The following is a 72,089-nucleotide window of genomic DNA, read 5'->3' as shown; positions in this document are numbered from 1 at the left end:
TCTGATCATGCAGCTATTTTAGAACAGGAATCGAACACCTCGAGAAGGATTATATTTCAAAAAAAAAAAAAAAAACGAGCACACGACGCGTCATATGTGTGTGCGTGAAAAATAAAAATGGAACAGAGAGTTAGGCAGGAGTGGTGCTGGTGGTGTGCCTTGCGCACAAGCGAGCCCACGCGTACGCATCCCCCACGCGTACGCGTGACCCTGCAAATTGGCGTAAATGGGTGTATGGCCAGAGAGTTATGATGGTGTGGGGCTGGAATTGTGCTGGGCGCACAAGCCCCACCACGCGTACGCGTCCTTGACGCGTGCGCGTCATTTTCCCACAATGGCCATCCACGCGTACGCATCCCAGACGCGTACGCGTCGCTTGAAATTCGCGCGATCCACGTGCACACGTGCCTTACGCGTACGCGTCGCATGCGACGCCCAATTAAACCACCTTAGCGCCTAATTTCAAATCATCCACCCCCAATCCTAATTCTCTCTTGTTCTTTTACCCTTTTATTCTTCTTTCATCATATTATTTGTTTTTGTTTTTAGTTCTTCTTTACTTGAGGACAAGCAAACCTTTAAGTTTGGTGTTGCTGTTGCTTCACTTATGGCTTTTCTATGGGACCAAAGGGAGGCGAATAATCTTTAATGAGGAGCATAGCCGGAGGAATGATATGGCCACCAACATAACTGAGGTGGTTGAATTCCTTTCATTCTATATTCCTTCCCGCTCTTACTATGTTATGTTCCGGTTTTCTGCTATTTTGCTTTGTTTATTGCATGATCTTTTATTAGTAAGATTCCTAGGTTCTAGTTTAGTTTACTATTTTGAATTTTTTTTATTTGCTTTAATGTTGAAAGGTGCCTCATGTATTATCCACTGAGCTTGAAATCAAAAAAGAAAAATAAGTGATGTATTGCATGAGAAATTGGGTTTATATTGAAAATTAGTCTCATTTATTCAAATGTGGTGGTATTTTCTGTAACTCTAAATGCATGACATGAACAGTGCATATTTAAATTTGAATCAAAGAATATTGATGTACAAGGAACAGGGATTTAGAGAATTATTATGACTTCTCTGAAATAAACAAAAATTTAATCCTTGAAGCAAAAGAAATAGCAAAAAAAAAAGGGATGTAAAAGCAAGGTCCAAGGCTCTGAGCATCAATAACTAGGGAGGTCAGATATGATTAAAAGCTCAAAGAGTTGTTTCCCTAGTCATATGCTTGTGGTGTTCTTATGTCAAGTAATTCTTGAGACAAAACATTTAGAGTTGAGATCAATTGCATTCAGAAGAGTATGCCAAAGGCTTTGAGCACCACTGTCTGGGAGTAGCTGAAAGAAAAATCAAAACTTCAAAAGAGTTTCCTAGTTAAGTGCTTGTGGTGTTTCTGTGTCAAGTGAAGCTTGAGACAAAACATTTAAAGTCACGGCTAGGCTCAAGGTACAAAGCACCAAAGAAAAGAGAATCAAAGGAAATTTGCTGTGTTCAAGGATTAAATTGAAGTACAAAAATCAGAGAATTTATAATATGATCCGGATTCTAATTCTGAATGACACTGACATCCTTCTGATTCAAAGGAGAATGAGATGCCAAAACTATTCAAGATTATAGTTGTAAACCCCACTATAAGAAGAGACATGAGCTTAATCGAACTCTCATTCTCATGCAAATTCACATCCTAAGCCGATATTAGTTTGGTTGCTTGAGGACAAGCAACAATTCAAGTTTGGTGTTGTGATGCGTGAGCATCTTTCCTATCTTTTCCTAGTGAATTTGCATTTAAATTGTTGAGTTTAATTAAGAATTAATTATCTTTTAGCCACTATGGATGCTACTTTAAGTCTTGTGCAATTCTGTTTAATTTAGGTAGCATTTGGCTGGATTTGATGGAGCTTCTGTAGAAAAAGAGAAGAAGGCTATATAGGCCAGGAATGGCTCAAAGGATGGAGAGGAAGCTTGCACAAATGGAATCAGCACAAGAATTAAAGGAGATGACAGCGAGGAGCGATGCGTGCGCGTACCTGACGCGTGCGCGTGATTTGGAGATTTGCTCAGTGACGCGTGCGCGTACCTGACGCGTACGCGTGACACGCGAAGAAGACCATCGACGCGTACGCGTGACATGCGTCACATGCAGAAAACACTGATTCCTATTAATTCTGATTTAAACTTTATTTTTATTTTAAATAGAAAAAGATATTATTTTAGTTTTAGAAGATAGATTCTTAAATTAATTAGGATTAGATATAAAAGGATTCCCACATTAGTTAACTATTGATTCCACCTCAGCTAAATTTACAGTTTACCTGAATCCTTATTTTCTCTCTGAACCATGAACAACTAAACCTCCATTGTTAAGGTTAGGAGCTCTGTCTATTTGTATAGATTGATTCTATTGTTTTCTTTATTTTAATTCATGTACTGATTTATAATTCAAGAATTATTTTCATTATTTATCTTATGAATTTGGGTGGAATGGAAGTATGACCCTCTTTCTAATTGAGTTCTTGTATAACTTGGAAAAGCTCTTTACTTGAACAACAGCTTGAAAACAATTTCTCCTAAATTCTAATTATCTGGACTTAACGGGATACGTGACATATATTCCTTTTATATTTGGGTAATTAGAGTTTCTGTGGCACATAAACTAGGATTAAACTTCACTTTCTAATTAGAATTAATTGACCAAGGAATTGGCAGTTGATGAGAATTAAATGAGACTAGAAAGGTCTAAGGAATTAGGGTCTAGTCACATATAGTTTGCCATGAATTAAATCTTGCATGATTAAAATAAATTAATAAAAAAAGTCAATCCGAAAAATAGATAATTTTGAAGCCTTAACTGCTTTCTCCATATTTTATTCCCAACTTATTTACTTGCCTGTCTTTGAACTCTGAATTTACTGTTTAATGCTTTTTGAATACCAAAATACTCTTTTCTGTTTGTCTGACTAAGCCAATCACTCAACCATTGTTGCTTGATCCATCAATCCTTGTGGGATAGACCCTCACTCATCTGAGGTATTACTTGGTACGACCCGGTGCACTTGTCGGTTAGTTTGTGGGTTATAAATTCCGCACTAGTACGCGCCATGGACGCGTACGCGTCGTTGCGCGTTTTCAAAATCAGAATTTTGAAGCCACCATCACGCACATTGGCCACCAACATTTGAGGTAGCGTTTGGGGTCTAACGTTGCCCATCCACGCGTACGCGTCAACTACGCGTGCGCGTGGATTGCCAGAATTTCCAATCCATGCGTACGCGTACAGCATGCGTGCGCGTTGCTACATATTTTCAAAATCTCCAGAAAGCTCATTTTATCACAACGTTGCGGTTAACGTTGGCTTGCCAACGTTCTTTCCAACGTGAGCACCAGCAAATTATGCAGAACATTGCTCTGCTATCCTCTCAACGTTTGAGGCAACGTTGGTGGTCCAACTTGGCCACCAACGTTGCTACTCCTTCTTCTTCTCCATGCTCCTTCTTCAACTTTCTTTTATTCTTTCCATCAGCTATCATCAACCAATACATGCATTAAAGCTTTGCTAAAGTCATGAGAATTCTCATTATTCTTAGCACACAAGTAATTATAGCATAATTCTCATGAAATTGTATCAAATTAACCTTGGTTAGATGAATCTAGGCATACATGAATTTCTAACCCAATTGCTTACTTATAATTTAAGAAAGTGCATAAAACCTATTAAAAACAAAGAAAAAGGCTAGTGAAACTAGCCTAAGATGCCCTAGCATCAGTGATCAAGGTTCTTAATAAAAATGATAGTTACACAGCTCTTTCACACAAGTGTCGGATGGTTTGACGCATCAAAAGTGGCTTTGATCTGCTTGATGTGGGATTTGGGTACTTCATGGTAAAATTCGATGCAGGTGAAGATCGTGAGAAGGTCATGCTTAGTGGCCCGTGGTTGATTGAGGGGCATTATGTTGCTGTAGAACTGTGGGATATAGATTTTCGACCATGTGAGCAATCCTTCGAGTTTACGCTTGTATGGGTTCGGGTTTCAGGGCTCCTAATCTGGTGCTATCAGGAATAGGCTATGATGCGTATTGCTTCTGCAATAGTAGTCCATATCAAAGTGGACCTAGCCACTAAGTTGGCTGAGAGAGGACGACATGCCCAAGCATGTGTTCAAATAAATTTAGGATTGTCGGTGATCAAGCATATCATTGTGGAAGGCATAACTCATGTAGTGGAGTATGAAAGTTTAAACTTAATTTGTAATTCTTGTGCACGTTATGGCCACGATATGGCACAGTACTTGGGTAGAGACTTCAAGGAAGGAAAGAGTGTTGATTCTGATGCCACCAAGCCCTGGGACGATACAACGACAGTGTCACATCCTGAGCCCAAAACTCAAAATTCAACTGAAGTAGAACCTGATGTGGTAGGCAGCATTACTAGTGAGAATCCCGTACTGAGTTTGCAAGAGGATTTGGAGGCTAATAATTTGGATGGAAATAACGTTGAGGAGGCTTGCATGCATGATGAACCCTAGGCTGGGAGCAAGTTGTGAGGAAAGGTAAAACCAAGCTGGGGCAGAAGCAATCTAACAAGGTCCAAAGAGGCACTCAATCCAGAATCGATTCGGGTAGGGTAATCAGGCTCATCATCCACTTCCCTCACACAGATGGATCCAGCTCCTATCGCGCCAGGGTTGGGTCACGGGTCAGGTCAGACACAGTGCTTCCCGTGTTGGTGAGACGTCGATCTCCTCAACCCGACACACCCCAGTGCCTCGCGGCTCCTCTCTCCGGAAATGACCAAGGCCGGCGTCCCTACAGAGCTCGCCGGTTGAGAAGAGTTGGAGACACGGCGGTGGAAGCATCGTCAAGTCCTCTTGCAGCCGTGAAGGAGAGTGTTACCGTGTTGGTTCCATTGGAGAAGGAAGGCGCGTTGACGACTGTTGCTGCGTCGGTAGGCGGGAATAAGGAGATATTCCATAGAGATCCGGCAAACATGAAGGTCACGGGAGTCACTCCCGCGGGGCAAGCCTCGGTTGAGGTTGGTAAAGCACTTTAATTTCCTTGTTTTATATTTTTATATTTTATATTATGAATAGTTTAAATATAATAGCTTGGAATATTAGGGGTGCTTCTAATAAGTTAGCCCAGATGAATTGTAAAGAGCTGGTTAGGAAATTTAAACTTGTAATTTTTATTGTAGTTGAAACTCACTGTCCTTTTCAACACTTGAAACTGTACTGAGAAAGACTTGGTTATCACTCTATTGGTATAGTGGAGGCGTTAGGATATAAAGGGAGTATCTGGTTCCTTTCTGTAATGCAGGGTGCTCACTGCAAATGGGTTGATGCTTTCGATCAGTGTGTTACAGTTGAGGTTCAGGTAAATAATGTGATTTGGAGGTGCAGTGGTATCTATGATAGTCCTTAGTTTAATACTAGAGTTTTGCTATGGGATTATCTTGTTACTCAGTCTTCATCTTTCTGCGGGCCATGGATTGTTTTTGGTGATTTTAATGAAGTACTATTCCTCAGGAATCTAAGGGTTGCCTTTTCTTAAGTCGCCATGCAGATCGGCTTGCTGCCTCTCTAGGGGATAGTGATCTGTTTGACTTGAAGACTATTGGAAGACGATTTTCTTGGTACAGAAGGGTTAAAAATGGTGTTGAGGTGGCAAAAAAAACTTGATCGGGTCTGCATCAATAGTGGATGGTTATCTCTCTTTCCAGAAGCTTATGCAGAAATTTTAAATAGGCTTCAGTCTGATCATTGTCCTATCCTAGTGCATTGTACAAGTCGTCCCCAACCGAAAAAGAATATACCTTTTCGTTTATTGTGGCTTGTGCAACTCATCCGGGATACAGAGATATTGTGAACCTGTCATGGCAGGCTGGCTACAGAGAGATGCATGGCAAGCTTTCAGAAGTGTAGAAGAATTCTTTAGAGTTTAATTCTAAAGTGTTCGGCAACATTTTTGTTAGGAAATGCGAATTGGAGAGACAGATTAATTTCCTTCAGAAGCGACTAGAAGTAATGGAAGATTTGTCTATGCGGCAAAAAGAACAACAGCTGATTGAGGAATTTAATAGCACGCTTGTGCAGGAGGAACTTCTATGGTTTCAGAAATCCAGAGAGCAGTGGGTAAAATTTGGGGATAGAAATACCAAGTTCTTTCATGTCCAGACTCTTGTGCGGAGAAAGCATAATAAGATTCATGGTCTCTTTCTTCAAGATAGGGTGTGGAAAACGGATCCGGAGGTCCTTAGAAGGGAAGCTGAATCATTTTATAAACGTCTATTTTGCCAGTCGGAGGATGTAGATTTAGGTTATCTTGGTGATGTACCGCTGCCTTCCCTGAATGATGAAGCCTGTTGTAGCCTCACAGCACCAGTTACTTTGGAAGAAGTTAAGTCGGCTGTTTTTAGTATGCATTCTTTTAAGGCATCGGGCCCTGATGGGTTTCAGGCTTTCTTCTTTAAAGAATACTAGGAGATTGTTGGTTTTGATGTTTGGACTATGGTTCGTCATGCGCTCTGATGAGCGGATAATTTATACGCTTTTTGGCATTGTTTTTAGTAGAATCTAGTTATTTTAGGGATGTTTTCATTAGTTTTTATGTTAAATTCACATTTCTGGACTTTACTATGAGTTTTTGTATTTTTCTGTGATTTCAGGTATTTTCTGGCTGAAATTGAGGGACTTGAGCAAAAATCAGATTCAGAGGTTGAAGAAGGACTACTGATGCTGTTGGATTCTGACCTCCTTGCACTCAAAGAGAATTTTCTGGAGCTACAGAACTCAAAATGGCGCGCTTCCAACTGCGTTGGAAATTAGACATCCAGGGCTTTCCAGCAATATATAATAGTCCATACTTTGCCCAAGTTTAGACGATGCAAACTGACGTTCAACGCCAGCTCTCTGCCCAATTCTGGCGTCCAGCGCCAGAAACAAGTTGCAAAGTGGAGTTCAACGCCCAAACTGGCACAAAAGCTGGCGTTCAACTCCAAGAATGACCTCTCCACGTGTAGACTTCAAGCTCAGCCCAAGCACGCACCAAGTGGGCCCCGGAAGTGGATTTATGCATCAATTACTTACTTCTGTAAACCCTAGTAGCTAGTTTATTATAAATAGGACTTTTTACTATTGTATTGAACGATCTTGGAACCATCTTTGGATCATTTTTAGATCTCTAGACCTCCATGGGAGGCTGGCCATTCGGTCATGCTTACCCTCTATTCACTTATGTATTTTTAACGGTAGAGTTTCTACATTCCATAGATTAAGGTGTGGAGCTCTACTGTTCCTCAAAGATTAATGCAAAGTACTACTGTTTTTCTATTCAATTCAACTTATTCCGCTTCTAAGATATTCATTCATACTTCAACCTGAATGTGATGAACGTGACAATCATCATCATTCCCTATGAACGCGTGCCTGACAACCACTTCCGTTCTACCTTAGATTGAATGAGTATCTCTTGGATCTCTTAATCAGGATCTTCGTGGTATAAGCTAGATTGATGGCGGCATTCATGAGAGTCCGAAAAGTCTAAACCTTGTCTGTGGTATTCCGAGTAGGATTCAGAGATTGAATGACTGTGACGAGCTTCAAACTCGCGAGTGCTGGGCGTAGTGACAGATGCAAAAGGAGGGTGAATCCTATTCCAGTATGATCGAGAACCTTAGATGATTAGCCGTGCTGTGACAGAGCATTTGGACCATTTTCACAAGAGGATGGGATGTAGCCATTGACAACGGTGATGCCCTTACAAAAATCCAGCCATGAAAAGGAGTAGGATTGATTGGATGAAGACAGCAGGAAAGCAGAGGTTCAGAGGAACGAAAGCATCTCTATGCATTTATCTGAAATTCTCACCAATGATTTACATAAGTATTTCTATCCTTCTTTTATTATTTAATTTCGAAAACTCCATAATTATTTTATATCCGCCTGACTGAGATTTACAAGGTGACCATAGCTTGCTTCATACCGACAATCTCCGTGGGATCGACCCTTACTCACGTAAGGTTTATTACTTGGACGACCCAGTGCACTTGCTGGTTAGTTGTATCGAAGTTGTGACAAATTATGAATTGAGATTAGAGCACCAAGTTTTTGGAGCCATTACCAGAGATCACAATTTCGTGCACCAAGTTTTTGGCGCCGTTGCCGGGGATTGTTCGAGTTTGGACAACTGACAGTTCATCTTGTTGCTCAGATTGGGTAACTTTCTTTTCGTTTTCTTTTCAAAAAAGTTTTCAAAAATTTTTCAAAAAAATCTTTCAAAAATTTCTCCTTTGTTTTCGAAAAAATTTTAAAATAAAAATGTTTTCAAAAATATATTTTTCTAATTTTTAAGAATGAATTCTAGTGTTTCATGAAGCATGTTGAAGCCTGGCTGGCTGTAAGGCCATGTCTAATTCTTCTGGATAGGGCATGTTAGGCGTGTCATGTCTGAGTTACATACTAAAGCTTGGCTGGCTATTAAACCATGCCTGACCCTTTGATTTGAGCTTTAGACTAAAGAGCATAAGATTCCTGGAATTCATATTAAAAATTTTGGAATCCTTATTTTTCTTTCTCAAAATGATTTTCGAAAAAAAATTAAAATAAAATACAAAAAATTCATAAAATCAAAAAAATTCAAAAATATTTCATGTTTCTTATTTGAGTCTTGAGTCAAGTTGAAAGTTTGGTGTCAATTGCATATTCATCTTGCATTTTTCGAAAAAATTCATGCATTCATAGTGTTCTTCATGATCTTCAAGTTGTTCTTGGTAAGTCTTCTTGTTTGATCTTGATGTTTTCTTGTTTTGTGTCTTTTCTTATTTTTCATATGCATTCTTGCATCCATAGAGTCTAAACATGAAAGATTTCTAAGTTTGGTGTCTTGCATGTTTTCTTTGCATAAAAATTTTTTTCAAAAATAAGTTCTTGATGTTCATCTTGACATTCAAAGTGTTCTTGGTGTTCATCTTGATATTCATAGCATTCTTGCATGCATTCATTGTTTTGATCCAAAATTTTCATGCATTGAGTCTTTTTCATGTTTTTCCCTCTCATCATTAAAAATTCAAAAAAAAATATATATATATCTTCCCCTTTTTTCTCTCTTAAAATTTTGAAAATTAGATTTGACTTTTTCAAAAAATTTTAAAATCAAGTTGTTTTTATGAGTCAAATCAAATTTTCAATTTAAAAATCTTATCTTTTTCAAAATCTTTCTCAAAAATCAAATCTTTTTCAATTTTCTTAGTTATTTTCGAAAATTTTAAAAATATTTTTCAAAAATCTTTTTCTTATCTTTATCTCCTAATTTTCGAAAATAACATCATCAATTAATGTTTTGATTCAAAAATTTCAAGTTTGTTACTTGCTTGTTAAGAAAGATTCAAACTTTGAGTTCTAGAATCATATCTTGTGATTTCTTATGAATCAAGTCATTAATTGTGGTTTTAAAAATCAAATCTTTGTCAAAACTAATTTCAATCATATCTTTTCAAAAATATCTTCTTATCTTATCTTTTTCAAAAATCTGATTTCAAAATATCTTTTCTAACTTCCTAACTTCTTATCTTTTCAAAATTTGTTTCAACTAACTAACTAACTTTTTGTTTGTTTCTTATCTTTTTCAAAACTACCTAACTAACTCTCTCTCTCTCTCTAATTTTCGAAAATATCTTCCCTCTTTTTCAAAAATTCTTTTTAATTAACTAATTATTTTAATTTTTTATTTTAATTTTCGAAAATTACTAACCTTTTTCAAAAACTATTTTCGAAAATCACTAACTCTTTTTCAAAAATTTATTTTCGAAATTTTCCCTCTCTCATCTTATTCTATTTATTTATTCATCCACTAACATCTCCTCCTCACATCACTCACCAAAAATCCGAACCCCTCTCTCTCTCTGAGTTCAGATTTTCTTCTTCTTTTCTTCTACTCACACAAGGACCTCTATACTGTGGTATAAAGGATCCCTATTATTATTATTATTATTATTATTATTATTATTATTATTATTATTTCTGTGCCCTCTTCTTTGTCATATGAGCAGGAGCAAGGACAAGAATATTCTTGTTGAAGCAGATCCAGAACCTGAAAGGACTCTGAAGAGGAAACTAAGAGAAGCTAAATTACAACAATCCAGAGATAACCTTTCAGAAATTTTCGAACAGGAAGAGGAGATGGCAGCCGAAAATAATAATGCAAGGAGGATGCTTGGTGACTTTACTACACCTAATTCCAATTTACATGGAAGAAGCATCTCCATTCCTGCCATTGGAGTAAACAATTTTGAGCTGAAACCTCAGCTAGTTTCTCTGATGCAGCAGAACTGCAAGTTTCATGGACTTCCATCTGAAGATCCTTTTCAATTCTTAACTGAATTCTTGCAGATCTGTGATACTGTTAAGACTAATGGAGTAGATCCTGAAGTCTACAGGCTCATGCTTTTCCCTTTTGCTGTAAGAGATAGAGCTAGAGTGTGGTTAGACTCTCAACCCAAAGACAGCCTGAACTCTTGGGATAAGCTGGTCACGGCTTTCTTAGCCAAGTTCTTTCCTCCTCAAAAGCTGAGCAAGATTAGAGTGGATGTTCAAACCTTCAGACAGAAAGAAGGTAAATCCCTCTATGAAGCTTGGGAAAGATACAAGCAGCTGACCAAAAAGTGTCCTTCTGACATGCTTTCAGAATGGACCATCCTGGATATATTCTATGATGGTTTATCTGAGCTATCAAAGATGTCCTTGGATACTTCTGTAGGTGGATCCATTCACCTAAAGAAAACGCCTGCAGAAGCTCAAGAACTCATTGACATGGTTGCTAATAACTAGTTCATGTACACTTCTGAGAGGAATCCTGTGAGTAATGGGACACCTATGAAGAAGGGAGTTCTTGAAATTGATACTCTGAATGCCATATTGGCTCAGAACAAAATATTGACTCAGCAAGTCAATATGATTTCTCAGAGTCTGAATGAAATGCAAGCTGCATCCAACAGTACTCAAGAGGCATCTTCTAAAGAAGAAGCTTATGATCCTGAGAACCCTGCAATAGCAGAGGTAAATTACTTAGGTGAACCTTATGGAAACACCTATAATCCATTATGGAGAAATCATCCAAATCTCTCATGGAAGGATCAACAAAAGCCTCAACAAGGCTTTAATAATGGTGGAAGATACAGGTTTAGCAATAGCAAGCCTTTTCCATCATCCACTCAGCAACAGACAGAAAACTCTGAACAAAATACCTCTAAATTAGCAAACTTAGTCTCTGATCTATCTAAGGCCACTGTATGTTTCATGAATGAAACAAGGTCATCCATTAGAAATTTGGAGGCACAAGTGGGCCAGCTGAGTAAAAGGATTACTGAAATCCCTCCTAGTACTCTCCCAAGTAATACAGAAGAAAATCCAAAAGGAGAGTGCAAGGCCATTGAATTCACTACCATAGCCGAACCTGTAAGGGTGGGAGAGGACGTGAATCCCAAGGAGGAAAACCTCCTGGGATGTCCAGTGATCAATAAGGAGTTTCCCTCTGAGGAACCAAAGGAATCCGAGGCTCATCTAGAGACCATAGAGATTCCATTAAACCTCCTTATGCCATTCATGAGCTCTGATGAGTATTCCTCTTTTGAAGAGAATGAGGATGTCACTGAGGAGCAAGTCACCAAGTACCTTGGTGCAATCATGAAGCTGAATGCCAAATTATTTGGCATTGAAACTTGGGAAGATGAACCTCCCTTGTTCACCAATGAACTAAGTGATCTAGATCAACTGACATTGCCTCAGAAGAAACAGGATCCTGGAAAGTTCTTAATACCTTGTACCATAGGCACCATGATCTTTAAGGCTCTGTGTGACCTTGGTTCAGGAATAAACCTCATGCCCCTCTCTGTAATAGAGAAATTGGGAATCTATGGGGTACAAGCTGCTAAAATCTCATTAGAGATGGCAGACAATTCAAGAAAATAGGTTATGGACAAGTAGAGGACGTGTTAGTAAAGGTTGAAGGCCTTTACATCCCTGCTGATTTCATAGTCCTAGATACTGGGAATGATGAGGATGAATTCATCATCCTTGGAAGACCCTTCCTAGCCACAGCAAGAGCTGTGATTGATGTGGACAGAGGAGAATTGATCCTTCAAATAAATGAGGACAACCTTGTGTTTACAACTCAAGGATCTCTCTCTGCATCCATGGAGAGGAAGCATAAAAAGCTTCTTTCAAAGTAGAGTCAAACAAAGCCCCCACAGTCAAACTCTAAGTTTGGTGTTGGGAGGCCACAACCAAACTCTAAGTTTGGTGTCAAACCCCCATATCCAAACTCTAAGTTTAGTGTTGGAAGGTCTCAACAAAGCTCTGCACATCTGTGAGGCTCCATGAGAGCCCACTGTCAAGCTATTGACATTAAAGAAGCGCTTGTTGGGAGGCAACCCAATGTTTATTTATCTAATTTTCATTGTTTTTCATGTTTTATTAGGTTCATGATCATGTGGAGTCACAAAATAAATATAAAAATTGAAAACAAAATAAAAAACAGCAGAAGAAAAATCACACCCTGGAGGAAGACCTTACTGGCGTTTAAACGCCAGTAAGAAGCATGTTTTGGGCATTCAACGCCAGAACAGAGCATGGTTCTGGCACTGAACGCCAGAAATGGGTAGCATCTGGGCGTTTGAACGCCAGAAATGCACCCTAGAGAAAAGCTGGCGCTGAACGCCCAGAACAAGTATGGTTCTGGCGTTCAACGCTAGAAATGGGCAACAAATGGGCGTTCAACGCCCAGAACAAGCACCAATCTGGCGCTGAACGCCCAGAGTTGTGTGCAAGGGCATTTTGCATGCCTAATTTGGTGCAAGGTTGTAAATCCTTGAACACCTCAGGATCTGTGGACCCCACAGGATCACCTCAGGATCTGTGGACCCCACAGGATCCCCACCTACCTCCACTCACTTCTTCTCACCCCTCTTTTACACAATCCCATAAACACTCTTCCCCAAAAATCTTCACCAATCACCTCAATCTCTCTTCCCTATCACCACTTCACCACTCACATCCATCCACTCTTCCCCATAAACCTACCTCATAAACTCTACCTACCTTCAAAATTCAAAATCAATTTCCCACCCAAACCCACCCTAAATGGCCGAACCTTACCCCCCCTCCCTTCCCTATATATAGCCCTCCATTCTTCCTCATTTTCACACAACACAACCCTCTCTTCTCTTCTTGGCCGAATACACCACCCCCCCTCTCCTCCATATTTTCTTCTTCTTCTTCATCTATTCTTTCTTTTCTTGCTCGAGGGCGAGCAAAATTCTAAGTTTGGTGTGGTAAAAGCATAAGCTTTTTGTTTTTCCATTACCATTGATGGCACCTAAGACCGGAGAATCCTCTAGAAAAGGGAAAGGGAAGACAAAAGCTTCCACCTCCGAGTCATGGGAGATAGAAAGGTTCATCTCCAAAGCCCATCAAGACCACTTCTATGATATTGTGGCCAAGAAGAAGGTGATCCCCGAGGTCCCTTTCAAACTCAAGAAAAATGAGTATCCGGAGATCCGACATGAAATCCAAAGAAGAGGTTGGGAAGTTCTAACAAACCCTATCCAACAAGTCGGCATCCTAATGGTTCAAGAGTTCTATGCCAATGCATAGATCACTAGGAACCATGATCAAAGTAAGAACCCGAATCCAAAGAATTATGTTACAATGGTTCGGGGGAAATACTTAGATTTTAGTCCGGAGAATGTGAGGTTGGCGTTTAACTTGCCTATGATGCAAGGAGATGAGCGCCCCTACACTAGAAGGGTCAACTTTAATCAAAGGTTGAACCAAGTCCTCGTGGACATATGTGTGGAAGGAGCTCAATGGAAGATTGACTCCAAAGGCAAGCCGGTTCAACTAAGAAGACTGGACCTCAAGCCTGTGGCTAGAGGATGGTTGGAGTTCATTCAACGCTCTATCATCCCCACTAGCAACTGATCTGAAGTTACTGTGGATCGGGCCATCATGATTCATAGCATCATGATTGGAGAGGAAGTAGAAGTTCATGAAGTCATCTCCCTTGAACTCTACAAAATAGCCGAAAAGCCCTCCCCTGGGGCAAGGCTAGCTTTTCCTCATCTTATTTGCCATCTATGTTACTCAGCTGGAGCTTTTATAGAAGGAGACATTCACATTGAGGAAGAGAAGCCCATCACTAAGAAAAAGATGGAGCAAGCAAGAGAGCCCATTCATGGAGCTCAAGAGGCGCAGGAAGCTCATCACCATGAGATCCCGGAGATGCCTCAAATGCATTTTCCTCCACAAAACTATTTGGAGCAAATCAACACCTCCCTAGGAGAATTAAGTTCCAACATGGGACAACTAAGGGTGGAACATCAAGAGCACTCCATCATCCTTCATGAAATAAGAGAAGATCAAAAAGCAATGAGGGAGGAGCAACAAAGACAAGGAAGAGACATAGAAGAGCTCAAGGACATCATTGGTTCCTCAAGAAGGAAATGCCACCATCACTAAGGTGGACTCATTCCTTGTTCTTACATTCTCTATTTTTGTTTTCTCTATGTTAAAGTGCTTATCTATGTTTGTGTCTTCATTACATGATCATTAGTAGTTAGTAACTTTGTCTTAAAGTTATGAATGTCCTACGAATCCATCACCTCTCTTAAATGAAAAATGTTTTAATTCAAAAGAACAAGAAGTACATGAGTTTCGAATTTTTCCTTGAACTTAGTTTAATTATATTGATGTGGTGACAATGCTTCTTGTTTTCTGAATGAATGCTTGAACAGTGCATATATATTTTGAAGTTGTTGTTTAAGAATGTTAAATATGTTGGCTCTTGAAAGAATGATGACAAGGAGACATGTTATTTGATAATCTAAAAAATCATAAAAATGATTCTTGAAGCAAGAAAAAGCAGCAAAGAACAAAGCTTGCAGAAAAAAATAGGCGAAAAAAAAAAGAGAGCAAAAGCAAGCAGAAAAAGCCAAAAGCTCTTAAAACCAAGAGGCAAGAGCAAAAACCCAGTAACCCTTAAAACCAAAAGGCAAGGGTAATAAAAAAGGATCCCAAGGCTTTGAGCATCAGTGGATAGGAGGGCCTAAAGGAATAAAATCCTGGCCTAAGCGGCTAAACCAAGCTGTCCCTAACCATGTGCTTGTGGCGTGTAGGTGTCAAGTGAAAACTTGAGACTGAGCGGTTAAAGTCAAGGTCCAAAGCAAAAATAGAGTGTGCTTAAGAACCCTGGACACCTCTAATTGGGGACTTTAGCAAATCTGAGTCACAATCTGAAAAGGTTCACCCAATTATGTGTCTGTGGCATTTATGTATCCGGTGGTAATACTGGAAAACAAAGTGCTTAGGGCCACGGCCAAGACTCATAAAATAGCTGTGTTCAAGAATCATCATACTGAACTAGGAGAATCAATAACACTATCTGAACTCTGAGTTCCTATAGATGCCAATCATTCTGAACTTCAATGGATAAAGTGAGATGCTAAAACTATTCAAGAGGGAAAAAACTACAAATCCCGCTCATTTAATTGGAGCTATGTTTCATTGATAGTTTGGAATTTATAGTATATTCTCTTCTTTTTATCCTATTTTATTTTCAGTTGCTTGGGGACAAGCAACAATTTAAGTTTGGTGTTGTGATGAGCGGATAATTTATACGCTTTTTGGCATTGTTTTCAGTATGTTTTTAGTAGAATCTAGTTACTTTTAAGGATGTTTTCATTAGTTTTTATGTTAAATTCACATTTCTAGACTTTACTATGAGTTTGTGTGTTTTTCTGTGATTTCAGGTATTTTCTGGCTGAAATTGAGGGACTTGAGCAAAAATCAGATTCAGAGGTTGAAGAAGGACTGCTGATGCTGTTGGATTCTGACCTCCCTGCACTCAAAGAGGATTTTCTGGAGCTACATAACTCAAAATGGCGCGCTTCTAATTGCGTTAGAAAGTAGACATCCAGAGCTTTCTAGAAATATATAATAGTCCATACTTTGCCCAATTTTAGATGATGCAAACTGGCGTTCAACGCCAGCTCTCTGCCCAATTTTGGCGTCCAGCGCCAGAAACAAGTTGCAAAGTGGAGTTCAACGCCCAAACTGGCACAAAAGCTGGCGTTCAACTCCAAGAATGACCTCTCCACATGTAGACTTCAAGCTCAGCCCAAGCACACACCAAGTGGGCCCCGAAAGTGGATTTGTGCATCAATTACTTACTTCTGTAAACCCTAGTAGCTAGTTTATTATAAATAGGACTTTTTACTATTGTATTGAACGATCTTGGAACCATCTTTGGATCATTTTTAGATCTCTAGACCTCCATGGGAGGCTGGCCATTCGGCCATGCTTACCCTCTATTCACTTATGTATTTTTAATGGTAGAGTTTCTATACTCCATAGATTAAGATGTGGAGCTCTGCTGTTCCTCAAAGATTAATGCAAAGTACTACTGTTTTTCTATTCAATTCAACTTATTCCGCTTCTAAGATATTCATTCGTACTTCAACCTGAATGTGATGAACGTGACAATCATCATCATTCCCTATGAACGCGTGCCTGACAACCACTTTCGTTCTACCTTAGATTGAATGAGTATCTCTTGGATCTCTTAATCAGGATCTTCATGGTATAAGCTAGATTGATGGCGGCATTCATGAGAGTCCGGAAAGTCTAAACCTTATCTATGGTATTCCGAGTAGGATTCAGGGATTGAATGACTATGGCGAGCTTCAAACTCGCGAGTGCTGGGCGTAGTGATAGACGCAAAAGGAGGGTGAATCCTATTCCAGTATGATCGAGAACCTCAGATGATTAGCCGTGCTGTGACAGAGCATTTAGACCATTTTCACAAGAGGATGGGATGTAGCCATTGACAACGGTGATGCCCTTACAAAAAGCCAGCCATGGAAAGGAGTAGGATTGATTGGATGAAGACAGCAGGAAAGCAGAGGTTCAGAGGAACGAAAGCATCTCTATGCATTTATCTGAAATTCTCACCAATGATTTACATAAGTATTTCTATCCTTCTTTTATTATTTAATTTCGAAAACTCCATAATTATTTTATATCCGCCTGACTGAGATTTACAAGGTGACCATAGCTTGCTTCATACCGACAATCTCCGTGGGATCGACCCTTACTCACGTAAGGTTTATTACTTGGACGACCCAGTGCACTTGCTGGTTAGTTGTATCGAAGTTGTGACAAATTATGAATTAAGATTAGAGCACCAAGTTTTTGGAGCCATTACCAGAGATCACAATTTCGTGCACCACGCTCTCTGGTTTGGATATGGATCCAAGGATGATGAAAACTCTTGCGGTTCTTATTCCAAAGGTAGAAAACCCAGTTTCCATGAAGGATTTTCGACCTATTAGTCTCTGTAATGTGGTTTACAAAGTTATAACGAAGGTCCTGGTCAATAGACTTCGTCCCCATCTCAAAGAGATTGTTGGACCCCTTCAAGGAGGGTTTATCTCGGGGAGAGGAACCCCAGACAATATCATTGTAGCACAAGAGGTTCTCCATTTCATGAAGAAGACAAAGTCAAAGAAAGGCACCCTGGCCTTTAAGATTGATCTGGAGAAAGCATACGACAGAGTGGATTGGGGGTTTCTGAAACAAACCCTTGTGAGTTTTTGGCTTTCCTCCTCCGACAGTCAATCTGATTATGCGTTGTGTCACTACTTCCTCACTGTCTATCCTCTGGAATGGGGATAGATTAAATAGCTTCACTCCGAGCAAGGGTCTTAGGCAAGGAGATCCTATATCACCGTATCTGTTTGTATTGTGTATGGAGAGATTGTCTTGTTCTATTAATCAACAAGTGGATAGGGGCTTGTGGAAGCCGGTTGCGGTTTCTAGAGGGGGTCCAAGAATTTCTCATTTGAAGTTTGCCGATGATTTGCTTTTTTTCTGTAAAGCCGAAAAACAGCAAGTTCAAACTGTAATGGTAGCTTTGGAAAACTTCTGTAGAGCCTCTGGGATGAAGGTTAATATGGAGAAATCTAAAGTGCTATGCTTCAGGAATGTTTCAACGACAAGAAAAGAGATTTTCATCGGAGTGTCCTCCATCAGATTCATCCAAAACTTGGGCAAGTATTTAGGGGTGAACCTTAATCACTCTCGGGTGACACACGCAACTTTCAACGATGTTCTGGACAATATTCGAGGAAGGCTAGCCAGCTGGAAAGGGAGATTGCTTAATAAGGCGGGCAAACTCTATTTTCTCAACTCGATAGTGACTACGATTCCTACTTACCGCATGCAAGTATTTCTCTTCCCTAAAGGGGTAACTAATAAGATAGAATCCATGATGCGAAACCTTCTATGAAACGGTCAAGCTGATGGTAGAGGCCTGAATCTAGTTAACTGGAAGGTGTTGGTCACCCCTAAGAAGTTTGGGGTCTGGAAATTAGAGATCCTTTTTGTGCTAATATTGCTTTTCTCGGAAAGCTAGTTTGGCAATTTTTTCACCATCCTGACAAGCTATGGGTTCAACTATTGACGGAGAAATACCATTCTTCTAAGGATGATTGTTTCAGTCGGTCCCGAGGAAGAAGATCTTATGTTTGGAAAAGTATATGTCGAGCTTGGGATATCCTGAAGGAAGGCTTTATTTGGTGCATTGGAGATTTAGAACAAAACTTTTGATTTTCTAAATGGAAAAGAGAGGGGCAACTATGTCATGAGATGAATTATGTTCACATTTCTGATTCGGATCTCAGGATCTTGGACCTTTGGTCATCTGAACAGTGGAACCTTGAGAATATCTATTCTCCTCTGAATCAGTATCTACAGAACAACATTAACTCTTACAACCCGGATGTTCAAGCTGGTTCAGAGGCCGGTTGGTGTTGGAATGGTGCGGCTTCAAAGGTTTATGATACTCATAGTGGTTATTTGTGGCTCAGTAAGAAGATGTTTAGTTGGGAGGATAGGGGTAATTGGCTTTGCTTTGACATCAACATGTTTCGGAAAAGTACAAATTTTTGGCCTAGCTTTGTCTTCGGGAGGCTCTTCCTACTGCTGTATTTCGTTTTAGGAGGGGCATTTTGCACACGAATAGCTGTCCACGATGTTTTTCAGGTCATGAATCGGTTTTACATTGCATTCGGGATTGTCCAAAAGCCCAGCTAGTTTGGCAAGCTTTGGAGATCTCCGGTCAACCTGTGGATTTGATGAGTTGGTTCTTACATAATAGCAAACAACGCCCCTTTAGATTCTTTTCTGGTCTCTGATGGATTTGGCGTTCGAGGAATAACGATATCTTTCATCCTCACGAGCCTTGGACCACATACAAGGTGACTGGTATGGCTTTGTCCTTGAAAAAGGAGTTCTGAAATATTTTTGAGTTGCAACGACTGTCTATCCCTCCACTATTAGTGGCTCTTAGATTCCCCCCTCATGGGTACCTTTAAGATTAATTGTGATGCTAACTATCTTGACAATGGTGCTCGGGTTAGTTTTGCTTGTGTTAGCAGAGATTGGAGGGGAATGTGGCAACGAGGCTGTCTGGGAACAATTGAGAATTGTAGCATTTTGCAAGGAGAGTTGTTTGCTATTTGGAGAGGCTTTTTTTTAGCATGGGACTTGGAGCAAAGAGATATTATATGTGAGACAGACTGTGTGGATGCCTTCACTATTATCAATAATTTACCGGATTACTTTAGTTTTATTGATCATTTGGTGTTAAAAATCTGAGATATCATGTCTTGGAAATGGCGTGCTGATCTCTGGTTGATCTTGAGAGATGCAAACACAGTGGCAGATATCATGACAAAGACTGCAATAAGGACCATTTCTCCTTAAGTGGAGCTTCCGTTGTCTTAAAAAGAGTTTGAGGGTAATATTCAGCAAGATTGCTTTTTTTTAAACAATTTCTTGTTTTTTTTTCTAGTTGTTGTTTATTTTCTTTTAACTCACAAACAAAAAAACAACGGTAAAAATTAAAAAAACATTTAAGAAAAAAACTGTTAATGTTTTAAGAAAAAAAAAAAGTAATTGCAATTTGCAAACACGGGAGAGATTCGCTAACCTCCAATTCTTTTTCGGCCAAAACTATTCTCTCTCTGCAGGTCTCACTCTACTCCCTCTCTGGAGAGAGAAAAAGAAGGAAAATAGGCAAAATCACAATGCCGGCTCCAATACCTTTCACGAGCGCATCGGCCATGATCCGCCGCCGCCTCCTTCAATCCACCCGCACGCGCGGAGGTGCATCCTCCGGGCCTAGCCGCTGGACAAGCCCGGGCCATGAGGAAACTCCCAAGGGCCTTCTCTTCAACCGCACCCCTCCTCCCCCCGGTCAATCCCGCAAGTGGGAGGATTGGGAGCTTCCTTGCTACGTCACCAGCTTCCTCACCATCGTCATCCTCGGCGTCGGGCTCAACGCCAAGCCCGACCTCACCATCGAGACCTGGGCCCACGAGAAGGCCCTCGAGCGCCTCAAGATGGAGAACAGCCTCGCCGCCTCAACCGGAGCAACAACAACCACTACCGACAACAATAACAACAACGGCGATAACGGCGATAACGTTGAAGATGTGCCCCACTCTGAGTCTTGATCCAATTACTGTCGATTCGGATCGGACTTTGGTTTGTTCATTTTCTTTTTTCCTTTCTTTCATGTTAGGGTTTATAAATGGGATGGGTGCATTGTAATAATTGGTATAAAATAACTGTGAGGGGAACATGAACTCCTGCTTTTTGAACTCTAGCTTTGCGGTTACTACTGCATTTGAGGTAGTTTTAATTCACTGTTTTTTAGCTTGTTAAAGGTGAGATTGTTGACTCGCTTTTGTTGCTATATTTCTATGAATGTGGATAAAGACATTCCTGAATCTAGAAGTTATGATACATAATTTTGTTTTTGCTTCCTCATATATAATTCCTCAAATCCGCAAATTTCGTTAGCTACTGGAAGCTCTGATGGGAGGTGAGTTAAAATGAATGATTCTGGACATGGCACCTTAGCCTCCTCGACCAAGTGGTCGATGTATCGATCTTCAGTTCCCTCACACTCCTAATTAGACTCTGTGCATGTTGTTACGTTTTGCACCAAGTATGCACTTATCAGTGTCATGGTTTGCTTGGGTGACTGACAAATTGATTAATTCAACAGAAGTGGATTGGACTGTGTTCATTTTGTTGGAGGTACTTCCTAGTTCCTACTTAAATTTTTACATATGTTTTTCAATGTTGTTCCAGTTTCTGTGCTTTCAGTAACTCTGCATGTTCAATGCTCTTCCAAGATACTTTTATGTTGCATTTTATTGACGGTGAGAAATGAATTGTAAGATAAGGTTTACATCAATTTTGATATTGGATTTGCAAATTGGATTTGATTAGTTAGCTGTGCATATTCATGCTTTTTGCTGTAGATTGTCTGGCAGTGAATGTGAATTTACTAATGCTGATTCTGTGATTTCATTATTGGAACTTGGAATAACCTTCAGATTATTAGTTCTTCGGAACAATGAATACGTAAAGGAATATATTTGGAGTGTTGTGTGCTTTACTTCACAGCTGATTATGATGATAACTGTATTCTTTTGACGGGTCGAAAAATTGTCATCGGAAAAAGCCTGTATATGATATATGTATCTGGTAATTGAGCATTCCCTTTTAAGTTTTTGAGATTAATTAATGGAGTATCGAGACAGGATTGTGAATACTTTTGAGTAGAACCAGCTTTTGTTTAAATCCAAATGTATTACCCCCACCTTGTGTAACTTGGCTGCTCTAAATGTATTACCCCCACCTTGTTTTACTGAAAGAGAGACTGTCTAGTATGTTCTGAGCCTTTTAAAAGGGTGGATACGGGCTGGGTCAAAATTTTTGTCTTGGGTAAAGTATTGTTTTAGATTCTAACAAACAATTGGACTAAGTTTTAATTTTTTTCCCTAATGTTTGAAATGTCATATTTTTATCTCAAACCTCTTATTTTAGTTTTTTGGTCAAAATCAAAATTTTTCTTTCAAAAATACCCGTTCTTCCATTATGATTTTTTTTAGGTAGTGGAAAAAGATCGTAACTGTAGTAGTCACAGTGGTATTTATAGTGATTTGACAGTGAATGTAACAGAATAATAAGAGAAGAAAGAAGTTAATAGAGGAAGAAAGAGTATTTTTGAAAAAAATAGGACAAAATATAACGTTTTGAATGATAATATGAGGCTTTAAATATTAAGAATGAAATTTGAATTTAGTCTAATCATTAGGAACTAAAAGAGTATTTTTACCCATTTTGTCTTTGTTTATCCGAGATTTGGTATGCATCACGGTTTTTCACATTTGTGTTTTGTGTGACAGCTAAACTGAAGGAATAAATTTCATTGATTAGCATGCATCATAGCTATTTTACAATAGAAGCTAATCCGTGAATGAATTGTTGCCTCTCTAAGGGAGAGCTTGTCCATCCCATATATCTGGCCTCCTTTCACAATAAATTTCATTATGTATTGTATTCAATTCTCTTTCTCTGATTACTTGTTTGTGTCATTTTTGGAATCTTGAGACTTGAGAGCAACTTCTTTAACACTCCTGAGGTTCATGTTGTACATTAAAGTTTGCTGAATAGAGTTAAGCTGTTAGATTTTTACTGCAAACTTGTGTTTAATATTATAGAAAGCCATGATATAAGGATATTGAACTCATAGTAACCAACGATGCCAACTCACCACTATAGGGGCAATGGTGTGCAGAGCAGCAATCTGCCACCATTGAAGGCCAGTCCATTGTGGTTAGGCATCATGGTGGTTTCGGGTAAGGTTGCATTTGTAGTGGCGAAAATGGAACTACAAATTGCGCCCTCCATATCTCTGAATATCTAATCTTATTGACTGTGATTGATTATTCTTTTTTAATTATTCTTTTTACTTTTGCTTTTGTGACTTCACAGGTGAGGTAATGTTTTAATCCTTTTACCCTTTTTCTATCTACTAGCAGTAAGCCTGAGATTTGCAATTTTTAGACTCTGTTTGGTTAGTGGGTGTCCCTTTTAAAGACATAGATAGGGTGATACATGGATGATGGTGGATCAGAGGATCTTTGGGTGATGATGGTGGGCCTGTTGGGTGATGTCGATGTCATAGTGGTGATGGTGTTGGTAGAGGAAGAAATACAATGGATTAGGATTATAGGGTAAAATTGGTATTTCTCAAAATTATTATCAAACAAGTTAAAAAACGTGTGTATCTTCATGTTTATGTTTTTATTGTTCATATCTTTTGTGTCTTTATCTCACAATATTGTAATTTAAAAGAAATAACAAATTAGTAGTGCTTCGCTCGCATCCATGGAGTATTAATAATTTTATATATACAATTTGAATTTAATTTTAATATATAGTCAATATAATTTTAGAGGTGTATTGAATTATATAACGTTACGAGTTTATGATAGTAAAAATAATTATTTTTTATATTGATTATGTAAATAATTATTAAAAAAAATGATGTAATTGAATAATTTTATGTAAAATATTTTGGACTGTTAATTTTTTTCGTGTTAAATGAAATAGCTAAAAAAGATAATGCGTAAAATGTGATTAATTTCTTTTATTACCATTTGTTTTATAGAGAGTAGTAAAGTAGTAATAATTGTGCTAATTATTTTAAGAAATAAAAACCGATTTGATAATTAATAATGAACTTGATGAATAGCCATTATACCAAACAAAAAAATCATTCTTTTGCGAAATAGGAAATAAACTTATAGATTATGGTTCTCTTTTACTTCTTTATTAATTATGTTGGTCTCTATAATTTTATCAAATTTATAATTAGGTTTTTATATTTTTTTTCTTTCAATTGAGTCTTGACATTGTTTTTAATTTTATTATTAGATTCTTGTAAGTTTTAGAGTTAACGAAATATTTTTTTTGTAAATTAAAGATATTCACAATTAAGAGTTTAATTAGATCTTTAACTACATATTTTTTTTTGGAAAGAATATTATGTTTATTTTAATATTTTTGACACGAAAAAAATCTAAGTACAAAATTAGAAGCAATGTAGAGACCCAATTAAAAGAAAAAATATAGAGATTTAGTTATAAATATGATAAAACTGTAGAAACCAACAAAATAATTAAACCTTCTAAATATGATCTCAAAAATTACACAAAAAGAAGTTCATCCAACATTTAATAAAATAGGAAATAAACTTATGGATTAGGGTCCTCTTTTGACTTCTCTATCAACACAACAACTAAACAAAGTGTGATAATAGAAAGATTTTTATGAGGTTTAGTCAAAGTTTTTAAATACTAGGGTACAATGGTAGTATATTGGTTTTATTTTCATGGCCTAGAGTCAGTTGTACAGTGTTGGCGACTTGCTCGCAAACGGTGTGCATTGAGTTCTCCTAGGACAGGGTTACCTGGGCATGGGAGTCAGCAAGAAGAAGCTTGGGAGTTCTTGATGAACTTCTCTGGATCCTATTCTAAACATTGGCTAGCAATTGGGAGACTTCAAGGTTTTACTATCTTTGATAGTCAAGGGTGGAAAATTTTTTAGGGGGCAGAGAGATTTAGAGAGAAGATGGAAGGGTGTAGTCTTATCGATTTGGACTAGTGGACTCCAACACACTTGGTTTAGCCACATGCAGCGGTCATCAGTTCATCTCTAAACACTTAGATAGATTGCTCACCTCAGATTCTTTGTGCTTATCTTTTTCGGAGAGTTATGCGGAGAATCTTGCTAGAGCCAATTTAAATCACTGTCCTTTTTTACTCCATTTGTCATAGTAGGAAGAATAAGTTTAGTTTTAGACTCTCTAGCTTTCAGGCAACCCAAGCCCCTCATCCGCTCTTTCAGAATGTGGTAACTGGTAAGGATTAAGAAATGTTTTGGATAAAGGTCAGTCATACCCAGTGCGTTGCTTATCTAAAGTAAAGGGAGGATGCTACTCTATTTAATAATATTTTTTTGCCATATTTAAAATAAAAAAAGACCTAGAGTAGAAAATTTGAACGCTCCAGCAACAAATAGAAAGGGTGAACGCTTTTTCACTAAGGTGTAGAGAAAAAGAACTTCAAGTTGACTATAACACTTTGCTGGCTCAAGAAGAGTTATTCCAGTATCAGAAATCTAGAGAGCAATGGGTTTACTAGATTTCTAATCCAAAGGAACTTGAAACAGAGGTAGTATTTTTTATAAGATATTTGGCTCCATTGAGAAGGTCTCTTTAGAAGCTTTCCGTGACCAACTCATACCTAGTCTTTCGACTAAAGCCTATGCTAATTTAACTAAAGTGGTATCAAAAGGAGATATTTAGAAGGTGGTTATGGAGATGAGCTTCTTTAAGACTTTTGGTGTAGACAATTTTTAAGGTTTTTTTTTTCAAAGAGTACTAGAACATAGCTGGTGATCATGTATGCTAGTTGATGATAAAGGCGTTCTCTGGGGTCAATATTAAGTCATCTGTATTCGAGACCCTAGTTTTTTTACTACCCAAAGTAGCCAACCTTTTAGAATGATAGAGTTTTGTCTTATCAGCCTCTGTAATATTCTATACAATACAATGACTAAGATTATTGTCAACAGGCTCCGATCCTATTTGTAAGATATCATCAGCCCTCTACAAAGTGGTTTCATTCCTAGAAGGGACACCTAGGAGAATACCATCATAGCACAAGAGGTCTTACACTCCATGAAAAAACAAAGTTTAAGAAAGGGACGCTGCCTTCAAGATAGATCTTGATAAAGCTTATGATAAAGTTAATCAGGATTTCTTGGAGTAGACACTTGGTAAGTTTGGTCCCTTCCCCCCTCCAATCAATTATTAGGCTTATCATATGTTGTGTCTGATCCTAAGAGGGGTCTCAAGCAAGAAGATCGAATATCTTCATATCTTTTTGTTCTTTATATGGAGCTTTTGGGTTGTTGTATTTGCTCAATTGGTTGATTCTGAGAGGTGAAAACTTGGTCTGTGTTGCGAGAAAAAACACTAATATCTCATTTGATGTTTGCAGATGACCTTATGTTTTTTTGCAAAATAAAAATGAACCGTTATGTGTGTTATTGCATCGCTAAACAAATTCTGCAAGGCTTATAGCATAAGAATTAATTTTGAGAAATTAAGAGCCTTTTGTTCATCTAATATATCCCGACAAAGGAGAGATATGTTTACGAAGATGTTGTCAATCAGGCTCACTAGCTCTATGGGCATGCACCTGAGGCTTTTGATGCGGCATACTAGAACCTCTAAAGTTAACTTCTTTGTGGTGATAGATAAAATTTAAAGTGATTGTTTTTATGGAAGGGTAGATTTTTTAATAGAGTCGGTGAAATTTGTAGCTAAATTAGTTTGTGTTTATACATCTATGTTATAAGATAGCATTTTTAAAAGCTCAACCTGCTTCCTTTTAAAAAAAAGGTTAAAAAAAGCCTATTATAACTTAGTCGTATACTGAAAGTTCACATTTTAAATAGCTGAGTGACATTATAATTCTGTTAGGGTTATATTCATTATGTCCCATTATTACAATTAATCATCAACTAGGAACTGATCACAACATCATTCTGCATTTCACTTATAAAAGTACTTACACTAACATGATAAGCTAGGTAGGTTTTTCTGGAGATTAAAGAAAATAATATAGAAATTCACATATGCAAACTTGAGTATTGGAGTGTCTTTTGTAGGTATCCACACTTTATGTTTTAATGATCCAATGTATAACTCATCTCAACAAGAAGAATCAAGTGCAACATTTTTTTTTAGATGAGCTATACCTTGAAAATCATTTCTACACCATAATATTTGACACCCACTGTGGAGCCAAATTTTTATTTTTTGAATTTCAGCTCCTTTTAGACTGTGACAATGACGGATCATAAACCTAGATGATCTAAGGCATAAAATCCTTAGCAATGACCCAATGCAATTTCCATAAGGATATAGGTGGAAATGGAAACCTTAAATTCACAATGTAATTCCACAAGGAAATGTTATAGATGGTTGTTTGAGCGTCACATTGTTTGGTATCTCTCTTCTAATAAGACATAGTTCTGAAAAATTTGTGTTTTGGAGGAGATCAAATTCTTGATTTGGTTGAGTCCCCAGTCAGCTCTTCTTGTAACACCCTACCACACAAAGAATTACGCTTAAATTCTAATTCAATGGTGGTTAGGCATTACTACCCTTAGACATACATAATACATAATACATAGATACACAATCCATAAGTGTAGAAGGAAGATAGTAAGATATGAGCCTATAAAAAAAAATTAACATCACCCATTACACACACTTACAAAAGGATGGAGCATTAGAAGTTCCATCCAAAATGCATATTTTTAGTATCTATATAACAGTTCTAGACTTGACCCACAGAAATAGGCCGCCCAGACTGAAACGTCACCAGAGTAATACAAATATAAGCCTATTTCTCCAAGCAATTTCTCTATAAGAAAATATATTTGTACACAATATAATTCAAAAGGGAGAGAGATCTCTAGTCATAAAAAAAAACTCAAAAGTCCAACTCCACTTCTTCACCTGAATTTTGCACTCTCACCGAGGTGTGCTGCGATCGGTATCTGAAAATAAATAAGAAAATAACAACGGGTGAGAATCCGAAGGTTCCCAACAGGATAACAAATCCAAATAATGACTACTTAAGGAAACATGAAGCCTTTAAACATTCCTAAACTCCAACTCCACAAAATTTTAACACCTAGGGTCTTAACTAAGTCATACTAGGTGAACTAACTAAGGTGTACAGTAATTTGAGTACTTTACGATCTCATTAATTTCTAATTATCAGCTTAACTTGTCTCATTTTTAGTTTTTTAGGGGACCAAACATAATTAATTACATTACAAGGCAAACACAACAAGAAAACAATTAAGTCAAGTAGTACAACTAGCAAATAGATAAACAAATATGAAAAACAAACAATTATGCACACCTAAATAAATCAAACAAATGCATATGATGCATGCTTGCTCTACTGACCGTGAGCTCACATGTCGGTTACATTGCCAGACCCGACACATCTGGTAGCTAACCCAGACATACTCTCTCTGTTGTGCATCCCCAAGAGAAAACCTATAATATATAATCAAGAGAGAGTACCCTTTCACCTTCTCATTGGAGGCAGTGCTATCCAGGAGAGTACCCGACTACCCTTACGATAAAAGAGAATGTGAGCGGGACAAAACTACCATTCCCATATATCCACCACAGCAGTGAGCAAGCGAGACAAAACCATCATCCTTGCTAGATGTGGATATCTCATCAATCACGCAAGCGGGACAAAACCCATGCCCTTGCCAATCAATAATCATATTTTATTTAACAATCATTAAAGAGAGATTATTCATAATAAATTCATAAAATTTATCTTCAACAAATTTAAATCCTCTAGGATAGTTCTTAGACTCAAGATGGGGGTTATAGGAGGGTACAAACTTACCGAAAAGGTTTAATAGCTCAAAATCAACAACTGTGAAAAATCAGTAAAATGGTGTGTATGCATGTTAGGTGCATACGTGCTGAACCTGCCACTGGTTTTTGAAAATCAGCGAATGGTGTATATGCACACTGGATGCTTACGCACAGAACCTGCTACTAGTCTTTGTTTTTGCAGAATTACATTTCAACCTCACAAAAATTATTTTGCCTCCGTTCTTTGAAGGCAATAAACTAGACATCCTTAAGTTGTTAACAAAAGAAACCCCACCAAATTTCAAGCAATGAGAGACAAGTTATAGTCCGTCGAAAAAGTGCAGAATTTTTCGCACCACTAAGGCAACTCCACTTTAAATGAATTCTTGCAATCATTTCTATATCAAATTCAACCAAAATTCAAGTCTAAACCATACTCATTTATTTCACTTTTAACTCTATTTAGCTCTTTACTCAATAATTCACCAAATATTCATTTATTATCCAATCATCATATAATTTTATCCAAATCAAATTCACAAGTTGGTATCATTATCATAATTCCATTCTCAACAAGTTTAGGCTATAATCATCATAAACCTTATTCTTTATAAATTAGGTAATAACACATATCAACATTATACTATGACATAGGATAATCAAACATTCAAGGCCTTCGGCCATTACCTTCCAAATCCATAATCCAAAACAAGACATTTCACTAAACCATCATCAACAACAATTCAACAATATCCTCATGTCAACTAGCCTAGGACTTCATGTAACATTATATAATGGTATTTGAAAACAAAAATTGCATCTCAAATGTATTGATGATCTTAAATCTCTTGAGCTATCCTCTGACCAATCCAAGCCTCAATTAACTCTATTCAACCAAACTTCACTCAATTTCACTATACTTATACTTAGGGTTTCATACAAATTGAGGTAAAATAGAGATATAAGATTTTCTTAACTTATACAACATAAATTTGGGATAAAATCCCTCTAGAATCCAAGCTAGAGCTTCCCCTAAAGAATCAAAATCATGCATTTCAATCACTCACTATCCAAAATACAAAAATAGCGATAATGAGAGAAATAGAGTAGAGTTCTTATGATTACTCACTGCAAAAGTTATATAGAAATGAAGAGGGAGGTGAGAGGATCGTGTAGCCGTAAACAGGTCGTCAATTAGAGCTCTGGTTTGTGATAAAAATAGATTTGAAGGTGATGATGAATAGTAAAATTCTTTTTCCTTCCTCTCTTCTCTCACTCTCGAGCTCTCTTAAGAAATAAGTTTTCGTTCTTCATTACAAGGATTGAATATATTGGAAAATAGTTTGAATCATAATTGATTTCTATATTCATCTAGGAAAAGTTGTTTGTTAGAATTAAGTTTGAAAACTTCTTCTCGTAATTCTTCAAGTTTTGAATTTGGCTTGATAAGTGACATCAAATCAACTAGGTTTAGTTCTTAAGAATTGTATGGTTTATGAATTAGTATATATACTTCACCTCTTATCATAATCAATTGATCACGGAATTGACGATTTATTAAGTTAAGAGAAATTGAGTCACTAAGGGATTGGGGTTTGGTTAATTAGAATTTACCGTAAGATACATTTTTGCATGATGAAGGTAGATAGTGAAAAACATTCATCTTAAAGTTTAAACATCTCTGGAACCTTAACGTTTTTATTCATATTACTTTTCAACCTTTTGCAATTTGCTGTTTGTGATATTGATTGTCTTTAAATCATAGTTTTTAATTGTCTGACTAGATTAATCAATTAGCCACTACTTGCTTGGTCCATTAATCCTCATGAGAACGATAACCCATTTACCGTAGTATTACTTGATACAATTCGGTGTACTTGCGGAGTCGTGATTTTAAAAAATTCCGCATCAGTAATTAGGTGAGGGATTGCTCTGGAAGGGTGCCATGAGATAGTATTCTGTGGTCGAAACTCTATGGTATCTAGAGAGTTCTCCTCCTAACTCTGGAGGCGGGTACAAAATTGGTATTCGAGACAATGGCGAGGCTAAAATCCGCTTGAAAAAAAATTAAGATTAAAAACTTGTTGTCTCGTTGTAGCAAGTTTTTAAACTAAAGTTGATCCCAATTGTGTTTGGATAAAATTGTCATAATTCAAACAAATTGGAAGTTAAATCCTAAGTTGTGCTACAAGGAAGTATGGTGTAATTTGTTATGGAAATTCAGGTTTTTGAAACAAACAACTAAAATTAAAATGAGCAATAACGTAAACTTGCACTTAAGAAGATTAAAGATAACTAATAACGGAAAAGCTCTGTATACAAGCCATTAGGGCTTGTATGCTTTACAAGCTCATTAAACAATAAAACGAAAATACGCGCTGCTCCACATACGTTGATTACACGCGCTATATAAGATCCCGCGTATATCTAACTACCAAATTTAAAATATTTGTTTCCTTCTTCGTTTTCGTTATTTTGAGATTTGGTTGTTCTTCTTCTCGCGCGTCTTCCCTCGTTCTTCTCCATCGTTCTTTTCCTCTCCCTTTCTCACTGGTATGTTCTTCGTTTACGTTACTTTTTTCTCTCTCTACAACTCGAGCTTCGTTTTCTATTTTGATTTGTTGTTTTCTGAAATCAAAGTTTGAACTCGTTTTGAAGATAATGGATCATTCCACCTCAGATTCTCAGTTGAATCCAGGCGAAGTGGATTATGAAGTTGAATCTAACGAAGTTCCTGAGGTTTGATTTACATAATCAATTTTCTTTCAGTAATTTGTATAGCATTGTGTGGTTGAAAAATTGCTGAACATTGACTGTGAAAATAACACGTTAACATGAATCTGTCGATTCAATGTATTAGTTGTGATTAATTTCCTGGAATTTATAGCAGACGCTCGGGTGTAGATCAGGTCTTTTTTTGGGTGTATTTTTGCTAGAAGTGTGGGTGTATTTACACTTTACTGGTTTTGTTATTTTAATTGAGTTGTTGTTGTTCAGGTGTATTATATCAGACATGATTGGGTGTGTTTTTAGTTTTTGACATGGTGTATTCTGCAGCTTGTGTATTTACAGTTTATGGCTTTAAAGGTCATTGTGTAGTTGAGTTGTTGCAGTTCGGCTGTATCATATTAGGCATGATTGGGTGTATTTGAATCATATCTATGGGTGTATTCACAGTTTCTGACACGGTGTATTGTGCAGCCTCTCTCGGTTGTTGATGACGAGCTTGTTCCGAAGGTTGGAATGACCTTTACCACCCTTGAAGATGCTGGAAAATTTTACAGGAACTACGCCAAGGCTGCAGGTTTCTCTACAAGAGTTCGGTGCACAAATAGGAAGGGAAACGAGATTAAGAATCAACTGATTACATGTAGCAGAGAGGGAAAATGAAAATCTAAAATATCTCCGACCGAGAAGACCAATCCTACAGCCGGTCTAAACTGTCCTGCAAGAATTTATATACACACATTGAAGGATGTCGGTGCTTGGATTATTTCAAAGGTTGTGCTCGATCATTCACACCCCTGCTGTCCAAGCAAAGCAGAGATGCTCAAACAGCACAGGAAACTAAGCATGTCCATTCGTCGTACAATAGAGAATAACGAGGAGGCCGGTATCAGACCAAGAAAAACATACCAATCATTTGTTGCGGCTGCCGGTGGTCATCGCGAGTTAAATTTTATCGAAAAGGACGTGAAGAATTACATTACGAGGGAAGTGCGGAATGTTTCCGAACAAAAAGATGCAAAGGAATTCGGGAAATATTTGTTAAGAATGAAAGAGAAGAATCCGAATTTCTTTTTTGAGCTCCAACTCGAAGAGGATCAATCGATTAAGCTCGCTTTTTGGGCCGATGCAAGAAGCAGAGCCGCCTTTGATTATTTCGGAGACGTCATTTCATTCGACACCACCTACAATACAAACAAGTAACAAACTGCCCCTGTTTATGATGCTAAATTATTTTATTTTTATGAATCCGCATCAGAGGTGTATATTGGCTGTTTCATTGGGTGTATGCGAAGCATTTGTTAAGGTGTAACTAATGATTTTGCATTCTAGACCATGGTAATTTGTTTCAGGTATAATTTGGTCTGTGGTTCTTTTGTCGGGGTGAATCACCACGGTCAGTCAACACTTCTCGGATGCTCTTTGATGAAGAACGAAGAAATTGAATCATTCAAATGGTTATTTCAATGCTGGCTTCGTTGCATGGGAGGAAACGCTCCGAAAGGGTTTCTCACCGATCAGTGCGCATCAATGAAAAGGGCTTTAGAGGCCTGTATGCCAACGACAATTCACCGTTGGTGTATTTGGCACATCATGAAGAAGATTCCAAGCAAATTAAACGGGTACAAGGGACATGCCGATATCGAACAAGAAATGAGCCAAGTTGTTTGGAACTCTCATAGCAAAGACTCATTCGATAGGAATTGGAATGATTTTCTGCTGAATTTTGGTCTTGCGGACAACAAGTGGCTTTCAGGTAATGTCTTTTTAAAATCTGCAGCAGAGGTGTATATTGCATGTTCCCTCGGGTGTATTTACAGTCTGTGTTTGGGTGTATTATGCAGATCTGTACGAAGACCGTCACATATGGGTTCCTATCTATCTGGATCACCACTTCTGGGCAGGGATGAGAAGCACACAAAGGAGCGAGAGCATGCATTCATTTTTTAACAAGTATATCACCCAGAACAGCTCGCTTATTCAATTCGTCAAACAATACGATAATTGCCTCGGAAGTAGGGAGCAAGCAGAGAGAGAATCAGATGCTGCAGATTTTCATACGGTCATACCGTGTGCAACCAAATCCTCCATTGAAGCTCAGTTTCAAGATGCGTACACTCACGCAAAGTTTAGGGAAGTCCAAGCGCAATTTAGAGGAAAGGCGAATTGCATCACCAGATTAAAGAATTCCGTTCTAGGCTATTCAGTATACGAAGTCGGAGAACAAGTTTCCAGCTCAATATTCAACAAGTTCGTGGTTACTTACGACTCAGTTGCAGCCGAGGTAAAATGCGAATGCTTATTATTCGAGTCGAGAGGGATACTGTGCCGTCACGCACTAAGCGTGTTAAGCTTCGAACAAGCAAGCCAAGTGTCACCTAGATACATACTGGAACGATGGAGTAAGAAGGTAAAGAGGCGACACACACACATCAAGAGCAGCCACGACGAGCCACTAATAGAGCCAAGAAGCAAGAGGTTCGACCAATTGGTTTTTCGTTCACAAAATATTTGCGAATTTGCCTCCGAATCGGAGGAGCTGACTGCAATTCTGCACCGTGCGTACGATAACGTCATGGCCGAGATGGAAGCATTAAAAGCCAAAAGGAAGGGGACATCTTCTTTATCCCACGAAGACGCCAACTTGGAATCGGTTAACGAGCTTCAAAGCCCGCCAAGGATTCGAACAAGAGGACGTCCAAAAAACAGGCTAGGTTCAAAGCTGGAGAAACAGATCGCAAATGGCACAAAGAAGAAGAAGACGAAAGTTTTAAGCAAGGTAAAAGTAATGTTCTTTAAATTTGTGGCGATTGAGTTTATTTTTCTCGTTAATAGGTTAGCTAATGTGTGAGTGTTATATTCAGATAAACATGTTTGATGCTGCATCAGCGGCGCATTCAAATTCCAGCCAATATCAAGGACACGTTATGAATTATCAGTTCAGGGTACCAGCAGCAGGGGATAACTCTTTGGGTGTATAGTTTTATAGAATATGGGTGTAAAAGCACCGTTCTTTTGGGTGTATTTTTGTTCATTGACAATTTACATATAGACACATATATAGATTCATATAGAACAAAAGCTCTAAAAATTCGCAGGTTATGGGTGTATATTTGATTTGATGTTTTTCTTCATATTTTAGTACATGTAATTCATACATTTTGAATACAGCACAGACAGTTTGGGTGTATATTTTATGCAATGTTGGGTGTATTATTAGACCTGCGTTGGGTGTAACAGTTTATAATTTGCGTTTATATATGCCTTGATTTTTTCCTTCATATTTTACCACCTGTAATACAGCTTTTGAATACATCACAGACAGTTTACCAGCACAGATAGTTTAACTATGGGAAAAAATATACATGGAATAGAAGTAGTTGATAAATGGCAAATATTTACATTATTTGTTCAATTTACAAACTACCCAGCAGTTGGATTACGCAGTTTCTATATCAGCAGAATTAATCTGACAAAACGGACTCAATAATACAGAAGATGGCTTCGACAGCCTTATAGCACTACTCTCCCTAATTGCCCGATATCTTTCTTTATTCATCTCACTGAATAGTATCCGAGAAGCATACTCCACTCTATAGTGGTCCACCTCCTCCTACAATTAAAAAGTATATTTTGTTTAAACAGCAATATTAATTCAGTAAAGTAATACAGAGTTATATAGTTCTAAAGACAGTTACCTGTGGCCAATTATCCCATTCATACTTCCCCTTTTTGATGTTTTCCGGCTCAATTAACTTCATCCACTTCATAACATAGATAGCACAGTCATAGCTGAAAACGAAGAAAATAAATTACAAATCTCATTTACGAAAGTTTAATGTTCAGACTCACAAATTTATACCTTGTTTTTTGGCCTGATATTTTAACATATGATTATTTAATTTTCTTCTCGTTCTCCCCTTTCTGCAGAGGTTCCCCGCCGGCATATGTTATCAATCTTGAAAATACATATCCCTTAAATAGCAAAACAAATCAGTAATACACCCGAATAAATGCACAAGATACACCCAACTGAATGGACAATATACACCCAACACAACTAACGAAATAGACCTAAATATTAAAGTAAAGAAGACAGAGGCAACTTACAGTGAATTTATTAATGTCCTTTCTCTCATCACTTGGAGCTTTTTTGTGTAGCGGGTCAAGTATATGACATTTCCGCTTTCTTGTATTTATTAGCCATAACCACCAATGCCCCGAGTGGCAAACAGGAGCAAAAATCTGAAGGATTGCCACATTTCAACAGTGTGTTATTTTATTTGGCATATAAGTAAATAAGCGTACTAACAAATTTAGCAAACGAAAACCTACATATGGATGCGAAGTTAATTTTTTTCTATCTATGAAGGGAATGAAACTCGGGTAGGCTTCCACCCTGAATTCCTTTTTCGTTTTCGATGATACGAATTCCCCCTTTGGGTGATCCGAAAGTGCCATGCACTGCAAGAATTGCGAAACAAGAAATGAAATACTAAACTTACACCCAATTGAACGTAAAAAATACAGCCAAATCAATACAGAAAATACACCCAATCGTAGAAGTAACACTTACCACAATATCGGGGGGAGACAGTATATTTGTTCTTGAAACCTCTTTTCATTTTTCTGGTTGAGGATGAGGCAGATGGCAGATACAATCTAGAAATATATGCCGAAATCAATTTTACATTAATAAGCATTGCAATTGACTTTGGTGTAAAAACATTAATGTTATTCTAATATTACCTGAGATTCTATATCACTTTTTGCCTGGAGGGATACAAAGTGCATTCTCATCAAAATGTATTCTCCTTGGGCAATCAGAGTGCATATTTCCTCATACTCGTTAGTATTGCCATCTGCATCTTCCTTCAGTCTCGTCCCCCAGATGTAGCACTTTTGTTTCATATCATCCATAATCTGATATAATCCCCCAGGAGTTCGAAACTTTGCAGAACTTTTTCCCCCAGTCTCCCTCTGAATTTGTGGACTTTTGTTCTTCCCCTTCGCCGCACTGCTTGCTATTTTTTGGACCAAATCGTCCAATTGTTCTATCAAATTTGCATATTCAGGAGATTTTGCCCTTTCTGTCTCCTGCGTTGACGCCCCCTCCTGGCTTGAATCAGTCAATCCAAGGCTGAATGATGGCACCCCTGGATCTGTTTTAGGAATATAGGATGCTGTCCGTGCCATCATCAACAGGGCAGCAGCGTCTTCTGCGTCTGGATGACTGCGTCATCATGTATAAGAATAAGAATAAGAATAAGAATATACGGATGATAAGCAAAGATTGATTTTAGTCTGATGAACTTACATTTTAGTTGGAGCTGGGGGAAGCGTGGGTGTGGTCTCTTGAAGTTGTTTGGGGATTTCAGGAGTGTTGCACAGTTACAAAAAATTAATCACGGCGTAAAAAAAACTAATCAGGAACAATATACACCCAAACTGTTAGCTAATATACACCCAAACTCTAAACAAATATACACTCAATACTATTTCTTACGTTTCTGTAGTCCCTTCAATCTGTATCATAGGGGTTGGTTCAAAATCTGTCTCAGTAGTTGTTTGGGATGCCGGCACAAAAACCTGAATCGGGACTCTAAACAAGAAGAAAAATGAAAGGTTAACAACGCCTTTGAAAATAATAAGGTTATAAGGTTGAAATATTATTGGAAAACTCACATGACAAGCGCTTCCGACGGTGTCTGTTTCCTCACAACCATCATATTCGAATCAGACGGACTCAACCTAAAATACACCCAAAGAAATTCAAGAAATACACCCGAACAATTCAAAAAGAAGACATGCTTTGTTTTTTTTGAGAACTTACATACTTGCAGTTTTTGCTTTTTTTTCTGCCTTTTTTTTCTTGAATAAAATAATAAAGGGCTTTTTTTCTAAAAAAAATATATACAGAATTAGAAGTAGAAGGGTAATAGAAGAACAAAAGTAACGGTTATTTGAAAGAGAAATTACATGCTCTGTGACGGCTGGTTTACACTACTCTGTTCTGTGCGTCCTTGAGAGGAATGAGCATCACTTCCCAAGTTCACAGCTGGTATTCTAAAACAGATTTGATGTTATTCAGACAAAATAAGATACAGGTATAAAATACACTCAAATGAATGCACAAGATACAACCAACCGAATGGACAATATACACCCAACACAACAAACGAAATATCCCAACTTAATAAACAACATACACCCAACTTGATCAACACAATACACCGAAATGGTTCCACAAAATACACCCAAATCATGATAACAAGATTTTATTAAATAATAAAGCTTCTTACATTTCAGACGACACGTAGCGACCTTCTGTCGATCGCAGGTCAGCTTGGTTCTCCCTGCAAAACAAGAAACAATTATTAGCATACAAAACACACCAAAATATGAAATAGACAGCCCAGCAAGACATACCCCTCTGCAGCAGATTTATCAACATTTTCCCTTAGCCATTCATCTAGTTCGTCACTTGATATTTCATATGTCTCACTACATTCATAAAAGAAGACGTTAACAAAAATAATTACGATGATAGACGGTAATATAGCTTACGAGGTACTGTACCCGTCAAAGTATTGATCTTCTTTAGGAGGTGAATCCTCCACAACAACTTTTTTCTTTTTTGGTTGTGTTCTGGGTGGAAAAAAAAGAGTACCAATCAGAAATAAAAAATTAATTTTATCACAGAATAGTCGTCTAATCTAATTATATGCAAAGAAGTGCTTACTTTTTTGGTGTTGTTTTTGTTTTTTTCTTCTCCTTCTCCTTCTCTGCAGGTGATGATTCTTCGCTCCTATAAGTTAATAATAGACACTTCAGTTAATACACGAAATCTTTATAATGAAGCCAAAAGAAAGGAGTAATAATTTCAGGACATTACTCATCACTTGGTTCAGATTCAGATTCTGAATCAGAATCTGACTCCTCTTGCCTCTGCTTTCTTTTTCTGGAGTCCATTCTGGAAGGCAAACAATCATTATTTAGAACATACTAAAAATACACCCAAATGAATTCACAATATACACCCAACTGAATATACAATATACATCCAACGCAGCAAACGAACACACCCAGCTTAATAAACTACACACACCCAACGTGATCAACAAAATACACCCAACTCGAAAAAGAAATTACACCCAAGTATGGTACTTACTTTTTTCCCTTTTTGCTGGGGTGTTTTCTTCTTGAATCCTCTGAGTCTTCTTGAGTCTCAAACTCAGAGGTAGAAGTGTCAATGTCAGTAGCTGTTTCTGTCTCTGAAGATGATGTTGGACTCGCCTTCCTTTTTTTGTTTTTTGATTTCTTGTTTTTTTTTCTTTTTTTTATTTTTTTTTCATTTTATCTCTTGTTCTTGTCTCCGCCATCTTCACAATCCCCTGAAACATTAGATATTTTAGCTAGCAGCATTCAGGTAAATAAAATACAAGCAACATATTATGTTTACTTACCAAAATCTCCTCTCTTTCTGCAGTCATTCTTTCCACCAACTGCTCCTTAGTCCAGTTGGCAATCCAAGGCTTTGGTGGTCTTTAGCCCTCTTCTTGCCTTTGTTTTCAGAAAGATGAAAGTATATTATCATCAGGGCAAAGAGGCAGCCATCAATTGCCTTCTTCTTCTTCTCCTGGTAGTCTGTGATGCCCTTGATCAAGAAGGTCAAAACATGCCCCCCCCCAGTTTCTCTCCGATATGCCGTCCATCTTAAAAATTGGGGCCAGGTGCACGGGTGATATTTTGTTTATCGTCGTTGGCAAAAGGAACGCCATCTGTATGTAGAGGATGAATATCCTCTTGAACATCAGGCGTTCCTCTTCGTTGCCAACGCCGATTTCCATCATTTCATCGGTAAGACTTTTGAGGGTCTTACCCTGGAATCTTCTATAAATTATTTTGTCATCATCAGAAAGTTGCTTATACTCAACTTTCTCAGGAAACAGATTTCCTACAAAAAGGAAAACAACAAAGTATCAAAGTCGGTTCAAATACACCCAAGCATCAACCTTAAATACACCCAAGCATCAACTTAATATACACCTATAATTTTGAGCTAGTTACCTGTTGCATTGATGCCAAGCGCATCACCTATTGTTTTTGGTGTTATTTGGAAAGAACCATATCCTGTCTTCAGTCTGTTCTCCCCAAGTTTGAAGTTGTTTGCCAGTTCCCTTAAGAGTTGGTGATCCACCCTGAGTGGTGGGATGTGCATCAACCCACCGAATCCGAGATCCCTCACAATTGCCTTCTTCTCTTCAGTCATGTTTCTGAACTTATCACTTAGGAGATGTGTGGCACACTTAAGGTCTTTTGTTTTGTTTCTTGCTGCCATTTTCTCTGAAACAAAAAATACACCCAAAGACATTAGTACGATACACTCATATATATGAGTCAGATACACCCATTAATAACAGTAAGATACACCCATAGATATGATTCAGATACACTCATTGATAACAGTGAGATACACCCATAGATATGATTCAGATAAATCCATATATATCAGTCAGGTATCACTCAAACATGCTTCAATATCAAATTAATTGAGATATCAGTAAGATACACGCATATATGAGTCATATACACCCATTGATAACAGTAAGATACACCCATATGTAAGAATCAGATACACCCATTGATAACAGTGAGATACACCCATAGATATTATTCAGATACATCCATATATATCAGTCAGATATCAGTCAAACATGCTTCAATATCAAGCCACATTACAAGTTCAAGCAGTATACACCCCCAATCTACGGAATAAACCTCCAAAAATCAACAACAATAGCATGAGAACTTAGAACAAGAACGTAGAACGACGTAGAACTTAGAAGAACGACGTAGAACTTAGAAGAACGACGTAGAACTTAGAACATTGTAACAAAGAAGCAAGAAGTAAACCCTAGAAGAACGACGTAGAAGAAAAGTAAAATATACAGGAATCTTAACGAACTTACGTTGAGTATTGTTGCTTTGCTTCAGATTCTTCACGGAGAGTTTGATGGTGTTTTGATGGAGGTTTCGAAGAACGATTTGTATGTTTTGAACTTTGATTTTCGCTCGAAAATGGAAGGGTTTCCTTGTTTTCGAAGCGTTTTGAGAAGTGGAAGAAGTGGAAGAAGTGGAAAAGTTTCCCATACGTAACGGTTGTAGTGTTGAGCGCGTGATTTTGACGCGCCATGTTATCTCTCTTTATGCGCATGGCTTCTATTTAGGCTGGGCCAACTTGTAAGCTTGTAAGCTTGTATGTGTAGCCCAGCCCAACTAATAATTAAAAGTGATATGAAACATATAGTAAAAATAAGTGATCAAATTTATCTAATTAAAGAATCTTGACTAACGTTAGTTTTCAAGATTCATTATCCTTGTCAGTAAGCTAGACAATGTGATAAATTAAAGAGCTATTCTAATTAGTCAATCCCTAATCATGAGAAAAGTAGTAACAATTAATTGCTTCTAGCCACCCGTCCTAACCCATGAACTAATGGAATTTTGGTAAGTGGGTTAGCGTCAAGGGAGCTAAGACAAATTCAATCCTTAATTAGTCATTCATCGAGATCAATTAAAGGTTACATCAATTTATAACTCTAAATAATTTGATAAAATCTACTCCATAACTATCAACAACTCAAACTAAATTTTCAAATCTAGAACAAAGATAAAAACAACTCAAATAAACAAACACTTAACATAAACATAAACATTCATTAAATTTAAACCATAATCCAAACATCATCAATCCATTATAGTGAACTAAAAGAAACAAAGAGAATTGCAAATCAAGTATACACCTAAAAATTTTGCAATGTTTGTGTCTTAGAAGCCAAGGATTATGTTACTAGTTACTAGAAAATAGTATATTCAGAATATTCTGATAATTTTAGATATGTGAAATAAATCACAAACTCACTAGTAAAGCTTACTATGATGAACTTATGGTCTTATACTCTTATGTATCTATCTCATCAGTTAATTGCAGACATTTTTTTCTAACTTTCAATTGACAATAAACATAAATAGAAAAGAATTATGAATAGCAAGGTTAAAAAAAGTTGGGACATCATATCCAAAGAGTAATACATTAAGTAAAGAGGATCTTATAAATTGTAATCCTAATTGAATAGCTTACGTTGGATTGTACTTGCTCAAATTAGTTTTTATACATGGCTAATTATATGTGATACTTTTAAGAGTCAAGAGGAAGAGAGGTTTAAAATATTTACTTATGAATCACCTAGAAATGTCTTTAAATTCAACCATTAATATTATTTATAGAAAAGTCTTTAAAAAAATAAAATTATAATGTAAATATTTTAATTTTATTTTAAATTCTGTATTAAAATTAATGTATAATTATTTTACTTTAAAAAAATGTAAAATGATGATAACTTAATATTTTCAAGTTAAATTTTGATTTTGATAATAATTATTTTGTGTGTTTTTTTTTAAATATCTAAACATATAAAAAATTTTCTTACTTTTATAAAATTTTCCATGCTGGGCACGGATTTATAAATACGGTTCAACTAGGTATCCTTTAAAAATAGTACAATATTCAGCCTTTTATTACAATAATTTAAAAAAAATTAAAACAAACACAACTAAAAATTATGAATAGATTTACTGTCTTTTTAAAATTAAATACACATTCAAAATACAATCTAAAAAAACTGAAATTTAAAATTTAAATTTTAAATTTCTGTTTCAGATTTAATATATTTAATTATTAATATATTATAATTTAAATACATATCTAAAAATCAAATTATTCAAAATTCAAAATTTTGATTTTAAAATTATAAAATAAACCTTAAACTATCAAATTATTAATTAAACTCGTACAAAACACTCAAAGAAGCAGAGAAGTCACATTTGCGCCATGTCGAAAATCCAGAGGCGCACATGGAAAACGCAGAGGTGCACATCGAGAAGTCATCCTCCGCTGTCGTTCATCCATGCCACCTTCCTCTTCCGCGCTCATCTTCAACGCTGCCTTCCTCCTTTTCGGCACTCATTTACAACACTGTCTTTTTAATGTTTAAATTTAAATTTTAGATTTATGATTTTGGATGTGTTTTAAAAATATTTTCTGTATAACTTCAGAATTTTAGATGTGTTACAATTATTTTTTAATGTTTAAATTTAGATTTTAGATTTATGATTTTGGATGTGTTTCAAAAATATTTTCTGTATAACTTCATAATTTTAGATGTGTTACAATTATTTTTTTAATGTTTAAATTTAGATTTTAGATTTATGATTTTATATTTTCTATATAACTTCATAATTTTAGATGTGTTACAATTGTTTTTTAATGTTTAAATTTAAATTTTAGATTTATGATTTTGGATGTGTTTTAAAAATATTTTTTTGTATAACTTAATATTTTAGATGTATTACAATTGAAAAAGAAACTACAATTGAAAATATTTTAGTTTATGTATATAATTATATTCGACCATTCATAATTGTATTATTAACATTTATATTGTATTATTAAAGTTAACTGATTTTAGATGTGTTTTAAAAATATTTTGTATAAAATATCATACTATCAGATGTGTTATAATAAAATAACAACACAATTTTAAATTAATTGTTGATTATAATAATTTTGAAAACTAATAAGTATCGAAAAAAATTAAACTGATAATTTAAATAATAAATATTATATTCATTTGATCGAATAGAAAATCAAAAGATTAATCGTATTATTAACGTTTAAATTTAAATATTTAAAGTTAGCCTGATTTTAGATGTGTTTTAAAAATATTTTGAATAAAATATCATACTATCATGTGTTATAATTGATAAATAACAACAGAATTTTAATGACCATATCAACTACATCTTCTCTCTTAAACTCCAGATTTTTTTTGCTTCTTTGCTCAAACTACTTACGTAGAAAGTACTTTATTTGCAACAACTTTATTAATAAAATTAAATAAGATCAACCTTGTTCCAATTAAATCAGCAGAGTATTTTTATGTTTAAATTAAAATATAATTAAAAATATTGAACATGATATTTCTTAACAAATTACATAAACATCATACTATCATGATGTTTACGTAATTTGTTAAGAAATATCATGTTCAATATTTTTAATTATATTTTAATTTAAACATAAAAACACTCTGCTGATTTAATTGGAACAAGGTTGATCTTATTTAATTTTATTAATAAAGTTGTTGCAAATAAAGTACTTTCTACACAAGTAGTTTATGTAGTTTGAGCAAAGAAGCAAAAAAAAAATCTGGAGTTTAAGAGAGAAGATGTAGTTAATATGGTCATTAAAATTTTGTTGTTATTTATCAATTATAACACATGATAGTATAATATTTTATTCAAAATATTTTTAAAACACATCTAAAATCAGGCTAACTTTAAATATTTAAATTTAAACGTTAATAATACAATTAATCTTTTGATTTTCTATTCGATCAAATGAATATAATATTTATTATTTAAATTATCATTTAATTTTTTTCGATACTTATTAGTTTTTAAAATTATTATAATCAACAATTAATTTAAAATTGTGTTGTTATTTTATTATAACACATATGATAGTATGATATTTTATACAAAATATTTTTAAAACACATCTAAAATCAGTCAACTTTAATAATACAATATAAATGTTAATAATACAATTATGAATGGTCGAATATAATTATATACATAAACTAAAATATTTTCAATTGTAGTTTCTTTTTCAATTGTAATACATCTAAAATATTAAGTTATACAAAAAATATTTTTAAAACACATCCAAAATCATAAATCTAAAATTTAAATTTAAACATTAAAAAACAATTGTAACACATCTAAAATTATAAAGTTATACAAAAAATATAAAATCATAAATCTAAAATCTAAATTTAAACATTAAAAAATAATTGTAACACATCTAAAATTATGAAGTTATACAGAAAATATTTTTGAAACACATCCAAAATCATAAATGTAAAATCTAAATTTAAACATTAAAAAATAATTGTAACACATCTAAAATTATGAATTTATACGGAAAATATTTTTAAAACACATCCAAAATCATAAATCTAAAATTTAAATTTAAACATTAAAAAGACAGCGTTGTAAATGAGCGTCGAAAAGGAGGAAGGCAGCATTGAGGATGAGCGCGGAAGAGGAAGGTGGCACGGATGAACGACAGCGGAGGATGACTTCTCGATATGCACCTCTGAGTTTTCCATGTGCGCCTCTGGATTTTCGACATGGCGCAAACGTGACTTCTCTTCTTCTTTGAGTGTTTTGGCTCAGGATTCGGTGGTCCCATAACGTTTGGACCATTAAATGGTCCCATAATAAAATATATTTTTTAATAACTGCTAAATAGTCCTTTTTCAAATTTAATTATAAATTAACCCCATATATTTTATTTAATTATAAAAATGATTTTTTATTTTATAAATAATTATTTTATCATAAATCTACCATGTTTATTAACAATCAAGAACAAAAATAATAACGAATTAGATCTTCCATTGATCCTAATAAATTTTTTGGCTATTCTAATCAATTAAAAGATTAAATTTGATCCGTCACGTTCGCGAGGAATCATAAAATCGTGTTTCCTTGAAAACCAATCGATTGGATTACAGTTTACCACTAAACAATCGATTGAAAATTGTTGGGCAGCATGGTTTTCACAAAAATGTGTGTTTCTTACAATTCAATCAATTGTTTAGAATTTCCAATCGATTGAATGCTTCAAAATAACCTGGGTCTCACAATTCAATCGATTGCCTTCGATTGCTTTTGATAACCAATCGATTGAATTCATGAAGACAATATGGACATGCCAAATTCAATCGATTGAAGTGTGCTACCCAATCGATTAAAATGTGTACTACGCCTATTTCAATCTTGTTATCGTTTTTAGAAATTATCTTGTTATTCTTCTATCTTATCTTTAAAATTCTATCTTCAATTTTTGCGGTTTTATTTTGATTTAGATACTCTAATCTTATCTTTTCCTTAATATTAACATTATAAATTGGTGAATAATCCATCACCAATTATTCAATCCCACCATTGAAATCGTGTATCATTTTCTTTGATTATAAAAAATTTCATTGTTTTTCTTTGGAACATCCATCTACTCAATATCCAATTTCTTTTTAATTTTTTATCCGTCTATTTAATATCCACTCTTTCTTCATCGTTAATCACCGTTGCAGCAATAAGCAAAGGTCCAATCAAGTTTTTTATTGTAGTGTTCAGAAAATAAACCATCGTTTTGATTACAAAATCGAGGTCAGTGAATAGAATCTCTAATTTTGCAATTATTCGTTTCGATACTTTATTCGTGAAATTGATTGTGTAATGAAAAAATATTTTTTTTATCTTTTATTAATTCACAGACATTGAGAAATACTAAAAAGTAAATAGATGTTATTATTTTTTATTATTAATTAGCTAGCAATTAGGGACAGACCTAGAGAGGGCAAGTAGTGGCTTGGACACCCCAAAATTTTAAGAAACTATACTTATCTATAACAATATATAATGGGAATACAGAGAGTTTGGTGTCCAATATTTTTTTTTATTTTACACCTATCTTTATAATCTAAAACTACATACTCAATCACGTACTCACCTTCTGTAAATTTTGCATTAACCCATGACAGAATGATGTAATTGCTTCACTTAAAAAAATTACTCACACTCAATTGTAAGATTATAAAAATGGCTCCACTTACACTATAGTTTAAATAAGGTAATTTTTTTTAATTAAATGTACAAAGAATAATTTTTCTCTTTAAATTATTATCATACTATTTTAATAATATACTATTGATGCTTATATGCAATATATCTATAATCTATAACAATAGATAATGGGAATACAGAGGGTTTGGTGTCCAATATTTTTTTCCTATTTTACCCCTATCTTTATAATCTAAAACTACATACTCAATCACGTACTCACGTTCTGTAAATTTTGCATTAACCCATGACAGAATGATGTAACTGCTTCACTTAAAAAAATTGCTCACTCTCAATTGTAAGATTATAAAAATGGCTCCACTTATACTATAATTTAAACAAGGTAATTTTTTTAATTAAATGTACAAAGAATAATTTTTCTCTTTAAATTATTATCATACTATTTTAATAATATGCTCTTGATGCTTATATGCAATATATAATAATAATTAGTGTCTAAATTTAAATTCTAATATTACTCTTAAATAAAGGTTTATTATTAAAAAAATTCTTTTGTCAATTTCGTTAAATAAAAAAATTTCTACCCATTTTTTCAAAGTAACCTCGTTAAGATATTCTTATTGGATGTAAATTATTGTTACAAATATTTTTATTAAGATATGTTTTGAAGGAATAAAAGTAAAATAGTTCAATAAGGATAATTTTTTAAAAAAAAATAAATTTACACTAATAATTTTTCTCTTCAAATTATTTACGTACTTTTGTAATATACTCTAAGTACCTACACAATATATAATATCAATTAGCGTTCAAATTTATGTTCCAATATTGTTATTAACGAGAGAGGTTTATTATTTTTTTAAAAAATTTACACACAATAATTTTTGTATCAATATATCATGATTTATTTTAAAAATAATATTTATTCATCTAAAGACTCATCCTTAAACGCTCCTTGCTAAGTATGGAGTGTTGCACACCTTATTAATTCGTTAAATCTAAATTTTTTATTTATTATATTTTATTTGAATGGTTTGGATTTAAAGAGGTAACCTGTTAATTAGTTAACCATTTTTTTTATAAATTTTAGATTTCTTTTGTAAGTTTCAGATATTGGGCTAAAGTTCAAAATAAAAAAATAGTATATAAATATTAAAAGCAACGTGTCTGTACAAAAAAAAAGTTATTGAATTTTAAAATTAAAATAAATAACACATAAAAAATAAGTTAAAAATTCATGTACTGAATCTAAAAAAAAAAGATATATTAGAATCTTAAAAAAAATAATATTAAATATATATTATGTATATAATATTAAAATTTAAGTCAATTTTGTTTTGTGTATAACAAAATTATAATATTAAATATAAACACAATGATAAAAAAAATTTGTGTTATATAAATTTAATTAGGGTAAAGTATACTTTTTGTCCCTGAAGTTTGCTAAAAGTTTTAAAAATATCCTTAAGTTTTGATTTGTTTCAATTTTGTCCCTCAAGTTTTCGATTTGCATCAATTTTACCCTTATTACTAATTTTTTGATAATTAAAATACCCCTCCCTTATTATACCTATCATCATCATCATCACAACCCTCTGTCTCTCTTTCTTTCTCTCTTTTCATCTTCACCGTCCTCTCCACCCCTATCATCATCACAACCCTCTGTCTCTCTTTCTTTTTCTCCATCTCCATCACCACCATCTCCGTTGAGTCCCAATCTTCAATGACCACCACCCTTTTTCTTCTTCTTCGCACAAACCCAGCAACAACGAAGCCATCGCTCTTCCTCCTTCTCTGTTAGCAAACCCAGCCTCATTAATTATTAGTACTAGTTGGGTTAATAATTTTTTTTTTGTTTTCAGATTTCACACAAAGCAAAGCAAAATTTTTTTGCTGCCACACCAACCTGAAACCCTCCTGAAACTCTGACCCCAACAACAAAGTTTCTTCCTTTTTTTTTGTTTTCAGATTTCACACATAGCAAAGCAAAATCCTTTTGCTGCCACACCAACCTGAAACCCTGACCCCAACAACAAAGTTTCTTCCTTTCAATATTACTCATACTATACCTCATTGGAAAATTAATAACACAAATTAAATGACAGAAAATCAAACATGATCCATTTCAACACACTTTTTTTCATTTCTCAAAATGCCAACATCCAAAACAAACAAATTTATCATCATGACCATGATTATACTCCAATCTCCTCTCCTCTCCCAAAAAAAATTAAAAAATTAAAAAAAGAGAGAAAATAAGAAGAGGAGGATGAGAGAAAATACCACATCTTTAAACACCTACATCATCAAAAAGTATGGTTTTTTTAAACTTTATTGTTGGACAAAAATGCATGCTTTTTGTAAACACCGGTTAAATTAGTAAATAATTAGTCAATAAATTAGTTTTTAATAAGGAGGATTAGAAACGTGAATATTATATCAAATTAGGATAGAGCTCATCGAAACGAGAATTTTGACACTAATTTTGAGAAAATCGGTCCAAGATTGGACCGAATGGGCCGAACCGGTTGAACCGGATCCAAACCGGACCATCGGTCTAACCGGACCGACCTATTAAATGAACCCACGCATTGCATCTCCCTCATTTCAGCAACGTGACGCTGAAAGCTTGCGTCCAGGGAGGAGAAGAAAAAGGGGTCCGAACCCTCGTTCCAAGTTCAAGGCGCCGTAACTTCTCCGTTCGAGCTCCGATCGCCGCACCGTTTGCGGCCACGCGTCCACCGCGTCGAGCTCTACATTTCTACCGGAACAATTTCACTGATAACTTGTTTAATCACTCTCAGCCCTCTTTTCTCCCAATTTTCGAATTTTAAGTGGGAATATTGAATTTCTTTGATTTCTGATGTTTTAGGATCCAATTAGCTTGAGAGAAACGTTCACTCTTGCTTATGTGAAGCTTGGGTAAGGTGAGGATACGATAATTCTATTTTAATTTCATTAAATTTGAGCTTTGAGTATTAAATTGGGTATATATGTATTATGAATGTGTATTAGGTTGAAAATAAATAATTGGAGCTTGAAATTGTGAATACTGGAACTTGGAGAAAGCGGATTAGTTGAGTTTTGAGGGGCTGTCTTGGTTTTGAATAAATAGCTTTGGTCGTTACGTGGAAATCGGCTAAGGTATGGTTTAGGTTTCTTGCATTTAATATATAATGTTCTGTGAAAACTTAGGCTAGATGACCATAGGATAAGTTGGAATGCAGGTGTATGCTTAATGTTTAGTAATTTGTCGATGAATATATATATTTGGTTGAAGTTTATTGGATAATTAGTTATTAACTAACGATTTAGTGAATTATTGATTTGAGGTATTTGTGTTAAAAGCCTAGGATTTGTGAACTATGATTCTTAGTTGAATTTTGGTTGTTGGATTTGAATATTGTATGAGTTTAATTGTTGATTTGAAGTAGATTTATTGTGGTGATTGTTATGATGATGAGGAAGGGTATGTTGAATTGAAAAGAAAGCAGGTTTGGACCCGAAAAGGGTGGCAAAGTCCGAGTTTTAGAGGAGATGCTGCCGAAATTTTATAAAAAATTAGAGATTTTGTTTAGATGATTATTTAAAAGAGATTTAGATTTAAATGTTATATGGTTTGATTTTGAGTTATTAAGAAAGTGAGTATGTTTTAAGTTTGAAGTTTGATTCTTAGAAAATAATGAATTACGTTTTGAATTGAAACTATTGATGGACGGAATGAGAGGTGTGATAATGAAGGATAAGGATTGAATATGTTTAATGTATGATGATGAATGAGATGCAATTGAGAATGATGTGGAGGTTGAGGAATTATAATTGAATTATTTATATGGCTTATGAATTTGAATAATCTGAGATACGAGATTCCCTGGATTAAGTGCCGTGGCTTGCCACCACGTGTACCAGGTTGAAAACTCGATACTCTGTTGACCCTACGACGTAAGTGTGACCGGGCACTATATAAATTCCCGGGAATGTTACCCCCATTGAGCAATATTGATTATTTGAGAAAAATCTATGCATAGACTCTTGGGGATGCACGTCGGGGGACAGTCTAAGGACAATTCAGACTTGTCGGGTTGGCTGGATAACCGACAGATGAGCCTCATCAGCCATAGGACAGGCATGCATCATATGCATATTACTTGAATTACTTGCTTGTGCTCTAATTGGGTGTGCCTATCTGTATTTTTCATGCTAAATGTGTATTTGTTACCTGCAGTAGTTGTAACTTTCTTGTGTTTGCCTTTATCTGTTTATTTGTCTGTGAAAATGCATGATGGAATTGGAGGTATGGAGGAATGGCAGTATAGGACTTAGATTTAAGGTTAAGTTAAGTTAGGATTAAATATTTTTAGGAAACCACCTTTTATGGCTTCTGTTTAATACTTTAAGCTCTACAATCTGAGTGTCGGCGTTCTAGGATTGCCTCTGGCATTCCCAGGACCTTATATATTATGTGTGTGGCACCTTTACCATACTGAGAACCTCCGGTTCTCATTCCATACTATGTTGTTGTTTTTCAGATGCAGGTCGGGAGCCATCTCGTTAGGCGTCTGGACTCTTAAAGCGGAGGGGTTACTGGATAGTGTTGTTGTATAGTTTTGTTGTACAGTGATGTATATATATGTACTTAACTTTCTCTCCGCATAACTTGTCCTTTTTTATCCTCTTAGAGGTTTATGGAGAGGCAGGATTGTGTGTATGTACTTTTGGGTTTTGGATATGTATGTATATATGTGTAAATATTCTCCGGCCAGTCTTGACTTCGCAGGCTGAGTTAGGAGCTTGTTATTTTGTATCTTTGGCACTCTATTCCTACTTCTGTTATCTTATGTTTGACAGTTACAGTTTTCTTAGCATGCAAGTTAACTCGTTCCTTGAGCGTTGCGCTTTTATCTCGCGATTTTTATTTTTCCTATCCTTCAAGGCTCCTAGCATATTATAACTCTTCTGCTATTATATGTACTTATTTTATTTTAGAGGTCGTAATACCACATCACCTCTGTTTTACGACTTAAGCGTAAAGCTTTGTGTGGTAGGGTGTTACATTATGGTATCAGAGCAGTTCGTTCCTGTAGAGCCTGAAAGACGGACTGATTGTACTTCTGTGCATTCTCTGTATATGTGTTTATGTGCTATTAGGATATCTGATTGATATATATGGCATAAACGTTTGTGAGCATGCATTTGGAACTTAAAAGCATTAGACCTGCGATATTGAGACTGATCAACTTAATATCACTTGTTTGATGTGTATAAGGACCAGATGTCGACTCGCAGACGCGGTCGCGGGCGAGGTAGAGGTAGAATACGCATCGTTACTCCTAGCCCGGTAGGGAATGATCCAGTAGACTTTATGGCCACTCTGGGAAATATGGCTGCAGCTATGTAGGCAACAGCCGAGGCACTGGGAAATAAGATAAACCAGGATAATCACGGGAACAATAATGATGAGGGCGGTCCTATGACACTTGCTATATTTCTGAAAGTTCACCCTCCGATCTTCAGGGGAACCTCAAATCCCACTAACGCAGATAATTGGATTCAAGCTATGGAACGGACGTTGCAGGCCCAACAGGTTCCTGAGAAGTAATTGGTTGAATTTGGAACTTATCAGTTGCAAGGTGAAGCTCAGTATTGGTGACAGGGGACACGATGTATCCTGCAGGCAGATGACGCTGTGATAGTCGGGAGATTGGTTATTTAAGAGCCATGTTTTGCTTGATTGTTCTGAGAAGTCAGTACAGTTTATGCTAGAAAGGTCAGAAGCACCGGTTGTGGTGAATAGTTACTATTTGAATTTTATGATAGTAAACTGTTCTGGAACTGAATGTCAGGGTATTATGTTATTAACTGCGAGAGTATCAGGTGATGATCAGAGTTTAGAGCAGATTCTGGTTGTATGTGAATTTCCAAATGTGTTTCCGGATGATATTAATGAATTTCCACCTAATCGGGAGGTTGAATTTGTAATTGAGTTGGTGCCTGGAGCCTGTTCGATTTTTATTACTCCTTATAGGATGTCACTTTAGAAATGACTAAACCGAAGACTCAGCTGGAAGATCTGTTGGGTAAGCATTTTATCCGACCAAGTATTTCTCCGTGGGGAGCGCCAGTGTTACTGATAAAGAAGAAGGATGGGAGTATGTGGTTGTGTGTTGACTATCGGCAATTGAATAAGATCACTGTGAAGAACAAATATCCGTTGCCTAAAATCGACGATCTAATGGATCAGTTACAGGGTGCCGGTGTGTTTTCTAAGATTGATCTGCGGTCCGGGTATCATTAGATAAGGGTTAGAGACGAGGATATTCCGAAAACTGCTTTCAGGACACGTTACGGTCATTATGAGTATACAATGATGTCTTTCGGGTTAACTAATGCCCCGGCAGTATTTATGGATTATATGAACAGGATTTTTCGACCGTATCTGGACAAGTTTGTTATTGTCTTCATTGATGACATTCTTGTTTATTCTAAGTCTGAAGAGGAACATGCTGATCATTTGCGAACTGTGCTGCAAATTCTGAGAGACAGGAAGTTATACACTAAGTTATCTAAATGCGAGTTTGGGAAGAGTGAGGTAAAGTTTCTCGGTCACGTGGTGAGTAAGCAGGGGATAGCTGTGGATCCTGCTAAGGTGGAAGCAGTGATGAATTGGGAGCGACCAACTTCAGTGACAGAGATCAGGAGTTTCTTAGGTTTGGTGGGGTATTATCGCAGATTCATTAGGGGATTTTCACAGCTCGCCTTACCTTTAACTAAGTTGACTAGGAAGGATACACCTTTTATCTGGACTCCGGAATGTGAAGAAAGTTTCCAAATATTGAAGCACAGGTTGACTACTGCACCTGTATTGGTATTACCTGAACCAAGTGAACCGTTTGAAGTGTATTGTGATGCATCTCTGAAAGGGTTGGGGTGTGTTTTGATGCAGCACCAGAATGTTGTAGCATACGCCTCACGGCAGTTAAGGCCGCATGAGATGAACTACCCGACACATGATTTAGAACTTGCTGCTGTTGTGTTTGCTTTAAAGATTTGGAGGCACTACCTCTATGGCATTAAGTTTCATGTTTTCTCAGACCATAAGAGTTTGAAGTATCTTTTTGAGCAGAAAGAGTTGAATATGCGTCAGAGGAGGTGGATGGAGCTTCTGAAAGATTATGATTTTGAATTGAATTATCATCCAGGAAAAGCGAACGTTGTGGCGGACGCTTTGAGTCGGAAGTCTTTATATGCAGCTTGGATGATGCTACAGGAGGAAGAGTTACTGAAGGCATTTCAAGGTTTGAATTTGGGAGTTAGAGAAGAATCTGGAATTTTGTGTTTGAGTCAGTTACAGATTTCAAGTGATTTTAAATCAGAACTTCTGAAGGCTCATCAAGATAGTGAAGCGTTACGTAAGGTATTACCAGCAGTTGAACAGGGAAAACAGTGGAGAATGTCAGAAGGTCATGATGGTTTATGGAGGTTCAAGAACCGGATTATTGTGCCTGATGTTGGAGACCTACGACAAAGTATCTTGAAGGAAGCTCACAAGAGCGGGTTTTCAATTCACCCAGGGAGCACTAAAATGTATCAGGATCTGAAAGCGATGTTCTGGTGGCCAGGTATGAAGAATGATGTGGCATTGCATGTATCTAAATGTTTAACGTGTCAGAAGGTTAAGATTGAGCATCAGAGACCATCAGGGACCCTTCAGCCTTTAGAGATTCCACAATGGAAATGGGAGAGTATCGCAATGGATTTTGTGATAGGGTTGCCTAGAACCCGATCAGGTTATGACGCTATTTGGGTGGTTGTAGATCGACTGACAAAATCAGCTCACTTTCTTCCTATCCGAATAAGTTGCACAATGGAGGAATTGGCTCGAATGTATATCAAAGAGATTGTCAGGTTGCATGGTGTGCCTTCTACTATCATATCTGACAGAGATCCTCGTTTCACATCAAGGTTCTGGGGAGCTTTTCAGCGTGCATTTGGGACTGAGTTAAGCTTGAGTACTGCGTATCACCCTCAGACAGATGGTCAGTCAGAAAGAACTATTCAGACCTTGGAGGATATGCTAAGGGCTTGTGTTTTGGACCAGCCGGTAAGCTGGGACCGGTATATGCCATTAGTAGAGTTTGCTTATAATAATAGCTATCATGCGAGCATCGGAATGGCTCCATATGAGGCTCTGTATGGCAGGAAATGTCAGTCTCCGTTGTGTTGGTATGAAACTGGAGAAAGGAGTTTATTAGGGCCTGAAATGATAGCCGAAACGACTGAACAGATAAAGAAGATTCGTAGTCGAATGCTTATAGCCCAGAGCCGCCAAAAGAGCTATGCTGACCAGAGGCGAAAGCCTTTGGAGTTCGAAGAAGGAGAACATGTCTTTTTGAAAGTTACACCAACCACTGGAGTGGGAAGAGCTATTAAGACTAAGAAACTGAATCCCCGTTATATTGGACCGTTTGAGATCCTGAAGAAATTGGGCCAGTAGCTTATAGGATTGCCTTACCACCGTATCTTTTAAATTTGCACGACGAGTTTTATGTGTCACAGCTTCGGAGATATACTCCTGACGCAAGTCATGTTCTGGAACCAGAACCGATTCAAGTGAGGGAAGATCAAATACCTCAAGTAATTCCGATAAGGAATGGTGACACCAACATTAAACGATTACACAAGAAAAGAATATTATTGGTAAGAGTAATGTGGAGTCGAGTTGGTATTAAGGAACACACCTGGGAGCTCGAATCAGATATACGGAAGGATTACCCACATCTCTTTTCAGATAACTACTGACTACATCTGAATTTTGAGGGCAAAATTCTTTATTAGGTGGGTAGGATGTAAACCCCGGTTAAATTAGTAAATAATTAGTCAATAAATTAGTTTTTAATAAGGAGGATTAGAAACGTGAATATTATATCAAATTAGGATAGAGCTCATCGAAACGAGAATTTTGACACTAATTTTGAGAAAATCGGTCCAAGATTGGACCGAATGGGCCGAATCGGTTGAACCGGATCCAAACCGGACCATCGGTCTAACCGGACCGACCTATTAAATGAACCCACGCATTGCATCTCCCTCATTTCAGCAACGTGACGCTGAAAGCTTGCGTCCAGGGAGGAGAAGAAAAAGGGGTCCGAACCCTCGTTCCAAGTTCAAGGCGCCGTAACTTCTCCGTTCGAGCTCCGATCGCCGCACCGTTTGCGGCCACGCGTCCACCGCGTCGAGCTCTACATTTCTACCGGAACAATTTCACTGGTAACTTGTTTAATCACTCTCAGCCCTCTTTTCTCCCAATTTTCGAATTTTAAGTGGGAATATTGAATTTCTTTGATTTCTGATGTTTTAGGATCCAATTAGCTTGAGAGAAACGTTCACTCTTGCTTATGTGAAGCTTGGGTAAGGTGAGGATACGATAATTCTATTTTAATTTCATTAAATTTGAGCTTTGAGTATTAAATTGGGTATATATGTATTATGAATGTGTATTAGGTTGAAAATAAATAATTGGAGCTTGAAATTGTGAATACTGGAACTTGGAGAAAGCGGATTAGTTGAGTTTTGAGGGGCTGTCTTGGTTTTGAATAAATAGCTTTGGTCGTTACGTGGAAATCGGCTAAGGTATGGTTTAGGTTTCTTGCATTTAATATATAATGTTCAGTGAAAACTTAGGCTAGATGACCATAGGATAAGTTGGAATGCAGGTGTATGCTTAATGTTTAGTAATTTGTCGATGAATATATATATTTGGTTGAAGTTTATTGGATAATTAGTTATTAACTAACGATTTAGTGAATTATTGATTTGAGGTATTTGTGTTAAAAGCCTAGGATTTGTGAACTATGATTCTTAGTTGAATTTTGGTTGTTGGATTTGAATATTGTATGAGTTTAATTGTTGATTTGAAGTAGATTTATTGTGGTGATTGTTATGATGATGAGGAAGGGTATGTTGAATTGAAAAGAAAGCAGGTTTGGACCCGAAAAGGGTGGCAAAGTCCGAGTTTTAGAGGAGATGCTGCCGAAATTTTATAAAAAATTAGAGATTTTGTTTAGATGATTATTTAAAAGAGATTTAGATTTAAATGTTATATGGTTTGATTTTGAGTTATTAAGAAAGTGAGTATGTTTTAAGTTTGAAGTTTGATTCTTAGAAAATAATGAATTACGTTTTGAATTGAAACTATTGATGGACGGAATGAGAGGTGTGATAATGAAGGATAAGGATTGAATATGTTTAATGTATGATGATGAATGAGATGCAATTGAGAATGATGTGGAGGTTGAGGAATTATAATTGAATTATTTATATGGCTTATGAATTTGAATAATCTGAGATACGAGATTCCCTGGATTAAGTGCCGTGGCTTGCCACCACGTGTACCAGGTTGAAAACTCGATACTCTGTTGACCCTACGACGTAAGTGTGACCGGGCACTATATAAATTCCCGGGAATGTTACCCCCATTGAGCAATATTGATTATTTGAGAAAAATCTATGCATAGACTCTTGGGGATGCACGTCGGGGGACAGTCTAAGGACAATTCAGACTTGTCGGGTTGGCTGGATAACCGACAGATGAGCCTCATCAGCCATAGGACAGGCATGCATCATATGCATATTACTTGAATTACTTGCTTGTGCTCTAATTGGGTGTGCCTATCTGTATTTTTCATGCTAAATGTGTATTTGTTACCTGCAGTAGTTGTAACTTTCTTGTGTTTGCCTTTATCTGTTTATTTGTCTGTGAAAATGCATGATGGAATTGGAGGTATGGAGGAATGGCAGTATAGGACTTAGATTTAAGGTTAAGTTAAGTTAGGATTAAATATTTTTAGGAAACCACCTTTTATGGCTTCTGTTTAATACTTTAAGCTCTACAATCTGAGTGTCGGCGTTCTAGGATTGCCTCTGGCATTCCCAGGACCTTATATATTATGTGTGTGGCACCTTTACCATACTGAGAACCTCCGGTTCTCATTCCATACTATGTTGTTGTTTTTCAGATGCAGGTCGGGAGCCATCTCGTTAGGCGTCTGGACTCTTAAAGCGGAGGGGTTACTGGATAGTGTTGTTGTATAGTTTTGTTGTACAGTGATGTATATATATGTACTTAACTTTCTCTCCGCATAACTTGTCCTTTTTTATCCTCTTAGAGGTTTATGGAGAGGCAGGATTGTGTGTATGTACTTTTGGGTTTTGGATATGTATGTATATATGTGTAAATATTCTCCGGCCAGTCTTGACTTCGCAGGCTGAGTTAGGAGCTTGTTATTTTGTATCTTTGGCACTCTATTCCTACTTCTGTTATCTTATGTTTGACAGTTACAGTTTTCTTAGCATGCAAGTTAACTCGTTCCTTGAGCGTTGCGCTTTTATCTCGCGATTTTTATTTTTCCTATCCTTCAAGGCTCCTAGCATATTATAACTCTTCTGCTATTATATGTACTTATTTTATTTTAGAGGTCGTAATACCACATCACCTCTGTTTTACGACTTAAGCGTAAAGCTTTGTGTGGTAGGGTGTTACACTTTTTGAAATTTCAATGAACATATTGAGAGTGAAAAGTGGTAAGAGCATTGCTAGAGGGATCCTGCGAGAAGAGCTTCTCCAAAAATCGGTTCTATAGAACCTATCCCACATCTCATTCTTTATTTGCTAACAGAGAAGGAGGAAGAGTGATGGCTTCGTTGTGTCTGGGTTTGCGCGAAGAAGAAGAAAAAGGGTGGTGGTCATCAAAGATTGGGGCTCAACGGAGATGGTGGTGATGGAGATGGAGAGAAAGAAAGAGAGACAGAGGGTTGTGATGATGATGGGGTGAAGAGGACGGTGAAGATGAAAAAAGAGAAAGAAAGAGAGATAGAGGGTTGTGATGATGATGATGATGATAGGTATAATAAGGGAGGGGTATATTTGGAAAGAAAAATATTAATTATCAAAAAATTAGTAATAAGGATAAAATTGATGTAAATCGAAAACTTGAGGGACAAAATTGAAACAAATCAAAACTTAGAGATATTTTTAAAATTTTTAGCAAACTTTAAGAACAAAAAGTATACTTTACCCATTTAATTAATATATATATAATTTTATTTTGTGTGAAACAAAATTAAAATATTAAATATGAATAAAATCATAAAAGATTTTGTATTATATAAATTTAATTTTAAAAAAACATATATACAACGTAAAAAACAAACAAATGTATAATAATTTTATTTTGTGAGAAACAAAAATTCATATAAAAAAATATTTATATAATTTTTTTATTAACAATTTTTTATTAAAATATGTTACTTTACTATATTTAAAATATATTATTTGAAATAATTATATTATTTTATTTAATATATATTATTTAAAAGAATCTTTAAAATTTATTATTTTGTATTAAAAATATTGTTAAAAATATATTATTAGTTTTTCTTAAAATAACATTTTCTTTTCTTTGGTTCAAATATGACAACAAACAAATTTTACCTAACTGCATTTACTCCATAAATATTATATTCATTTATTTTTATATTGTATTAAAATAATTATATCTCGTTGATAAAAAAAGAAATACTCTTAATTATATATTAAATAGAATAATTATTTATTAGGCTCATTTTTATACAAATAAAAATTTCTTTTAATTTTATATCTATAATATTTTATACCAATTAGCTTTAAAGTTTAATTTTTTTTGAATAAATTAATAAAAAAATAATACAAATAATTTTTTAAATATAATTGTATTTTAATTTTTCATTCTATTATGTACAATTATGGCGCCTTCATGGAGACCGAGTTTTTCTACCGAATCGGTTTTATGTCTGGAATTTAGCCAACCGGCAGCGGCCACAGACAGTATCTTCCTCTTCTATGACAGCGATTTTTTGGACTTTAAAGGTCATTCATGGCAGAGGTGGAAGGGGGTGGGTTTAAGAGCGTCAAAATAAAAAGGCTAGCCAGACTGATAGTGGAAGCATCGTTAGCAAACAAAATAGTGAAGATGCTTGAAGACATCATATATCTGTAATAACAGAGTAACAAAAGAATTCGATCAAGTTTTCCTGAATATTTTTGTGGTGTAAATGTCGTTCTGTGTTAAACGAGGCCAATTTGTTTGTTCAGCCCATGATAAACAAAAAATTAATAACAATAATAAATAAATTTAATTTACATGATAATTTTTAATAGTAAGTTAACTTATAAAGAGTACTGCACTCTCTACTTTATCTGGAGTGCACTAGCTTTCGTCTTCATCTGAGTCATAGAGTGTCTTGAAAAATCATATTTAAATAATTTTTTTATCTTTTAACTATTTTATATTTTTAGATTGAAAACTTTGTATTTTTTTTATTCAAGGTTTATTTTTATATTTTATTTTAATTCTCTTATTCAAAACTATTAATATGAATTTTTATTTTGTAGGATAAATAAAAAGATGAGATTTTTTTAATAAATTAAATTATTAAAAAACTTACTTATTATAAAAGAAGTTAAGTATATTTCTTGATTATAAGGATACATATAATTCACTTTTGAATGTAATCAAAATAAATATAAATTTATTCAATTTTTTAAAATTTACATTAATTATTAAAATTATAACATAATAAATGTACTCCTATACAAATATAAAAATAATTTCATAACTATTTTTTTGTTAGGAGAAAATATGACTTAATAAACATAAAGTCTAATTTAAACAACTATAAATAAGTAAAATAAGTAACAAAAAACAAATATAAAATTTAATTTTTTTTGTTATTTGGTATAAAAATAAATATAATAAAATAAATCATTGTTCTCATACATAATGACATAAAATTAGACATTATCCCTTTCTAGAACTATTTATTTTTTTAGTTTTTATTCCTATTTTTGTCCTTCCCAATCGATTGAATTGGAAGTCACGTGCAAAGTTCAATCGATTGGGTAACATAACCAATCGATTGAATAGTGAGACCTCAAGTTGCTAATACACATTTCAATGGATTGGGTAGCACACTTCAATCGATTGAATTTGGCATGTCCATATTGTTTTCATGAATTCAATCGATTGGGTATCAAAAGCAATCGATTGAATTGTGAGACCCAGGTTGTTTTGAAGCATTCAATCGATTGGAAATTCTAAACAATCGATGGAATTGTAAGAAACACATATTTTTAGTCATCGTTCAATCGATTGGGTAATATGACCAATCGATTGATTTTTGCGAAAATCATGCTGCCCATCAATTTTCAATCGATTGTTTAGTGGTAAACTGTAATCCAATCGATTGAGTTATAATTCAATCGATTGGTTTGATAGTCCAATCGATTGGTTTTCAAGGAAACACGATTCTATGATTCCTCACGAATGTGACGGATCAAATTTAATCTTTTAATCGATTGGAATAGCCAAAAAATTTATTAGGATCAATGAAAGATCTAATTCGTTATTATTTTTGTTCTTGATTGTTAATAAACATGATAGATTTATGATAAAATAATTATTTATAAAATAAAAAATCGTTTTTATAATTAAATAAAATATATGGGTTAATTTGTAATTAAATTTAAAAAAGAACTATTTAGCAATTATTAAAAAAACTTAAAAAATATGTTTTGTTATGGGACCATTTAATGGTCCAAATGTTTTGGGACCACCAAATCCTGAGCCGAGTATTTTGTACGAGTTTAATTAATAATTTGATAGTTTAAGGTTTATTTTATAATTTTAAAATCAAAATTTTGAATTTTGAATAATTTGATTTTTAGATATGTATTTAAATTATAATATATTAATAATTAAATATATTAAATCTGAAACAGAAATTTAAAATTTAAATTTTAAATTTCAGTTTTTTTTAGATTGTATTTTGAATGTGTATTTAATTTTAAAAAGACAGCAAATTTATTCATAATTTTTAGTTGTATTTGTTTTAATTTTTTTTTTAATTATTGTAATAAAAGGCTGAATGTTGTACTATTTTTAAAGGATACCTAGTTAAACCGATTATTTAAATCTGATTAAAAGCTGATTAAAGGCTGATTAGTATTGTACAACTAGTATTTCCCTTATAAATAATGTGTTTCGTAGTTTTAGCCTTTTTGGGGGAACTTTTAGAATTTGGAATTGAAAATGAGGTGTATTTTTGCATAAAATCAAGGTTGTCATATGACGATTTTGTTAATATTGGACTGAGGTCAGAGGTTTTTTCTAAAATGGCTCAATAAATGTATAATCCATCTTTACGAGAAAAATATTTTTTGGGCTGAAATTGCTGTCTTCATGCAACGGACTGACAAAAGGGGCGAATTAATTTTTGGCGAAAAAAAACTTGGGCTAGACTGGAGTTAGAGGTAAAGTTGAAGGGCTTTCTGATAAAAGTATGGAGAAAATAGTGAGAGTGCCTTGTCAAATGGTGGAAGCGAATTCTCAGCTCACGAAACACGTGTCGAGCATGCATGTTAGTTGGGTGGGAGACAAGAGTTTCAATGGTGTTGCACTCTCCTTTCTATCTCTCTGGTGACTCACTAACAAAGTAAAGAACTGAAGATAGTCCATGCTGCTTCACTTTTATTTTTACCTTCTTCATCATGACTTAGTTTAACTAAAAAATAGGACCACGAGATCTGACTAAACATGAAGAATAGTAGAATACATTATTAATTTTTTATATTATTCAATATATGTAAGTTAATTTTTTTAATATTAGTTATGATTAGTTTTAATGTTAATTAGTGTTGGTTAGTATTGTTTAAAGATTTATATTTGGTATATTAGTATTAATTAGTGTAGTTTAAAAATTTAGTTTAATTAAAATGTTTATTATTGCTGCAGTAATTTTTTTAACACATTTATGTATAAAAAGTTATATGATTAATTATAATGTTACAGTATGTGAAATAATTTTTTTAAATGTATATAAGGTTAATAATGAAATTGAGATAATTAATTAAGATTTTAGATTATGTATTATAATTTTTTTAAAAGAAAAATATTTTATTTTTTTAATAAAAATTCACATCTGAAAAGATGAAAAAAAATTACATGGAGGCCTTTTTGAACATTTATTTGAGTGAGTGAAAAATAAAAAAGTGATCACTTTTAAAATTTGGGAATTATTTTGTTCATTTTATATATTTATGATTAGTGATATGTGTGATTAATTTTTTAATGTACTTTATGATATTAATAAGTATGAATTAATTTTATAAATTTTGTTAACAATAAATTTATTATGTCGAATTGCATTAATATACTTTGTGATTTTTTATATATTGGCCGTGCAGTATTTTATCGAATAATCAAATATTTTTGTTTAGGAGAAATAGTAATTAAATTAAATTAATTCATATTTACGTTTAGTAGTAAGTAGTATGATTGTTAGATTAAATTTTTTGAATTGTAGTAATGTATATAATTAAGTTGTGTAATTGTTAGCATAATTTTTTAATATTGTATAGTATAAAATTATGTGATTTTTTAAAACGGTTAGGATTATTTATTAAAATATTAATTTCTATCTAGTAATTTTGCAAAATGTTTATAAATTATATGATATGTTGAAATTTATTTTTTATTGTTAATTTTTTATAGGGTTCAATGGAACTTAGACATTTGAATGTGCCAGAATTCTGTGATTCAATTGCTGTTGAATTTTTAAACGAGATTGAGTTTGGACACATATTTCGCATTGGAAGAATCTAAGGGCACTCGACAATGTTGATAATTTTGGTTGAGAGATGGCGTCCAGATATACATACCTTCCATATTTTGACTGGTGAATATACGATATCTTTGGAGGATGTAGCAATGATTCTTGGTTTTCGAAGCAATGGCATGCTAGTTTCAGGGTTAACGATGAGTAGTTACAGCCTCCTAGCGGATGAGCGCACTGATCAATTTGAAAGTGCACCCATAAGGAGTGATTGTTGTAACACCCTACCACACAATAAAGATTTATCCCAAAGGACGTAAATCAGAGGTGGCGAAACGCTACGACCTCTAAGTAAAATTACATATATAATATAGTTGAAAGAAATTCTAACTAGGAGTTTTGAAAAAGGAGCTAAACAAAAGCGTAACATAATCATATCACACTCGTCTGGCTAAGCGTTAAATAGATATAAAGATAGGACGAAAAGGATAAACCATATACATAAAGATCAAAGTTTCAAAAGATACAGTTATCAAGCTCCAGACTCAACCTGCGAAACTAAGACCGGTCAGAGTATATATATATCCAAACCCCAAAACTAAACACCTATTTTTTCAAGTCAGCCTCTAAAAGGGACAAAATATAATATATACAAGGTGGAGAATTCCATCTTAATTTAAAAAATTAACGGTGAGATTTGAATTCAGTGAATTTTTCTGAGTAGAAAAATATAATTTTCTGTAGAAAATTGCGTAAAAATGTGTACCAGTAATTTAGCTGGTTGTACCAGTTTAAGGCTGTCCGATATGGTGTGAGAATAAAAAAACAGTAGAAAACCTTAGAAAAAATTTAGAATTGAAAATCGGGCACTAATTCTAAAGGTTTGACCCAACAGACCAAAAATTCTAACAGATTGGACCAGACCCAAATTAGGCCCAAATCCAACATATATAACACACTAAATGAGGCCATTCAGCCTCATTCATTCCTTAGAACACAAAAATTACAACTGCCAAGTGAGAGGAGGAGAAGAGAGCTTGGTACTATTCATCCTCATCTTCTTTTGCTTGTAACTTGAGCTACGGTACTCTGATTCACATGCTGTTTGCGGCTATGCGAAACTCTTACCGAGCCCGTCAATTATAACTAGGTATTGTAGGTAAAAATTCGAAGTTTCCACTCTATTCTTCAGCTCTAATAATTTCAAAAATATAGGTTGTGGTTTTGAGTAGATTTGTATTTTGGTTGTTTAGGTGCCATCCAATAGTGGATTATTATTGGTTTGTACCCTGAACACCATTGGAAAAGATAAGATTCTTCTTTACCCTTGTGACTTTGTGAATTTGATGAATTCTAGGTGTTAATTTTGGTAATATTGGTATACATAGCTTGAAATTGTGATTATTGGAGTTGATTGGGAGTATTGGAATTGAGTTTAGTAGATTGTTGGCGATTGAAGGCTTGTTGGAATTAAATTTGATGATTTTATGCATATTGAAAATCGGCTAAGGTATGGTTTCGGTTTTCTTTATGTAACATGTAATGTTTTGTAAAACTTAGACTAGTGGACCATAGGATAAGATTGAATTGGATATATGGTTCTTTGAATTGTGTTTGTGGTATATGCATGTTGATGGAGATTGAAGAAATTGTATATATTGAGGTATGATTGTGGTAGATTCTAATATGATGATGAATTGATCTTAATTGTTAGTGGTTATTGATGATTGTGATGATTTTGATGAACTAGGATGTTGATTGTTGGTGTTTGATTATGCATATTGATGATGAATATGAGTATTAAATATTGTGGTTGATATTGTTAACAATGGTGGTAATGGTGAACTTTGATTATGATTGAGTTGAGAAAGTGAGGATTGGTGTGGGAAATCGTGATCGTTCATTCCTTGGTAACGGTGCTGAAAACTTAATACGCACGTTCATAATCTTAGTTCTTTGTCACAACTTCGCACAACTAACCAGCAAGTGCACTGGGTCGTCCAAGTAATAAACCTTACGTGAGTAAGGATCGATCCCACGGAGATTGTCGGCTTGAAGTAAGCTATGGTCATCTTGCAAATCTCAGTCAGGCAGATTCATATGGTTATGGATATTTGATAATTAAAATATAATTAAAACATAAAACAGGATAGAGATACTTATATAATTCATTGGTGAGAATTTCAGATAAGCGTATGGAGATGCTTTTGTTCCTTCTGAACCTATGCTTTTCTACTGCTTTCATCCAATCCTTCTTACTCCTTTCCATGGCAAGCGTTATGTAGGGCATCACCGTCGTCAATGGCTACATCCCATCCTCACAGTGAAAATGGTCCAAAATGCGCTGTCACCGCACGGCTATTCATCTGTCGGTTCTCGATCATACTGGAATAGGATTCAGTAATCCTTTTGCGTCTGTCACTACGCCCAACACTCGCGAGTTTGAAGCTTGTCACAGCCATCCCTTCCTGGATTCTACTCGGAATACCACAGACAAGGTTTAGACTTTCCGGATCTCAAGAATGGCCGCCAATAATTCTAGCCTATACCACGAAGATTCTGATTTCATGGAATGGAAGGCTCGGTTGTCAAGCGAGGCAACCATGCGTCATGAACCAGGAGGCTAAGAGAAATGCACTTAAGCTATTGCAAGTAGAACGGAAGTGGTTGTCAGGCACGCGTTCATAGGTGAGAATGATGATGAGTGTCACGGATCATCACCTTCCTCAGGTTGAAGAACAAGTGTATATCTTAGATAAGAAATAGGCTTGAATTGAATAGAAAAACAATAGTACTTTGCATTAATTCATGAGGAACAGCAGAGCTCCACACCTTAATCTATGGTGTGTAGAAACTCTACCGTTAAAAATATATACGAACAAGGTCCAGGCATGGCTGAATGGCCAGCCTCCATAAAGGTCTAAGATAGCATAAAACTTATCAAAGATCAGATCAAAAGACTCTGAATACAATAGTAAAAAGTTCTATTTATACTAAACTAGTTACTAGGGTTACAGAAATGAGTAAATGATGCAGAAATCCACTTCTGGGGCCCACTTGGTGTGTGCTTGGATTGAGCATTGAGCTTTACACGTGTAGAGGCTTCTTTTGGAGTTGAACGCCAGTTTGTAACCTGTTTCTGGCGTTTAACTCCACTTTGCAACCTGTTTCTGGTGTTTAACTCCAGAATAGGGCAGGAAGCTGGCGTTGAACGCCAGTTTGCGTCATCTAAACTCGGATAAAGTATGGACTATTATATATTTCTGGAAAGCCCTGGATGTGTACTTTCCAACACAATTAAGAGCGCACCATTTGGAGTTCTGTAGCTCCAAAAAATCCACTTTGAGTGCAAGAAGGTCAGAATCCAACAACATCTGCAGTCCTTCTTCAACCTCTGAATCTGATTTTTGCTCAAGTCCCTCAATTTCAGCCAGAAAATACCTGAAATCACAGAAAAATATACAAACTCATAGTAAAGTCCAGAAATGTGATTTTTATTTAAAAACTAATAAAATTATACTAAAAACTATGTAAAAACAATGCCAAAAAGCGTATAAATTATCCGCTCATCAAGGATATTGATGGATTTTATAGTAAATGAATAAGAGATGGTTGAGAAATGTTGATATGAGATTTAAAGTTTGTGGTTTAGAGTTTAGAATTCAGAATTTTTGCATATAGGACTACAACTTCTATGAAAAGACTAACCCATTTATAGTATAGATTGCCATGCATGAATAGATGTTGGTATTTTTTGTATACGAGCATATTTTGTGTGTTTTGGGTGTTGGAGGTATTAGGGTTTTAATTATTATGACTTGGTAATTTTTAATAATTTAATGATTCCACCTCTCCCACGCTTGCATAATATATTTGTTATAGTGATAATTTTTTATGCTACTTCTATTAGAAATATTCTTGATTGTTTTAGGTGATTAAGTATATGCAAGAACTATGGTTCAAACAGAAACAATGAACTATTATTATAATTAAGTTATCAATATTTTTACAATATTATATTCTAACTTATAATAAACTATCAAACCATTAAGGTGATTTATTCATTCTCATGCATCAGATGGATTTATTTACTAGTAAAGTAGTAAAAGTTGATCACAACATAGACTTAAAGCTAAAACTAAAAAAGAAAATGATAATGACATCCTAAATTTTAAAGAGAAGTTGGAAGTTTTCTCTAGAATTCTCACTAAAAGACATTTAGAAAAATGTCTAAGTATTGTAATGAAGTGTGTGCATTATGATCCTAGTATTCTCCCTCCTTTTGTTGCTATTGAAGCTGCCCGGGGTCCTTCGGACCCAAAATTCGCACGCATATGCACCAGTAAGTGAGTCATGTATAGGCAATGGTGCGCACGCTTAAGAAGGTGTGCATGCACAATAATTACATATACATGGATTGGGATTAGTATGTAGGCACTTGTGTATTTGAAATCAGCTTCATTATTCTTTATGTATTATGCTCAATGTTCAAGATTTTTCTAAACTTTTAGACCATTATGCCACTAAAACTTCGCCATGTAATGCATTGAAGCAATGAATTGCACCGCTATAGAACGTCACCCTCAACCCCAGGCCTCTTTGAGTTTTTGGTTCTAGCCATTTTTAGAGAACTTGGTTTGATGGTTGCGCGAGCATGTATTTTCAAGGCATGCATACGCGACTTTTAACACGCGACGCAAGCATTCTCTTCTGTTTAGGGTATTTTGCGTACACGAACAGGGTGTCACATACGTGGACGCCCAAATTTCAACTCATGCGTACGCGGGACAGGACATGCGTAAGCATGACCCCTATTTTGCTGAAAACTTATTTTTCTTCACTTTAAAGGTTCTTTTAACTTTCCAAACTTCTTTAATTTATGTTTAAGACTTATAACCAGTGTTTTGGCCTTGAGGCTATTGAGGATGAGTTAAATGACCTAAGAATAGATATTTTCTGTTATGAATCTAGAAGATGGTGACTTAGGTTTTGAAAGGTTGTGGATGAAGTAGGTGAATGTTGAGTTGTGAAGTATTAAATTGACGAGAATTTGATAAATGAGAATGCTTGTGATGGATTTGAGAAATGGAGAAGTAATGATGTTTATGATAAGATTAGATCTTGGAAAGAAATGATGAGCTTGTTGGTTATGGAAAGAAGTGTGCCAGGCACTATATCCTTAGAACGATAGTGTGCAGGGCACTATATCCCTGGTTGAATTATGATTGATAACCTTTTCTGCTGCAAGAATGTGTCAGGCACTATATCCTCGGAATGAGCATGCAAGTGTGTCAGGCACTATATCCTCAAAACAATAGTGTGTCAGGCACTATATCCTCGGAATAATAGTGTGTTAGGCACTATATCCTCGGGTGCGGCACAAAAGCTACATCCGAAAGGATATGTCAGGTTGGCAGTTATGGACTGACAAGTGATATCACAAGCCAATATGACATGCATTCATCATGTGCATTTTCTATATGTTTGCTTGCTTTGTTTACTTGCATCCTATGCCTAACTGTATAACATGTTTAATTGCTTCTTGTTTAATTATTATATATGAATATTACTTGTGTATTACTTGTATGCAAATACTTGTGTTTTCTTCTAGAATTGAGGAGGTTAGGTAGGCAGTGGTGATGGGATCGCATGTAGGTTAGGCAGGCGAAGGCTGTGGGACAGCGATGTTATGTTAGTTAGAAATCCCTTAAGTTAGATTACCATGTTTATGGTTTAAGTTATTTATTTCATTAAGCTTGAATCTCTATATTGATGTAAAATTCTAGGATTGTATTTGGCATTCCGAAACCTTATATCTTATATATTGGGCATTGTTACCATATTGAGACCGTGTGTTGTTGTTTTTCAGATGCATGTCGCAACCCACCTTGGTGAGTTACGGGATGGTTACAGCGGATGATCTTTTGTTATCTCTTTGAATTTTTGGCTATTTTGTTGTAGTTCTCTCTCTTATGTATCTTATACTTTTTTGCCTTAGAGGCTTATTTGAGAGACATATGTTGTCCTTTAACTTTCCAAAAACTCTGTTATGTCTGTATTTAACTAGTCGGCCTAAACTCCGCAGACTACAGATAGTATTTTTTTCGCTATATATATATATATATATATATATATACTTTGAGATCTTGTATCATTATCATGTTGTATGTTGTACCTTTAAGCTTGTAGTTATCGTGTGAACGTTTTGTGTTTTTGTATCTCTGTTTTGAGCTTTATTTCTTCATCGGGCTTCTCGTATTACTATTTCTTCATATATATACTATGTATAAGCTTTAGAATTGTCGTAACACTTTGTTATCCTTCACTTTATGGCTAGAGGTAAAGTTTAAGGTAATAGGGTATTACATTGTTCACCCCACAGTCAATTTTTTGGCCATTGATGTAAAACAAAACATTAAATTAAATGCCCTTATATTTTTTAGGAAATGAATACTTCTTTGATCTCCTTCAATATAAAGCTGAATGAGCTCATCAGGAGACACAGAAAGTAGAGGAAGATCGATCTTTCCTTCCATACAACATAATGAAAGCTTTAGTTGCAGTGACTGTTTGGAGTTAGCAAGCCTTTCATCAAACCACATCCATATTTTACAATGTTGAAATTGATAAATAGGATCTCCTATATCTCACACACCTGCCGAATGAACTCTCTTTAGATACTCAGTTGTCATTCTGATATAATTTAGTCCGTGATATACACAATGATGCAAATAAACATACAGATAAAGATTGTACATACCATCAAAAGATTCTGAGGATGGTATAAAATAATCTTCTAAATCCACATCTAACATTCAATCATCATAAGCATTAACAACTAGAATTAATAAAAATTATAAAAATTGAAAACATATATGTTGATGTATTACTAATAGTTCATATCTCTTATACCAACTTAAATTTTTGATATAATGGAAGATTACCTTCATAATCAACAAAAGGGTAAATATTTTGGCCATTTTGTGTGTCACCGCTTGGTGGGTGCACCTTAATAGTCGATAAGTTTAATTGACATCTTCATAAAATTGTGCCAAATTAATAGCCATCGAAGCAAAAACAGAGAAAGATTGTCTTTTTTGCTTCTGATTTATAATATAATTTCTTGACAAAAAGTTTATTTTATTCAATTAAACATTAAACACTATAGGAAAGAAAAGAATATAATAATGATTACCATCTTTTCTAAATTACCTTCCTGTTAGGCACGATTTTTGGGAACCACAATGTGACGGAAGCTGATTTTACATAATGACTTGCATTAGAATATTGGTGGGTCCTTGTACACTGGAGTATGTTAGAATTGTAATAAATTTGTGTTATATAAATGATTCTCGATAAAGCATACTTTTTTAAAATTCTGGTGCATGAATCTTTTGGTAATCATTAATTATATGTACTATTTGTTAAGACAGACAGTGAAGTTGTTGTCAATGAGGGACCCATTGATAGAGTTAAAAAATGTTTAGATCTTATCTCTGATGTAAAAAGTCTTACATAAGTAGAAGAAATATTTTTCTGTCCAATTCTATGCGACGTACAATGTACACCATACATAGAGAGTTGCTTCCCTATGAATGAGTAAAAAAATATATAAATTTTTGTCGTCATTAAATTGATATTTCAAAAATTAGATAAATATGAGTCAATTACAATGAAAAAAATGTCACATTTATCTCTATTTGATTGTAAACTGAGAATATTAGATGAGATACTAGTTTCTTGACACACTATTCTTTAACTTGCAGCAATATATCACACATTTTCATGTACGTCAAAATTTGTATTATTATTGTTTTTTCACACTGTTAAGTCAAGAAAAATAGATAAAACACAAATAATTATTCAATTAACTAATCTCGTATTTGATTTTATATAATTTTAGCAGTTTACTTTCGTAGTTAATGAAAAAAATTATATTGGTTTAGTTTAATTTAATTATTTTTATAATTAATAAACTAAATCAATGATTATCTATATCATATTATTTAAAATATACCAAGTCATAACTTAAAAATAAATACAATTTTATTTAAAAAATAAATAAATCTCTAAATTTAAATATAATTTTAAAATTATAATTTATTTAAATTCAATTAAATAGATCTAAATCAAAGCATCAAATTTTATATTTTTCCAATGAATACAGAGTTTTATGTATTAATTTAGATTAAATAGTATATAATTCTAAATTATGATTGAATATATCTTAAATAATATTAAATAATTAATTAATTTAAATAATATTTGGAGATTTGAAGATTGCATAGTTTTCTGTAATTTATAGTTTATTAAATATGAATTTAAAAGAAAGACTTTTATAAGGATGAATAGTTATTCATAGTGTTCAATTACTAAATTAAAATATTTTAAAAATTATATATAGTACAAACTACCTCGCTAATATTTTTAGCAATGATAATAGCTTAAATTGTATTTCTCATAAAAGAAAAAGAGAAATAAAAAATGTCCCACAAAGAATACTCACTAGAAGTATAAAAAAGAACAAACTCATTATCATCAAGTCTTTTTCATTTTTTTACCAAAATTATCTTTCGTCTTAACTTTACAATCTTGGATTGTGTGATTGAAATGAGATATATTATCGTTGTTAATCCACTTATCCACAATGTACTTCTTCCGCAACAATGAGTTACACATACAAATTTTAAAAATTTAATACAAATCTTGATACTAAATTTTAAATATCCATTAACTTATAATATTGATTTTATATTGATTAATTTATGAAGTATCATTTTTTACTTAAAAAGTAAAAATTTTAATTTTTAAATATGAGAATATATTGACAGTAACTTTTAGTTCACAAATCAATAGTCTAATTAAAAAAGTATATATATATATATATATATATATATATATATATATATATATATATATATATATAATCCAATCTAATTTAAATATAATTGTCTTAAGCAAACTAATTTTTATATTATAATTATTAAATAATTAATTAAAAATATACACTTATGTACAACTATTTTTAATCTTGAATTTAAAAGTAATTAATAAAGCACATTTTTTATGTAAATAACAAAAAAAATTAGTTAAGGACAAAATATTTAAGATATAATAATTTTAATCATTTAAAATTTAAGAATCGAAAATTAGATTAAGTATTCGAAATTAACAACAACTTTATGGTATGTTTCAATAATAATAATAATAATACACATGAAAGGTAATACTATTTGTTCAAGTGACATGTAGTTTTCAAATTTGAATTATAAATAATAAAATAATGTTTTGGGTAATTAGATTAAGTGAATAATAAAAATTATTGTCCAAATTAACAAACTTTAATCCATCTGATAAAAAAAATTGAACTTACATAAAAACGTAGTGCATTGTGTAATAGTAGCACTTATAAAGAGTGCTTAATAGTCTTATTTATTTTTTAAATAAATAACACGAAAAATAATATTATTTTTAAAGGTCTATCTTGTTTACTTTCTCAATAGAAAGGTTAAAAGTGATAGAAAAATAATTTCTACGGACCAAAACATTAACATTTTGTATGTAAGACTAATCAAGTAAAATAATATCAAACATGTGAACCATAAAAA

The 72,089-nt window shown here is 34.8% G+C and overlaps 2 protein-coding genes across 2 annotated transcripts; one reads left to right on the top strand and one right to left on the bottom strand.

Annotated features, from left to right (window-relative positions):
* The first annotated feature begins 20,038 nt into the window (after positions 1-20,038).
* Positions 20,039-20,882, top strand: LOC107625476 (uncharacterized). The gene has a single exon (XM_016328129.3). It carries the CDS (start codon positions 20,138-20,140, stop codon positions 20,564-20,566), a length of 429 nt encoding a protein of 142 aa, XP_016183615.1. The 5' UTR covers positions 20,039-20,137; the 3' UTR covers positions 20,567-20,882.
* Positions 20,883-35,856: 14,974 nt separating this feature from the next.
* LOC110267833 (uncharacterized) lies at positions 35,857-36,851 on the bottom strand. The gene is made up of 4 exons (XM_088504489.1): positions 36,808-36,851; positions 36,629-36,724; positions 36,440-36,505; positions 35,857-36,355 (listed from the first exon to the last, which is right to left on the bottom strand). Exons 1-4 carry the CDS (start codon positions 36,849-36,851, stop codon positions 35,857-35,859), a joined length of 705 nt encoding a protein of 234 aa, XP_088360615.1.
* Between the last annotated feature and the right edge of the window lie 35,238 nt (positions 36,852-72,089).

Source organism: Arachis ipaensis, chromosome B2 (assembly GCF_059453495.1).
Source record: "Arachis ipaensis isolate K30076 ecotype BB chromosome B2, ASM5945349v1, whole genome shotgun sequence".
Taxonomy (NCBI): Eukaryota; Viridiplantae; Streptophyta; class Magnoliopsida; order Fabales; family Fabaceae; genus Arachis; species Arachis ipaensis.
Note: the sequence above shows the minus strand (reverse complement) of the source record. Positions and strands in the feature narration are given on the sequence as shown.

What these genes read in the sequence shown, in the direction of transcription:
- LOC107625476 (XM_016328129.3), top strand. Translation starts at nt 20,138, where the DNA reads ATGCCGGCTCCAATACCTTTCACGAGCGCATCGGCCATGATCCGCCGC.
- LOC110267833 (XM_088504489.1), bottom strand. Translation starts at nt 36,851, where the DNA reads ATGATGGTTGTGAGGAAACAGACACCGTCGGAAGCGCTTGTCAT. An exon ending in CCGTCGGAAGCGCTTGTCAT is followed by an intron (nt 36,725 to 36,807) that starts GTGAGTTTTCCA and finishes CTTCTTGTTTAG; the next exon opens with AGTCCCGATTCAGGTTTTTG. An exon ending in ATTGAAGGGACTACAGAAAC is followed by an intron (nt 36,506 to 36,628) that starts GTAAGAAATAGT and finishes GTAACTGTGCAA; the next exon opens with CACTCCTGAAATCCCCAAAC.